Genomic DNA, 71,552 nt, shown 5'->3' on the forward strand with positions numbered 1-71,552 from the left:
TCCATCCATCCGGGTACCGCGAAGATGTACCAGGATTTGAGGCAGCACTATTGGTGGAGGCGGATGAAGAAGGATATAGTTGGGTTTGTGGCTCGGTGTCTAAACTGTCAGCAGGTTAAGTATGAGCATCAGAGACCGGGTGGCTTGCTTCAGAGGTTAGAGATCCCAAAGTGGAAGTGGGAGCGGATCACTATGGACTTTGTAGTTGGTCTCCCACGGACTTCGAGGAAGTTCGATGCTATTTGGGTTATTGTGGATCGGCTAACCAAGTCCGCGCACTTCATTCCAATTGGTACTACTTACTCTTCAGAGCGGTTGGCTGAAATTAACATCCGAGAGATCGTTCTCCTGCATGGTGTCCCAGTTTCCATCATTTCAGATAGGTGTACTCAGTTCACATCGCAGTTTTGGAGGGCCGTGCAGCGAGAGTTGGGTACTCAGGTTGAGTTAAGCACAGCTTTTCACCCTTAGACGGACGGGCAGTCCGAGCGCACTATTCAGATATTGGAGGACATGTTGTGTGCTTGTGACATTGACTTTGGGGGTTCATGGGACCAGTTTCTGCCACTCGCGGAGTTTGCATATAACAACAGTTATCAGTCGACTATTCAGATGGCTCCGTACGAGGCTTTATATGGGAGGATGTGTAGATCTCTGGTTGGATGGTTTGAGCGGGGTGAGGCTAGGCTCTTAGGTACAGACTTGGTCCAGGACACATTAGATAAGGTGAAATTAATTCAGGAGCGGCTTCGCACGGTGCAGTCTAGGCAAAAGAGCTACGCGGATAGGAAGGTCCGTGATGTGTCTTTTATGGTTGAGGAGAAGGTTTTGCTGAAGGTATCACCCACGAAGGGTGTTATGAGGTTTGGGAAGAAGGGCAAGTTGAGCCCCCGGTTCATTGGGCCTTTTGAGGTGCTTCAGAGAATAGGGGAGATGGCTTATAAGCTTGCCTTGCCACCCAGCTTGTCAAGTGTGCATCCAGTGTTTCATGTTTCCATGCTCCGGAAGTATATTGGAGATCCGTCCCATGTTTTGGATTTCAGCACAGTTCAGTTGGAGGGTGATATGACTTATGATGTGGAGCTGGTGGTTATTTTGGATCGGCAGGTTCGAAGGTTGAGGTCAAAGGATATATCTTCAGTGAAGGTGCAATTGAGAGGTCAGCCTGTAGAGGAGGCCACCTGGGAGACCGAGCGGGAGATGCGGAGCAGATATCCATGCCTATTCAAGACTCCATGTATGTTTCTAGACCTGTTCGAGGACGAACGGATGTTTAAGAGGGGGAAGATGTAACGACCCGGCCGGTCATTTCGAGAGTTATAGCCCGTTTTCCCATTTCTACTTCTTTTTGTGTTATTCAGCTATATTATGTTATATCGGGTTAGTTGGTTCGGGACCGGAGTGGTTTCAGAGTGAATTGAGACACTTAGTCTCTTAAGTAGAAACTTAAGTTGGAAAAGTCAACCGGATGTTGACCTATATGAAAACGATCTCGGATTTGAATTCTGATGGTTCCGTTAGCTCCGTTAGGTGATTTTGGACTTAGGAGTGCATTCGGAATGAGATTTGGAGGTCTGTGGTAGAATTAGGCTTGAATTGGCAAAATTGGTAATTTGACGATTTCAGTCGGCAGTGAAAAATTTGATATCGGAGTAGGAATGGAATTCCGGAAGTTGGAGTAGGTTCGTAGTATCATTTGTGACGTGTATGCAAAATTTAAGGTCATTCGGACGTGGTTTGGTTGGTTTCGGCATCGGTTGCCGAATTTGGAAATTTAGAAGTTCTTAAGCTTGAATCCGAGAGTAATTTGATGATTTGATATTGTTTTGAGTGATTCGAAGGTTCGACTAAGTTGGTATATTGATATATGACTTGTTGGTATTTTTGGTTGAGGTCCCGAGGGCCTCGGGGTGATTCCGGGTGGTTAACGGATTTGTTGAAGTTGGAAATTGCAGCTGGAGCTGCTGCTTCTGCTATTTCCGCACCTGCAGAAGAAAGGGTTGCAGGTGCGAGGCCGCTGGTGCGCGTGGGGAGTGCACAGGTGCGGGCGATGCTGGGCCAAGGCTGAGAACGTAGGTGCGAAGAATTTCCCACATCTGCGAGCCCGCAGGTGCGAGGCCTTGAGCGTAGATGCGGAGATGAGGAGTTTGGGCTGGTTTCGCAGATGCGCACCTGGGACCGCAGATGCGAGGAAGGAGTCCGCAGGTGCGAAAGCTGGGTGATTAAGTGAGTTGTGCAGGTGTGGCTTCTTGGACCGCAGGTGCGGTCGCGCGGGTGCGAGAAAATGGCCGCAGGTGCGAAAAACCTGGGCAGAAACCATAAATAGAACCCTTCGCGAATTTTGGTCATTCTTCACAATTTCAACTCGGTTTTTGGAGCTTTTGGGAGAGATTTGAAGAGGGAATCAAGGGGATTTCGTTGAGGTAAGTTACTTGAGTCCTAATACTTGTATATATGGTGATTTTCCATTTTTTTAATCATGATAATTAGTAAAAATGAGGGGTTAGGGCTTGAAATATTTGGAGAGTAATTTAAGGTTTTGAAGGACCAAAACGATGTCGGATTTTGATGAATTTGGTATGGTTAGACTCGTGAGTGAATGAGCTTTCTAGTTTTGTAAATTTGGTCGGATTTCGAGATGTGGGCCGGGGGGACGGGTTTAAGCCAATTTCGGGTTTTGGTCTACTTTTGTAGTTTTTCTTGTGGAATTCATCCCATTAGCGCGTATTGATGGTATTGTACTGATTGTGAATATATTCAGAGCATTTGGAGGCCGATTCCAGAGGCAAGATCATTGCGGGTTAGAGATTCGACCGGTTTGAGGTAAGTAACGATTGTAAATCCAGTCCTGGGGGTATGAAACCCCGGATTTTGTATCATTCTACTATTTTGAAGTGACGCACATGCTACGTGACAGGCGTGTGGGCGTGCACTGTTGGGGATTTGTGACTTGGTACGTCCCGTAGCAACTGTAAAGTTGCATACTTTGTTGAAACCATTTGACACTTATATGTTTTAGAAAGAATTTCTGTAAATTGTGCTGAATGCTATGTTTTGGCCTTGCGCCAATGCTGTTTGGACCCTTAGGGGCTGTTTCTTACCATCCTCTCACTGTTTTCTATTGAAAATCTATACTCAGTCATATTTATACTTGTTTACCGCATAACTCAGTTTTATGACTCTATTTTGATGCATATAAATGTTTTGGGCCGAATGCCCTATTTTACTAAAATGCCCGAGTGGCTTGAGAGGTTTATGACTGAGTGAGGCCGAGGGCCTGATTTGTGAGGATGAGTGTGGATCGGGGCTGCCCGCCTGCAGCATATTTATGACTGAGTGAGGCCGAGGGCCTGATTGTGAGGATGAGTGTGGATCGGGGCTGCCCGCATGCAGCATACTTTATTATTATGGCACGTGAGTTGTCCGTACAGATTATAGCACTTGGGCTGAAGGAGCCCCTCCGGAGTCTGTACACACCTCCAGTGAGCGCAGGTACCTACTGAGTGCGAGTGCCGAGTGGTGAGTGACTAGGAGGCAAGAGTGATTGTGAGGTATGCCCGAGTGGCAAGAGTGATTGTGAGGTATGCCCGAGTGGCAAGAGTGATTATGAGGTATGCCCGAGTGGCACGAGTGACTGTGAGGTTTGCCCGAGGGGCTGTATATGAGTGATGTTTTGCCCGAGGGGATGTTTATGATTTCATCATTTTTGGTCACCTTTGCATTGAGCCTTTGTTTGAAAAACTGTTGGAAAAATGTCTTTAAATGATTTTTACTGGAACTAGGTTTAAACGAGATGTTTGATTCAAATCCTGATTTTTTTTAAGAGCATGTGGTATTTTACTGAGATTTCCTGATATGAACGTTATATTCTTTATTGCTCGTCACTACTGCTCAGTCTTTATTTATTGTTGTTACTTACCGAGTTGGCGTACTTACGCTGAGTTGGCGATCGCAGCCCCTGCTCTTCTCCCTCTTATCTTCCTCTAGTTGTATTTAGCCATTTTCCAAGCTGAGTTAGCCTTGATATTGTTAGACAGATTGTAGTATATGCTCATGACTAGTGACACCCCGATGTCGGGATTTTCTTTTCCGCACTTCTGTTTTTCTTTGATTTGAACTCTTTAAATGGAGGTTTTATGTTAAATAATCTTGAAATTTTCTTTGAAATGAAAATATCGTTTTGTTTTGGAAATGAGTCGGCTTGCCTAGTTCCATGATAAGTGCCATCACGACAGGGGTTAGTTTTGGGTTGTGATAGAGGCGGTACCTCGGTAGTGACCCTTGTTGATCTTTCTCTATTTGATGTACTTGTCTTTGGTTGTTTTATTTCCTTAACATGTCAAATCCTTGTTTTCTTCCGTGATGTATTATTTGCCTTGATTCTGTGTAGTTAACTTTTGGTATACTTCTTACTTGTTTCATTTCCGTTGTCATTATTATTATATTGTTAAATCTTTTGTCCTGTTTCTTATTATTTCCAGTAGGGCCTTGACCTGACTTCGTCACTACCCTACCGAGTTTAGGCTTGACACTTACTGGGTACCGTTGTGGGATACTCATGCTATGCTTCTGCATATTTTTTTGTATAGATCTAGGTACCTCCTATCAGTCCCGGCACCAGTGAGCTAGGTTCGTATTTGGAGACATAAAGGTACACATACTCGCATCCGTAGGCCTCGGAGTCACCTTCTATCCATTTCTATATTTTTCCTTCTTTACTAGATACAATTGTATAGGAATGACTTTGATATTGGCATAGAGCTTGTGACTTGTATTTCACCAGGTTTTGGGGGAAAATGTATGTGTTAAGCAGCGCAGTTTATTTTATATAGTTGTGGAGCATTTAGCGTTTATTTGATTTTTCAGTTATTTCTGCATGGTTGTTAGGCTTACCTAGTCTTAAAGACTAGGTGCCGTCACGACATCCTACTAAAGGGAATTTGGGTTGTGACAAGTTGGCTCTAGGTTCATAGGTGTCATGAGTCACAAACAAGTTTAGTAGAGTCTCGTGGATCGGTACGGAGACGTTTGTACTTATCTTCGGGAGGCTATGGAACTGTTAGGAAAAGTTTCACTTCTTTGATTCCTTATCGTGCGAATTTGCTGACTTCGGAATTCTAAATCTCTGTCTTTCTATTCTCTCACAGATGGTTAGGACACGCAAAGCTGGATCTGATGATCGACACTCGCGTCCCCTGCTAGAGCTGCGAGAGGTCGGGGCAGAGGCCGAGGAATGGCACGTGGTGCACTGCCCTGGGTTCTACAGTGGAGTCACCAGTAGCTCTAGTTGGAGAGCAAGCACCTGACACGCCTGTTACTACCCCTGCCCTTCAGGAGACTCTCTCCCAGGTTTTGAGCATGTTCGTCACTCTGGCTCAGGCGGGGTTGATTCCACTTGCTCCTGCCATATCTCAGGCTGGGGGAGGACCACATACTCCCACCGACCGTACCCTAAAGCAGCGAGTCCAGGTTGACCAGGTCCCAGAGATCATACTAGTACAACCGATTATCCCAGTTTAGCCCGAGGTTAGGGCAGCAGCTTCCGAGGGGGAGCAACTCAGGCTCGAGAGGTACAATAACTACCACCCTCCTACTTTCAGTGGGTTAGCTTCGGAGGATGCCAGTGGTTTTCTTGAGGAGGGCCACCGTATCCTTCGTACTATGGGTATTGTGGAATTGAGTGGAGTTGCTTTCACTACGTTCCAGCTTAAGGGAGCGGCTTATCAGTGGTGGCGGGCGTATGAGTTGGGCAGCCCGGCCGAGGCAACTTCACTCACCTGGAATCAGTTCTCAGAGATGTTCATGAGAGAGTTTGTTCCCTAGAGTCTTAGGGATGCTTGACACGCAGAGTTTGAGCAGTTGCGCCAGGGTTCTATGACCGTATCGGAGTATGCAGTCCGGTTCAGTGATTTGTCCAGGCATGCACCAACCATGGTTGCTATTTTTAGAGAGCGAGTTTGTTGATTTATTGAGGGGATCAACCCTGATATTAGATTCAGCATGGCCCGAGAGCTGGAGATGGACATCCCATACAAGTAGGTAGTGGAGATTTCCAGGAGATTGGAGGGTATGTGGGCCGGGAGAGAGAAGAGAGGGAGGCCAAGAGGCCTCGTGATTTTGACATATATAGTGGTGCCCGTGCACTAGTTGCAGCCCGTCATGGTAGAGGCTATGTGAGCCGCTCTGTTCATTCAGCACTTCCAGCTTCCAGCTTCCAGCGGTATTCCGGCCACTCCCAGGCCTCAGGTTCACCATTATGCACCGCCATTGTCTAGTGCACCTCCTGCACGGGGTGCTTTCAAGGGACAGTCCAGCTGACCAGGCATGAGCTAGCTCCAGCAGCCACGTCCTCCGAGAGCTTGTTTAGAGTGTGGTGACACTCATCATATGGTGAAGGATTACCCCAGACTCATAAGGGGTGCACCTCCACAGACTAATTAGGCCCCACGTATTCCACAGGGCCCTCAGGCTTCTTAGGTTATGGCCAACGCACCAGTTGCCACTCCACCTGCACCGCTAGCTAGAGGTGGAGGTCGGGCAGGTTGAGTTCACCCTAGAGGGGGAGGCCATGCCGGATATTATTCTCTTCCTGCTAGGACTGAGGCAGTTGCATCCAGCTCAATCATCATAGGTATTGTTCATGTCATGCCCTAACCTCGGGGAGCGCGACCGGCACTCAACAGAGTTACCCCGGTCAAGCAAGCCTGCAGAGTGCCGTCTACCCAAATCACCCATGAATATCGAGAAGAATACATTTCATTAATTAACACCAAGAGGGTTCATGAACAACACTAATTCCATCACCATTAGTTACTTCATTTATAATGTCTCAAAACACACACACTTTCATAGTTTGAAGTAGAAGATGTAACACACATACAACATTACTATCTTGACTTTCCCAATACTAATACACAACCCATACTATATCTACAGAGCCTCTAATAGATATAAAAGAGTACAATGATAGTGCCGGCAACAAGGCTCCAGCTATACCTCAAGACATAATATACATAAAACAAAAGATGCACAACCCCAAAATGAAGTGGGGCTCACTAAGTCAGCTGGGAAAAGAGTGTACCGCTATCAATGATCAATGCTTCCTGCTGTGGAACCACCTACATCCATTAAAGATACAGCATCCCCGGCAAAAGGGACGTTAGTACATATCTAATAGTACTAGTATGAAAACCAAAATATCTATTCAAGGACTTAGAAATACAACATGAATATGCTGAGTCATAGTAATAATAGGGCTTAGATAGCCATAAAAGTCATAGCAGATTTATTAAGAACTTCCAATAACATTTCAAGTCCAGGGTCCTCTACAACTACCTTTACACAAAGCGGCCTTTCAGCCTCACCCCAATGTATGTGGGTGGAGGTACAATCACAATGCCAGAAACTCTACACAAAGCAGCCCGCCGCCTCACCCCAATGTATACGGGTAGAGGTGTATTCACAATATCACAACTCTACACAAAGCGGCCCCGCCGTCTCACCCCAATGTATGCGGGTGGAGGTGTATTTACAATACCACAACTCTACACAAAACAGCCCCGTCACCTTACCCCAATGTATACAGGTGGAGGTATAACTACAATGCCACAACTCAAATTCCAAAATGATAATAATATGTACAAACAAGTTCTTTTCTAATCAACCGTTTGGCACCTTTGGCCTTAGCAAGTGTAAATTCATATGGTTCTATCATATGAGAAAATGCATAAGTACCCCCTTGAACTATAGTCAGATTTTCAGTGACACACTTTATCTTTGCGAGGATTTTATTGCCCCCTGAACTACTTTAAAATAGAATAAATACCTCCCTAAAAAGTCAAAAACAGATCTATTTCAAAGCTTTGAAAAATACGTGCCTATTGAGTGTATATATATTTTTTCTTATTCTTCCTTTTTCTCTTTATTTTTTTCTTCATTTGGTTTCTACTAGCCGCTGCTTGTCGGCGACAAACAAATTCCAAATGACACATTCTTCTTTTATGTTTTCTTTAGTTTTTCCATGTTCTTTTCCTCTTTCTTTCTTTCTTTCTTTCTTTCTTTCTTTCTTTCTTTCTGTGTCTTCTTCTCTCTTTTTTCAGTAGGGGTGGTTCTACACTACCAGTGCCACCATTGATACAGGGTGGTGTGGACTTCTGCAATGAATTTCAATAGCGGTGACAGGTTCAACATCAGAAAAAGAAGAAAACCCAGTCGTTGTGTAAATCGATCAACATAGAAGGTGTTTCAATGCTTTTATATGGTTTCCAATAGTGGATTGTCAAGTAGGTGATGAAATGGTGCAGAGGAAATGGGTTTATGGAGGTTCTAATGATATTTTTGATGGGTTTTGCCGCTAGCTGCCGGTGAAATATTCGTCCAGAAATTAATTGTATTTCCATTAAAAATTGAAAAACATTAACTCTATTTGACAAAAAGGTAGAAAAATAATTTTAAAAAAAGATACTATTAGCTTAAGTTAAAATATTAGTTAATTATGTGTACTAATTAAATGGAGAGTTGTCCAATTAAAAAATGACATGTGTCTATATTAATCAGATTTTACTTTACTTCTTTGCCTCACATGCCTCCAAGCGAATGAGCACTCTCTCCCTGCCACATCAGCATTAAAGTGTGTATTTATTCTATTTTAAAGTAGTTCAGGGGGACAATAAAAACCTCGCAAAGATAAAGTGTGTCACTGAAAATCCGACTATTGTTCAAAGGGGTACTTATGCATTTTCCCTATGAGAAATAAGTGCTTAATCACATTGATTTAATATAATACCTTCTTCCCACAAAAGGGTATAACATAATTAAGTCACAATAGACAATCTTTAACACATGAGGGTTCGGACATGTTATGCAATTTGAGAATCGATTTACTAGCTTGAACATCCCACATCAATAGCGTTGCAAGTTCAACTACACATGATAGAATTTTACAAGGATTCGGAAATTCCGATACTAGAAGAAGAGTTTAGCCTTCATACCTCGAAAGAGCTTTTCGTAATACAACAATAATTTTCCAACACTCCTAACGATGCCAATCTATAGAAGAGGAAAGAATTACAAGCACGATTAGAGAAATTTGTATGGCAAGGGCTGTTACAACTATGACACAACATTTTCCTCAATCAATTCAACAACAAAACCATCAAGATTGTTCAACAACTTCCCCACAATCTCTATTAGCTCATGCATGTGCTAATTCTACCCTTATCATCCATAATCAACCCCAAACAAATTGAAGAATTGGAGAAAGAAATTCTTACCTTTTTGAAGCCCTAACAAGTTTCTTTTGATGGAATTCCAAGGTTCGATCAAAGTAGAGTAGAGAAATCCTTAGTCCCCCCTTCCCTCTCTCTAGAATAGCTCTCTCATCTCTCTAAAATGTGAGGTAATCCCCCCAAAAATGAACCCTTAGGATAGATAAATGAAATGGGGGTCGGGTTATAAAATTGGAAAATAGACCCTCTGAAATCCGGACCGGGCTACAAACCAGGCTAAGCACGCTCTGTAGCAAGCTACAGACCAGGCTTCGCGACGGATATAGCTCGGTTTAGCACGCTATAGACCTTGTGCCGTGAGATCCATTGCACGGTCTAGTGTGCTACAGACCTGGCTTCGCGAGGTATATAGCACGGTCTAGCGTGCTACAGACCTGGCTTCGCGAGGTCAAAATGATTCAACTCCCCAACACGTTGTTCAATCCAAAAAGTCTGAAAATACAATACATTAGCTTATATAGGCACCACAGAACCTTAAATTACTTGCCGGAAATTTATGGGGCATTACATCCTTCCCCACTTAAGATCATTCGTCCTCGAATGAGGGGCAAAATTTGCCCTTGGAAACCAATGTGACTCAACTATTATACATACACAAAAAATTCCAAACTTTTGACTAACTCCCCAAATGTCCCAAAATTTTTGCCAGAGTTTCCCCTGTAACTGGGCCTATCCACCTGTCATAGAATCCCATAAACCAATCCTAACAACATATACATAATCCGATGATGCAATATAACATAAAAACAACACCAACCATGGCCTCATAAGCAATATATTACAATAAAAGAAATACCCTTAGCATAAGCTGTACAAATGATACGTAATTCTTAGGGAACAATTTCATAGAACGATTTTATAGCTATTCAAACAAATAAGGGTACTTCTTCTTCATTTCTTCCTCGGCCTCACAGGTGGCCTCTTCAACCTGCTGGTTTCGCCATAACACTTTCACTGAGGCAATTTCTTTATTTCTCAACTTTCGGACTTGCCAATCAATAATAGAAACTGGAATCTCTTCATAAGTCAATTCCTCATTAACCTCAATAGTCTCAACCGAAACAATGAGTGTCGAGTCTCCTACTACTTTCTTCAACATAGACACATGAAATACCGGGTGCACTAACGACATCTCAGGTGGTAGCTCATGCTTGTACGCCACCTCACCAATATTTCGAATGATTTTGTACGGTCCAACATACCTCGGACTAAATTTCCCTTTCTTACCAAATCGCATTACACCCTTCACGGGGGAACCTTCAAGAACACCCAATCATCTTATTTGAACTCCAAATCCCTACGACAAATATTTGAATAGGACTTATGACGACTCTGAGCAGTTTTCAACCTCTCCTTAATGATCTTAAACTTCTCCATAGCCTGATGCATGAGGTCCGGTCCTATCAACTCTGCTTCCCCAATATCAAACCACCCAATGGGAGATCTACATCTCCTACCATATAAAGCCTCGAGCGGTGCCATCTGAATGCTAGCATGATAAGTATTGTTGTAGGAAAATTCTATGAGTGGCAAATGATCATCCCAGCTACCTTTGAAGTCAAGAACACAAACGCGCAACATATCCTCAAGCGTCTGAATAGTTCGCTCTGCCTGCCCGTCAGTCTGCGGGTGAAAGGTTGTACTAAGATTCACCTGAGTACCCAAACCTTACTGAAACTTCTTCCAAAACTTAGTCGTGAACTGTGCCCCCTGATCTGAGATAATAGAAACTGGAGTGCCATGCAACCTGACTATTTACTTGATATACAACCGAGCATATTGTTATGCTGTGTCGGTAGCCTTAACAGGTAAGAAGTGTGTTGATTTCGTGAGTCGGTCCATAATTACCCCAACCGAGTCGAACTTGCGAGGCGTACGAAGCAGTCCCACCACAAAGTCTATATTGATCATCTCCCATTTCCACATCGGAATTTCTATGTTCTGTGCCAACCCACCGGACCTTTGGTGTTCGGCCTTCACTTGCTGACAATTTGGACATCTTACCACAAAGTCCGCTACATTCCTCTTCATATCATTCCACCAGTAGACTTCTTTAAGATCATGATGCATCTTTGTGGAGCTCGGGTGCACGGAATACCTAGAAGTGTGAGCCTCAGTCATGATTCTTTCCCAGAGACCATCCACATTTGGAACACATAGTCGCCCTTGGTACCTTAGTGTACCATCATCAATGCCAAGAGAAAAGGCCATGGTCTTATGTTTATGAATTTCCTCCTTCAAGTGTACTAACAACGGGTCGTTGTATTGCTTTTCCTTGACTTCAACAACAAGCAATGATTCAGCCCTATTTTGCACAATCACTCCTCCTTCACTAGAATCCGCAAGACAAACTCCCAAACTAGCCAACCGATGAACCTCCTTGGCCAACGACCTTTGATATGCCTCAAAATGAGCCAAAATACCCATAGATTTCCGGCTAAAAGTATCCGCTACAACATTAGCCTTCTCGGATGATACAGAATATCGACGTCGTAATCCTTGAGTAATTCAAGCCACCTTCTCTGCCTCAGATTCAACTCCTTCTGTTTGAAAATGTATTGAAGGCTCTTGTGGTCCGTGAGTATATCCACATGGACCCCATACAGATAATGACGCCAAATTTTCAATGCAAACACCACCTCCGCAAGCTCTAAGTCATGTGTTGGATAGTTCTTTTCATGATTCTTAAGTTGTCTAGAAGCATAAGCTATCACCTTGCCATGTTGCATTAATACACACCCAAGTTTGATTCTTGAAGCATCACAGTATACCACAAACCCATATGTACCCTCTGGTAGGGTCAACACCGGTACCGTAGTCAACCTCAATTTCAACTCCTGAAAGCTCATTTCACAAGCATCTAACCATTGGAACTTAACCGTTTTCTGCATCAATTTAGTCAACTGAGAGGCAAGGATAGAGAATCCCTCCACAAACTTTCTGTAATACCCAGCTAAGCCTAAGAAACAATGAATTACTGTTGGAGTTACGGGTCTAGGCCAATTCTTCACTGCTGCAATCTTCTGAGTATCAACCTTAATTCCTTCTCTGGACACGACGTGACCCAAGAATGAAACAGATTCAAGCCAAAATTCACACTTTGAAAACTTTGCATACAACTTATGCTGATACAGAGTCTGCAGCACTGCTCTGAGATGATCGGCATGGTCCTCTTGACTCTGTGAATATACAAGAATATCGTCAATGAACACTATCACGAAGGAGTCGAGAAAATGTTTGAAGACTCGATTCATAAGATCCATTAAAGATGCCGGGGCATTTGTTAGCCCAAAAGACATCACCAAAAATTCAAAATGTCCATATCGGGTTCTGAAAGCTGTTTTCAAAATATCCTGTTTCCTGATCTTCAATTGGTGATACCCGGATCTTAAATCAATTTTGGAGAAGTACTTAGTACCCTGCAATTGATCAAACAAATTATTTATCCTTGGTAGTGGGTACTTATTCTTGATCGTGACCTTGTTGAGCTGCCGATAGTCGATGCACATTCTTATTAATCCATCTTTCTTCCTTACAAAAAGGACAGGTGCGCCCCAAGGCAACACACTCGGCCGGATGAAACCTTTCTCTAACAAATCCTTCAATTGTTCCTTTAGCTTCTTCAATTCTGTCGGTGCCATTCTGTAGGGCAGAATAGATATAAGTTGTGTGACTGGCATCACATTAATCCCAAAATCAATCTCCATGTCCGGCGGGATCCCAGGGAACTTATCCAGAAAGACCTCCAGAAATTCATTCACAACCGGCACGGACTCAAGTGTAGGTGCCTCAACATCGGTGTCCGTAACCCGTACCAAATGGTAGATACACCCCTTATTAATTATCTTTGTGGACTTAAGGTAGGAAATAAACCTACCCTTCGGAACCACGGCATCCCCCTTCCATTCAATCACTGACTCATTTGGAAATTCAAGCCTAACAGTTCTGGTTTGACAATCAAGCTTAGCAAAACATGAATAAAGCCAATCTATCCCCATTATTACATCAAAATCAACCATCCTCAATTCAACGAGATCGGCCATGGTGTCCAGACCACGCACCGTGACAACACAATCCCTATAAACCCGCGCGGCCACAATAGACTCACCAACTGGAGTAGATACATAGAATGGCTCATAAAGCTATTCCGGTTCTATCCCAAATTCCATAGAAACATAAGGAGTGACATATGACAAAGTGGAACCGGGATCAATAAGAGCATATACATCATGAGATTGAATAGTCAATATACATGTGATGACATCTGGAGAAGCCTCTAAATCCCGATGCCTCCGCATATCATAAAATTTGTTGGGTCCTCCCTAACTCTGTGCACCACCCCTAGCTGCACCACGCCCTACGGGTGCTGGGGTGCCTCGAGCTGGAGGTGTTGTGGATGTAGTTGCCGCAGAACTAGCCGGCTGCGCTGTACCTCTGCCCATGATCCGGCGGGACGAGCGGCAATCCCTATGAATGTGACCCCTCACACCGCACTTGTAGCATATAGGTAGGTCTATGAAGCATGCCCCAAAGTGCATCCTCCCACACTTAAGGCATGAGAGCCTCCGCAACTGCTGGAATCTTCCTCCAGGTCGACCCTGCTGGTGGGGTCCCATGTTGCCCTGACTGGGACCGGGTGACTGTGCACTCATCGAAGACTGAGCGAATGATTGAGATAGCCCTGATGACCTCCCTTGAATGTTGACTTACCACCACCACCACCGGAAGAACCACTAAAATTGCCCGCGGACCAAGCCTTGCCGCTACCCTCATGCTCCCTTCTATTTTTCAGTTTACGATCCTCTGTAGCTTGATCAAACGCCACCATCTTCCTGTTGTTCATATCAGAATTCAAGGTAGTTATAGCGGCCTCATTAATAACCAAGGGGATAAGGCCCTGTACAAACCAACGCACCCTAGCCTCCATAGTTGGCAACATGTGAAAAGCATACTTGGACAGGCGCGCAAATTCCATATGGTACTCACACACATTCATGCTACCCTGCTTCAGGTTCTCAAACTCAGCGGCACGGGCTGCCTTAGTCTCAGCAAGCAATAAATGATCCATAAATGCATAGGTCATCGGTGAACTCACCCCACCTTACCAGAGGGCTCCTGTCACGCCCCAAACTAGGGGAGGCATGACTGGCACTCGATACTGTATTCGATCGAGTTAGCCACTAAACATACTAGCTAACTAGACTGGGGGCCCAACAGATCGGGCAGCACAACATCTGAAATACTAAGCCTGGACCGTAAGGTTATGACATGAATAACAATAAGCCATATAAACATTGGTAGACAAGCCAAAATAATAAAATACTAGCTGGCCGACGAGGCCGCGACTGAAGACATGCATGCCTACACACCTATATATACATGCCAAGACTATGGGCTAGAGACTGAAAGCAGCAAAAAAAGAAACCCAGAATATTGTGTCCACAATAGCCTCTAAGAGTGTCATAAGAACTATCGGGATAAGGCCCCAACTATACCCAAACTGTACAACAAAAGTAACCATCCTATGAAAGCTCCAAGAAGAGGTGAAGCTTATCAACTCACAGCTGAACCCCGAAATCCTAGCGGAGGGGTCGATCAAAGTCCCTACCTGGACCTGCACGCACGAAACAAAAATGCAGTGTCCCCAGGCAACGGGACATCAGTACGAATAAAAATATACTGGTATCTAAGGCAGAAAGTAGAATCATACATAGCTGATGTAAAAAGGTAATAAAGATACCACCTGACACTGAAACTCTGATAGCCTCCATGGCCGACATCCGACCTCATAGTAATAAAATATGCATGGTATGCTCGTGTAATCGTATGTCGTGAATACATATATATTGATGTAAATGCATGATATACCCAACCAAATGCTAGCAATGGCGGTCTCTCCCGGTAGCTAACCGGTATCATATTGCCAACCTGTGGCCATCTGTACAATATATATAGTCTTTCGGGCAAATAGGCCCCTTACCTCCGATTATAGCTCTAAGTCCATGCATAATATGTCATGTATGATATGAACTTTGAATGCACATAATAGGCCATAACAAGAACTTAGCCAACCTTGGCTCATTGGTACTCTTATTCTCATAATCTCATAATCACCTTCGTATCGCATACAAATGTCTTGTGGAACCTCATATCTTTTTTAATAAGTTTGAAAACTTAACTCGACTTTTAGAAACATAACTTAACTCTAAATATGTTCATAAAAAGCTTAAGGTGCTTCACTTAGTCCTTATACCTGATTTCTTGATAATTAGTAAAAGAAAGTATTTCAAAAAAATCAAATGTTTTAGTAGTTTAAACATAAAAATTATATTTGAGAATTTTGAAATCGACGTGTCACTTTAGAGATTTTAAAATGCACTTTAACAAGGAAGAAGGACTGATCGCAAATACTAAATGCCTTTATTTTTAAGTCACACAACCCAAAGACGAATAAGAATTCATATATATGGACATATATTTAAGAAAGCCGACAAAATGACATATATAGATGTCGAATACCCTTTTTAACCGAAACGAGTGGAATATCAACCTAATAGCATCATGAAAATACTTCAGCTACGATACCAATGCCTTTCACAGAAGGTCTTTCTAGCAACAGAATAGTAAAATATCACATTTGGCGTCTTAGGAATTTTCCAAAATTCGTGCTAAAAGGAAGGACGAAGCTTAGCCTTAACATACCTCTCCAACGAACGTCCGAATGCCTGTAGTTCCTTCATGAAAGTTGTTCCTTACGTCCTAAGCTTCGAAACCACTATATATATGTAGCTTATACGCACCTATAAACAGTTCATAAATGAGTTTAAATTGGCAGATTTGCCATATGACCCAAACTTGACGAAACGCCCGTAGAACTTTATAAAAACAATCATAAAAGAGTCCCAAGATGATTACCTTGGCAAACCAAGTATAAATCCTGAAGAACCAGTAAGAACAACAATTTCCTATCTTCCAAAAATAGCTCCAAACACAGCTAATAGAAGGGGAAAACGATTGCAAAGCGTAGAGATTGCGCTTCTAGGCACGAGGGCAAACTTTAACGATAGAAATCGTTAAAAACGCACCTTAATCACTCAAGAACACCATGAAACCCTCTCTTAAGCTTTCTCACTGTTTTGGGACGAAGATGAAATGTTTTGGGGTCTTAAAAGTCGGATTTTCCGATTTATACCACTTGTTTGACCCGACCCGGTTCGCGACCCGATTTCAGCCAGGACAGTCCGCGGTAAAACAGTCATAAATTTTTACTCCAATGTTGGTTTGATGTGAGATTTCTTTGGTTGCAAACTAGACTCGTAGACCTTCGATTTGGTAGGTTGTGGGTCCCATAACTTTTAATATATTGGGAAAAATGATCTGATACATTTGACCCAAAGTTTAGAAAATTTATTAGAGAAATTTCCAAAATTTAACATATGACCAGTGTGATATTATAATACCTCATAACACATTATTCTTAGCATATTATACACTCTTAGTCTTATCCCACATATGCAAGTTAACTTAAACCTTCCGAACGCGCGGGGTGCTACCCGAGCCATTTCTTTAACCATGAACCTTTGTTTAAGGGATTCCTTTGACTTAAAGCTTTAGAAGTTCCTTGATATTACCACACATTTTCAGTCTTATTATCCCAATGTGTTATACCCAATCATATATACCTAATATAACCACGCCACGTTACGTATATTACGTAAGAGAAGAGAGAAACACCTGGGGTCTCACAGTCCCTCCCCCCCTCCCCCCTAAGAACATTCGTCCGTGAATGGGTCAAGTCAATTCTTTGGTTTCATTTCTTATCCGCTAATACGTTATTTGCGAGGCTATATTTGTTATATTTGCAAAGCATAAATCAAATTCTGAAGATTCCAACTACTAGGCTTCGTATAGCTATCTCGCAATAAGAAATTTAAATTGCACTTTCAAGTCATTTAAAATCCAATTAAGTTGCTGTAAAGAAATAATTGGCAATTATTTAAATGCGACTCACTTTAAGTCGTAAATAGGTAGGGGTACTTCTTCCTCATTTCCTCCTCAGTTTCCCAGGTCATTTCCTCGATGTTGTTATTTCGCCATAACACTTTCACGGAAGCCACTTATTTAGTTCGAAGCTTCCTTACCTGCCGATCTAAAATAACTACTGGTACCTCTGCATAAGATAAGTCTTCAGCAATGTGAATATCCTCAATGGGCGTAATACGTGAAGGATCTTCAATGCACTTCCGCAACATAGATACATGAAACACAGGATGGACTTCTTCCAATTCTAAAGGCAAATCAAGCTCGTACGCCACCCTACCAATCCTCCGAATAATCTTATACGGTCCAACATACCTGGGGCTGAGCTTCCCCTTCTTTCCAAATCGCATGACGCCCTTCATAGGCGATACTTTCAGGAAAACCCAATCTTCTACATCAAACTCTAAGTCTCGTCGTCGAACATCTGCATAAGACTTTTGCCGACTTTGTGCTGTACGCAGCCGGTCTCTAATAAGTTTTACCTTTTCTATTGCTTGCTGGACTAAGTTAGGACCTAGCAACTCTGCTTCCCCGACCTCGAACCAACCGATCGGCGGCCTACACTTCCGCCCGTATAGTGCTTCGTAAGGAGCCATCTGAATACTAGCTTGGAAGCTGTTATTATAAGCGAACTCAATAAGAGGTAGATGATCATCCCAACTTCCTTTAAAATCTAGCACGCAGGCACGTAACATATCCTCAACTGTCTGAATAGTACGCTCTGCCTGTCCATCAGTTTACGAATGAAAAGCGGTGCTAAGATTTACCTGCATGCCTAAACCCTTCTGAAAAGATTTCCAAAAATATGCTATAAATTGAGCCCCTCGATCAGAGATAATAGATAATGGCACTCCGTGAAGGCGAACAATCTCTCGAATGTAAAGCTTGGCATAATCCTCGGCTGAATATGTCGTCCTGACTGGCAGGAAATGAGCAGATTTTGTAAGCCTATCAATAATTACCCAAATAGAATCATACCTCCATGGAGTGCGAGGCAAACCAGTGATGAAGTCCATATTTATCATGTCCCATTTCCATAATGGAAGCTCAATACACTGAGTTAGGCCTCCAGGCCTCTGATGTTCGGCTTTAACTTGCTGGCAGTTGGGACATTGGGCTACCATCTCCGCGATATCGTTTTTCATTCCATTCCACCAATAGATCTATCGAAGGTCCCGATATATCTTTGTCGCTCCGGGATGAACTGCATATCTAGAATAATGGGCCTCCGAAAGAATCTTGGCATGGAGCTCTCCTACTGACGGTACACATAAGCGGCCCTGGTATCTAAGGACTCCATCTCCAGTTAGCTCAAATAAAGGTTGTCGCTGCTGTGGAATACTTTCCCTCAGTTTTATAAGCTCAGGATCCTCGTGTTGTCGCTCTTTCACTTCAGTAACAAAAGAAGATTTTGCCGTATTCTGAACGAGAATGCGTCCACCCTCTGCATCTACCAAACGCACCTGCAAACTAGCTAGCTGGCATAGATATTTGGTCATCTTGACCTTATCAGCTTCAACATGGCTTAGACTGCCCATGGACTTCCGGCTAAGGGCATCAACAATAATATTAGCTTTGCCGGGATGATATAAAATATCAACATCATAGTCCTTTAGTAATTCTAGCCATCTTCTTTGTCGTAGGTTCAGCTCCCTCTGTTTAAATAAATACTGAAGGCTCTGGTGGTCGGTGAAAACATCCCCATATAGATAATGCCGCCAAATCTTTAGGGCAAATACAACTGCGGCTAACTCAAGATCGTGCGTAGGATAGTTCTGTTCATGTTTTCGCAACTGTCTGGAGGCGTACGTGATAACCTTACCATGCTGCATAAGAACACAACCTAGGCCAATTCTCGAGGCATCACAATATACAACATAACCCTCGGTGCCATCCGGAAGAGTCAAGACAGGTGCCGTAGTAAGCCTTTTCTTTAGTTCCTGAAAACTTTGTTCACATGCCTTAGTCCACTGAAACTTAGCTCCATTATGTGTCAGTTTCGTCAATGGTGCAGAGATAGAGGAAAATCCCTCCACAAACCTTCGGTAATACCCTGCCAAGCCTAAAAAGCTATGAACCTCTGTCGGATTCAAGGGCCTCGGCCAAGTCATCACAGCTTCAATCTTTTGGCCATCAACCTTGATACCATCCCCGGTAATAACATGACCAAGAAAAGCTACAGAAGTTAGCCAAAATTTACATTTAGAGAATTTAGCATATAACATGTAGTCCTGGAGAGTCTGCAATACAACTCGCAAGTAGTCTGCATGCTCGGCTTCCGATCGCGAATATATCAGGATGTCGTCAATAAACACAATCACAAATTCATCTAAGAATGGTTTGAATACCCGGTTCATAAGATCCATAAAGGCTGCTGGGGCATTTGTAAGCCCGAAAGACATGACAAGGAATTCAAAATGGCCATACCTCATCCTAAATGCTGTTTTTGGGATATCAATATCCCTGACTCGTAGCTGATGATAACCGGATCGCAAGTCGATCTTCGAAAAGCATTTGGCACCTTGTAACTGGTCGAACAAGTCATCAATCCATGGAAGAGGATACTTATTCTTGATAGTGACTTTATTTAGTTGCCTGTAGTCAATGCACATCTGCAAGGACCCATCTTTCTTTCGAACAAAGAGCACCGGAGCACCCCATGGGGATGTACTTGGCCTAATAAAGCCTTTATCGAGCAAGTCCTTCAGTTGTTCCTTCAATTCCCTTAGCTCTGTAGGAGCCATTCTGTAGGGAGGAAGGGATATAAGCTGCGCATCAGGAAGCAAATCTATAGCAAAATCGATTTCCCTTTCGGGGGGAATTCCTGGAAGCTCGTCAGGGAATACCGTTGGGAATTCATTCACAATAGGAACTGACTAAAGAGTCGCTGGCTCCTTATCTATATCCCTTTCCATTCAAAGAAAGGCTCACCAGGAAAATGAAATCGGACCAACTTTGCACGACAATCAATATTAGCCTAACAAGCTGCCAACCAATCCATACCCATAATGACATCGAAGTCTAGCATAACCAATTCAACTGTGACAATATCTGGGGATCCCTCTGAATCCTGTCGGCCTGTGAGTGCATAAAAGAAATTCTGGCCACCACTAGAACCTGAGGTGTCTCCTCCACCTCTCCCCCTACCACGGCCCTGAGTAGACTGTGGACCTGGTCGGGGAGCACGGACTGAGGGCGAAGAGGCTGCTGTGAATCCTGAAGGCTGTGCTGGTGTACCTCTGCCTAACCCTGGGCACCGGCTAATATAATGTCATGTCTGCCCACAATGAAAACATGCACTCGAACCCTGTCTAAATTTCCCGATGTGCAGCTTACCGCACTGAGCACATGGAGGAGTAAGCTATCTCATCTATGCAGAACGCTCCTATCGACAGCCCTCAGGCTGGCCTGAGCTCTGCCCCGGTCCTGACTGAATATAACGATCAAACCGCTGGCCCTGCATCTGTGGTGGGAAACTACCTGCTGACCGAGGTGGATATCGATGGAGTGGGGGGCCTAAAATCAACTCGTGGCTCCCTATAAGACCCCATAGTATGAGCCCTCTTACTCTGCTCCCTATCCCTGCGAGTATCACGAATCCGACAGGAAAGGTCCTCTGTAGTCTGAACGAAAGCCTGTATGCGGGAAATATCTACATCATCTGATAGGGATGCAACCCTACAGTCTCTAATCAGATGATCCCCCAAACCATCCATATAATGATGAACTCTAGCCCTCATGGTACATACTATATCTGGTGCATACCTTGCCAAAGAATTAAACTTATGGCTATAATCCCTCACACTCATATCCCCCTACTTTAGGCTAAGAAACTGGTCAAGACGGGCCTCCCGAACCTCCCGTGGCAAATAATGGGCTAAAAAAGCCTCGGAGAAGTCCTCCCACTCTGTTGGCGGAGCATCAGGTCCTCTAGATCTCTCCCATGCCTCATACCATAGGACGACTACATCACGTAGTCGAAAAGAAGCCAACTCCACAGCCTCGGTGACGGAGGCATGCATCACCCTCAATACTCTATACATATGGTCTATAAAGTCCTGGGGATCCTCAGTGGTACTGGATCCTGTAAATAATAGAGGGGCCAAGTGAAGAAACTCTCGTACCGTCGAGCTTCCTATCCAATCTCTCCGGGCATCTGCTCCTGACTCTAGCTGTCGCTCATGAATAGAAACCATCCTAGTCAGCAATTGAACAGCCTCCCTCATCCCCTGCTCCCCAGTCTCTGATGGGGGAACAATAGGTGCTGGAGGTCCTGTGTCTCTAGCTGCCTCAGGTACCAATGGAACTGGTGAGGCTGGGGGTACTGCATCTCCCTGGGCTCCAACAAATGCTGGGGAAGCTGAAACTAGGGGTACTGGAGACTCACTGTGAGCCTCTAAGGGAAATCTATCCCTCTGACCCGGTGAGGAACGACTGGTACCTTCTCCCGAATCCATACCTATCTCTCGCTGTGCCATCTCCTGAGCGTAGGTAGTCTGTTAGATAGGAAACACAAAGCACGATTTAGATTTCATATGTTCTTATAACTTCGCTCTATAGCACGATCTATTAATTGAAAGAAATGTAACCATTCCTAAATGCCTCATAGCCTCCTGATTATAAGTGTGGTGCACAACACACCCATAAGCAAGACTCTACTAGACACGGCTTGTGGACTCCCTGGGATACGACCTGCTCTGATACCAAGTTTGTCACGCTCCAAACTAGGGGAGGCACTACTGGCACTCGATACTCTATTCGATCGAGTTAGCCACTAAACATACTAGCTAACTAGACTGGGGGCCCAACAGATCGGGCAACACAACATCTGAAATACTAAGCCTGGACTGTAAGGTTATGATATGAATAACAATAAGCCATATAAACATAGGTAGACAAGCCAAAATAATAAAATACTAGCTGGCCGATGAGGCCGCGACTGAAGACATACATGCCTACACACCTATATATACATGCCAAGCCTATGGGCTGGAGACTGAAAGCAGCAAAAAAAGAAACCCAGAATATTGTGTCCACAATAGCCTCTAAGAGTGTCATAAGAACTGTCGGGATAAGGCCCCAACTATACCCAAACTGTACGACAAAAGTAACCATCCTATGAAAGCTCCAGGAAGAGGTGGAGCTTACCAACTCACAGCTGAACCCCGAAATCCTAGCGGAGGGGTCGATCAGAGTCCCTACCTGGACCTGCACGCACGAAACAAAAATGCAGTGTCCCCAGGCAACGGGACATCAGTACGAATAAAAATATACTGGTATCTAAGGCAGAAAGTAGAATCATACATAGCTGATGTAAAACGGTAATAAAGATACCACCTGACACTGAAACTCTGATAGCCTCATACATCCGACCTCATAGTAATAAAATATGCATGGTATGCTCGTGTAATCGTATGTCGTGAATACATATATATTGATGTAAATGCATGACATACCCAACCAAATGCTAGCAATGGCGGTCTCTCCTGGTAGCTAACCGGTATCATATTGCCAACCTGTGGCCATCTGTACAATATATATAGTCTTTCGGGCAAATAGGCCCCTTACCTCCGATTATAGCTCGAAGTCCATGCATAATATGTCATGTATGATATGAAATTTGAATGCACATAATAGGCCATAACAAGAACTTAGCCAACGTTGGCTCATTGGTACTCTTATTCTCATAATCTCATAATCACCTTCGTATCGCATACAAATATCTCGTGGAACCTCATATCTTTTTTAATAAGTTTAAAAACTTAACTCGACTTTTAGAAAGATAACTTAACTCTGAATATGTTCATAAAAAGCTTAAGGTGCTTCACTTAGTCCTTATACCTGATTTCTTGATAATTAGTAAAAGAAAGTATTTCAAAAAAAATCAAATGTTTTAGTAGTTTAAACATAAAAATTATATTTGAGAATTTTGAAATCGACGTGTCACTTTAGAGATTTTAAAATACACTTTAACAAGGAAGAAGGACTGATCGCAAATACTAAATGCCTTTATTTTTAAGTCACACAACCCAAAGACGAATAAGAATTCATATATATGGACATATATTTAAGAAAGCCGACAAAATGACATATATAGATGTCGAATACCCTTTTTAACCGAACGAGTGGAATATCAACCTAATAGCATCATGAAAATACTTCAGCTACGATACCAATGCCTTTCACAGAAGGTCTTTCTAGCAACAGAATAGTAAAATATCACATTTGACGTCTTAGGAATTTCCCAAAATTCGTGCTAAAAGGAAGGATGAAGCTTAGCCTTAACATACCTCTCCAATGAACATCTGAATGCCTGTAGTTCCTTCACGAAAGTTGTTCCTTACGTCCTAAGTTTCGAAACCACTATATATATGCAGCTTATACGCACCTATAAATAGTTCATAAATGAGTTTAAATCGGCAGATTTGCCATATGACCCTAACTTGACGAAACGCCCATAGAACTTTATAAAAACGATCATAAAAGAGTCCCAAGATGATTACCTTGGCAAACCAAGTATAAATCCTGAAGAACCAGCAAGAACAACAATTTCCTATCTTCCAAAAATAGCTCCAAACACAGCTAATAGAAGGGGAAAACGATTGCAAAGCGTAGAGATTGCGCTTCTAGGCACGAGGGCAAACTTTAACGATAGAAATCGTTAAAAACGCACCTTAATCACTCAAGAACACCATGAAACCCTCTCTTAAGCTTTCTCATTGTTTTGGGACGAAGATGAAATATTTTGGGGTCTTAAAAGTCGGATTTTCCGACTTATACCACTTGTTTGACCCGACCCGGTTCGCGACCCGATTTCAGCCCGGACAGTCCGCGGTAAAACAGTCATAAGGTTTTACTCCAATGTCGGTTTGATGTGAGATTTCTTTGGTTGCAAACTAGACTCGTAGACCTTCGATTTGGTAGGTTGTGGGTCCCATAAATCTTTATATATTAGGAGAAATGATCTGATACATTTGACCCAAAGTTTCAAAAATTTATTAGAGAAATTTACGATAACTTTTGCCGACCTTTATTTCGCAACTTGCTTGACTCCAAAACTTAACATGTGACCAGTGTGATATTATAATACCTCATAACACATTATTCTTAGCATATTATACACTCTTAGTCTTATCCCACAGGTGCAAGTTAACTTAAACCTTCTAAATGCGCGGGGTGCTACCCGAGCCATTTCTTTAACCATGAACCTTTGTTTAAGGGATTCTTTTGACTTAAAGCTTTAGTTTAGTTCCTTGATATTACCACATATTTTCAGTTTTATTCTCCCAATGTGCTATACCCAATCATATATACCTAATATAACCACGCCACGTTACGTATATTACGTAAGAGAAGAGAGAAACACCTGGGGTCTCACAGCTTCCCTCCTCACGGGCATCCTCCCACATCTCGAACCAATAATAGGCCACCCCTTTCAGGCGGTAGGAGGCCAACTCCACTCCCTCCGTCTCAGTAGCACGCATAGCTCGGAGAGTCTAGTGCATCTCATCAATAAAGTCCTTGGGGTCCTCCTCATGATCAGTACCTGTGAATACTAGAGGATCCAACTGGAGAAACCTGTTCACCCTGGAACTAGTGTAATCCCCTGCCTGACTAGAAGAAGTAGGTACAACATTTGATCTCTGGGCCTGGGAGGCCACTATCTGAGCCAACATATGTATGTCTCCCCTAAGATCCCCATCAGTAATAGCAAGACCAACAGCTGGAGCTGGAGGTGGAACTGGAATATCAGTTGGAGGAATCGATGCACCCTCAGTGGGCGTAGGAACTGGTGCAGTCTGAGCAGGAGTAGTAGAATTGGGCAGGGTAGTAGTTAGGGAATTATCCTCACCCCTAGTGTGCTCACCCGCATCACCAAGTATAGGATCAACCGCCACTCCTGGGGTGAGATTGGCTCTCTGGACAGTTTTTGCCTTCTTCTTAGGTGTCATATACTGAAAATTAGAACAACGCACGGGTTAAAGGAGGAACAATCTTACAATCAGCTTTATCGCACGATTGAGAACATCAAAGAAGGGTATTATTCCTACATGCCCAAGTAGCCTCCTCATTATAGATGTGGTCAAACACGCACCGATAAGAAGGACTCTACTAGATACGGCTCTGAGACATCCTAAGATACTTTAAAACTTTAGGCTCTGATACTAAGTTTGTCATGCCCCAACCTCAGGGAGCGCGACTGGCGCTAAACAGAGTTACCCCGGTCGAGCAAGCATGCACAGTGTCGTCTACCCAACTCACCCATGAATAACGAGAAGAATACATTTTATTAATTAACACCAAGAGGGTTCATGAATAACACTAATTCCATCACCATTAGTTACTTCATTTATAATATCCCAACACACACACATTTACATAGTTTGAAGTAGAAGATGTAACACACATACAACATTACTATCTTGAATTTCCCAATACTAATACACAACCCATACTATATCTACAGAGCCTCTAATAGATATAAAAGAGTACAATGATAGTGCTGGCAATAAGGCTCCAGCTATACCTCAAGACATAATACACACAAAACAAAATATGCACAACCCCAAAATGAAGTGGGGCTCACTAAGTCAGCTGGGAAAAGAGTGTACCGCTATCACTGATCAATGCCTTCTGCTGTGGAACCACCTGCATCCATTAAAGATGCAGTGTCCCCGAAATATCTATTCAAGGACTAGTATGAAAACCAAAATATCATTTTCTGGTATTGTGATTGCACCTCCACCCACATACATTGGGGTGAGGCGGCAAGGCCGCTTTGTGTAAAGGTAGTTGTAGAGGACCCTCGACTTTCTTATATCTGCTTTGACTTTTATGGCTATCTAGGCCCTATTATTGTTACTATGACTCATTATATTCATGTTATATTTCCAAGTCCTTGAATAGATATTTTGGTTTTCATACTAGTACTACAACTCTACACAAAGCGGCCCCGCCACCTCACCCCAGTGTATGCGGGTGGAGGTGTATTCACAATACCATAACTCTACACAAAGCTGTCACACTGCCTCACCCCAATGTATGCGGGTGGAGGTGTAACCACAATGCCATAGCTCGAATTCCAAAATGATAATAATATGTACAAAAGAGTTCCTTTCCAATAAACCATTTGGCACCTTTGGCCTTAGCAAGTGTAAATTCATAAGGTTCTATCATATGAGAAATAAGTGCTTAATCACATTGATTTCATACAATACCTTCTTCCCACAAAGGGTATAACATAATTAAGTCACAATTGACAATCTTTAACACATGAGGGTTCGGACACGTTATGCAATTTGAGAATCGATTTACTAGCTTAAACATCCCATATCAATAGCGTTTCAAGTTTAACTACACATGATAGAATTTTACAAGGACTCGAAAATTCTGATACTAGAAGAAGAGTTTAGCCTTCATACCTCGAAAGAGCTTTTCGTAATGCAACAATAATTTCCCAACACTCATAACGATTCCAATCTATAGAAGAAGAAATAATTACAAGCACGATTAGAGAAATTTGTATGGCAAGGGCTGTTACAACTATGATCCAACCTTTCCCTCAACCAATTCAATAACAAAACCACTAAAGATTATTCAACAACTTCCCCACAATCTTTATTAGCTCATGCATGTGCTAAATCTACCCTTATCACCCATAATCAACCCCAAACCCGAAATTGAAGAATTGGGGAAAGAAATTAATACCTTTTTGAAGCCCTAGCAAGTACTTTTTGATGGGATTCCAAGGTTCGATCAAAGTAGAGTAGAAAAATCCTTAGTCATCCCTTCCCTCTCTCTAGAATAGTTGTCTCATCTCTCTAAAATGTCAGGTAATCCCCCAAAAATGAACCCTCGGGCTAGATAAATGAAATGGGGGTCGGGTTATAAAATTGGAAAAATGGACCCTCTGAAATCCGGACCGGGCTACAGACCAGGCTAAGCACGCTCTGTAGCGAGCTACAGTCCAGGCTTTGTGAGCTCTATAGCGAGCTACAGACTAGACTTCACGAGGGATATAGCACGGTCTAGCGCACTACAGACCTTGCGCCGCGAGCTCTATAGCACGGTCTAGCGCGCTACAGACCTTGCACCGCGAGCTCTATAGCACGGTCTAGCGCGCTATAAACCTGGTTTCGCGAGGTATATAACACAGTCTAGCGTGCTACAAACCTGGCTTCACGAGGTCTAAACGATTCAACTCCCCAACACGCTGTTCAACACAAAAATTCTGAAAATACAATACATTAGCCTACATATGCACCACGGAACCTTAAATTTCTTGCCGGAAATTTACGGGGCCTTACAGTTCTGGTTTGTCATAGAGATGCATCAATTGTATTTGATCCAGGCTCCACTTATTCCTATGTATCATCTTACTTTTCTCCATATTTGGGTATATCCCGTGATTCTTTGAGTTCTCTTGTCTATGTGTCCACGCCCGTGGGAGATTCTATTGTTGTTGACCATGCGTATCAGTCGTGTTTAGTTGTTCTTGGAGGTTTTGAGACCGGAGTTAATCTATTGTTGCTCAGTATGGTAGGTTTTGATGTTATTTTGGGCATGGACTAGTTGTCTCTTTATCATGCTATACTTGATTGTCATGCCAAGACGGTGACGTTGGCTATGCCAGGGTTGCCGTGGTTGGAGTGGAAGGGTGCTTTAGGTTACGTTCCTAGCAGGGTTATCTCATACAAGGTGGGTCCTCCCCTGGACTCTTTATTGTGAAAACACTGTTATTGTTTGGTTTCTCTAGCAAGTTGTGATATTGGGCACTTTAGGTGCGAATTGTGATGCGTTGCGATATTGATACGCATGTGGTGGTATAAGGTTTTGGGGTTGAAACGCATGCGGTGAGATAAGGTGGGCTTGATACGCGTGGCTAGTAGGGGAACTACTAGAAGTCTTGTGGTGTGATAAGGTGGGCTAAAATGCGGGATGCTATTTCGGAAAAATAATTTTCAAAACTAAATGTAAAGGCTCCCGCAGTGATATAAGGAAAGATTGTGAGTTATTCTTGTAATTTGGGACTACGAGGCGGTACATCGGTAGTGACCCTTGTTGATCTTTCTCTATTTGTTGTATTTGTCTTTGGTTGTTTTGTTTCCTTAACATGTCAAATCCTTGTTTTCTTCCGTGATGTATTATTTGCCTTGATTATGTGTAGTTAACTTTTGGTATACTTCTTACTTGTTTCATTTCCGTAGTCATCAATATTATATTGTTAAATCTTTCGTCTTGTTTCTTATTATTTTCAGTAGGGCCTTGACCTGACCTCGTCACTACCCTACCGAGGTTAGGCTTGGCACTTACTGGGTAACGTTATGGTGTACTCATGCTATGCTTTTGCACATTTTTTTGTGCAAATTCAGGTACCTTCTATCAGTCCCGGCACCAATGAGCTGAGTTCGCATTTGGAGACTTCAAGGTACACCTGCCCGCGTCCGCAGGCCTCGGAATCACCTTCTATCCATTTCTATATTTTTTCTTCTTTACTAGATACAATTGTATAGAAATGACTTTGATATTGGCATAGAGCTCATGACTTGTATTTTACCAGATTTTGGGTGAAATTGTATGTGTTGAGCAGCCCAGCTTATTTTATATAGTTGTGGAGCATTTAGAGTTTATTTGATTTTTCAGTTATTTTCTGCATGATTGTTAAGCTTACCTAGTCTTAGAGATTAGGTGCCGTCACGACATCCTACGGAGGGGAATTGGGATCGTGACAAAGTGCCATCACGATCCTTAAAGAGGGATTTTAGGTCGTGACAATACTATCATGGGGTATTATTGGGATAATGATACTAATCCTAAGATAGAATTTGGGATTATATTTATTCTATATTTGATTATGAATATTAGCTAATACTAGTAATGATGGAATTAATTATCCCATAAAGAAGGTGAGATATGAGATATCCTTGTCTGCCCTGCAGTTGAACCAAATGACCCCTTACAACATTATATGTTCTAGCCTGCTTTGTCCAGTATGACTGTTTGGTTGCAGAAATGGGAAGTGTGCTTTTTAATTTCTATAATATCATACAAAAATATATAATTCAGGGCTTTATTGTTTTTGGTGATCAGCAAACGATGTTGTTTGTTGTAATGTTTCTATTTGGTAATTACTACAGTAAAATCTTATAATTAAAAAATATTTGTTCTTTTCGCCAAATGCTTCAAATCTCCATTTTTTTTGTTTGTAAAAGGTGTTTTAGCATTCCAAAATCTTGGCCATACATATTAAAATTGTAATTATCACTTGTGAGTTTGTTTTAGCTTGGATATATAATGTTTTAAAATTCTTACATCAGCACCATAGTTTAACTTAGTAGAATAGTTTACTTTCATTTATTTTAAGTTAGTAATAAATGTTATTAAAGAGTGTTACGTGTAAACTGACATTCCTATATATGTACTCCAATTAATATACGTCTAAGAATAGTAATATACGATATGATTGCCCGGATACTCTAAACTTAAATAAAAAGGGCAAAAAAGAAGGAAATCTCCACATGGTTTCCAAGAGAAGGCAGGACTGTGAGAGTGGAATTTGGTTGAAATTCAACCGCCTCATTCTCAACCCATTTCCCCTATAAATAAACTTAGTGATTCTAAAGATTTGAGATATTTTCTCTTACTTATCGCATTGTATAATCTGTTGACAACGCAAGCGATTTATCAACACGAGGCGATTGTAATTCAGCTCGCTCCCGTGATCGATCCTTTTCTCTGGTAAGGGCCGAGGAGACTATGATTTAGCTTAGGTCTTGTTATCGTTTCTAGGGTTTACGATCGTGCTAAATTTCTTGAACATTGAATTGAATTGCCTGAAAAAATATATATTAAATTGGAATTACGCGATATGTGTCGATTTCCTTATTTACACGTCATTTACTACGTGCGGGCTTATGATTTAGGAGTTTTATTAATGCAAACTGAAACTGAAAGAAATATTTCTGTTTGAGAATGCTAGACTGCTGAAAACTTTTGCAAAAAAGTATTAAAAAAAGTGCCTGTGGTTCTAGGTCATTTTGTATATCCCAACCTGTATAAAGCTAATTACAAAAGTGTACATTGATGATGTTTTTCTTAAGGCTAATAGGTAGTCGGGAGTCTCTCTTTAATGTCTGTAGTATCAGTATTATTACCGTACTTTCTTATACTTAGATTTCTAGTACTACTGGTTATTTCTTTTGCTTCAGTTACCTTAATTTCTTTTCCATTAGTCCATTACTTTATTTCTCTTTGACAATGTTGTGACTATGCTTTTACTGAAGCCGAGCGATTATCGGAAACAACCTCTCTACCTTCACAAGGTAGGGTAAGGTTTGCGTGCACATTACGCTCCCCCGACTCCACTTGGGATTACAATGGGTTTGTTGTTGTTGATTATTAATTGGGAAGCTGTCGCCTGCAGTGTCGTAGTCGTAGTCAGGAATTTCTCAACGAGAGCACCACCACAATTTTTTTGGGATTGAGTTGTAGTAGTAGTTGTTGTTGTATAAGAAGTAATATTTAACCACCTACATAAGCAGTGTAATGTTCAACCGACCACCCTTCTGTCCACATAGCTATGCGCCTACGCTATCGATGATATTTGAATTGGTGTTGTTTTGTGTAATTGATTATGATTTGGTGTGAGATTGGATGTTTCCTTACTAATGCTTGTTATATGGTGTTGTGTTGTGATTATGTGTGGTTTTCAATGGCTCATATTCAGGTGGCAACAAAACACGTGCTTCTAAGATGGCAATGAGCCAGATGAAGATTATTGAATTGGAGGAAGGATGGGAGTTTATGCAGAAGGGAGTCACAAAGTTGAAGAAAATTTTAGAAGGACAGCAAGATTCTTTCAACTCTGAAGAGTACATGATGCTCTACACAACTATATATAACATGTGTACGCAGAAGCCCCCGCATGATTACTCACAACAGCTGTATGAGAAGTACAAGGAAGCTTTTGAAGAATACATCAATTCTACTGTAAGAAGCTTTAACCTTGTCTTTCATGATAATTGGGTATTGAAAAGTTATTAGCTGATGGTTACCTTTGTGATGGGGCAAACATATTTACTTTTCATGCAATTAGCAGGCTTTTTGGCGGAGTTGTACTTTTAATTAGGCAATAATGGATAGAACTTGAGTTTGGTCTGGACAATTTTGGTGTTCTTGTATTGGTATAACTGACACATATTGATAAGCCTCAATAGGTGGGTGTATGTTCATCTGGGGTGGCTGTTTTGAGAACATTAAGTTGATTAGACCCTGAAATCCTAGTTAACATTGCTTCATTTTAATTTGAAAATAGTGCACGTGTATTCTAGTTGCTTTGCTATTGCTATTCGATTTTGAAATTAGTATTTTGTATTCTTTATTAGGTTCTGCCTGCTTTAAGAGAGAGGCATGATGAGTTTATGTTGAGGGAGTTTGTGAAAAGATGGGCGAATCATAAACTTATGGTCAGGTGGCTCTCACGGTTCTTCTATTATCTTGACCGGTATTTTATTGCCCGAAGGTCGCTACCTGCACTTAACGAAGTTGGTCTGACGTGCTTCCGCGATCTGGTATGTTTCTCGCATCTCCTATTTAATTATTGGCAACATTATTGTTCTTGTTCTTTTGGGGGATGAGCTTTCTCCATATCTTTGTTGTGTGGGCAACTTATTTCTGTTTTTTGTTGACAATAGGTTTATCAGGAGTTGAACAGTAAAGCTAGAGATGCAGTTATTGTGTTGGCAAGTATCATATCCTTTTATTTTGTTTTTGGTTTCTTCCCCCTTCCATTTGACCCCATGTCTTACGATATTATTTGCTAGTTTTGAGGGTCTGACTAAGAGTCCTATTGAATTAGATTGATCAAGAACGTGAGGGTGAGCAGATTGACAGGGCCTTACTGAAGAACGTGCTTGATATATTTGTTGGAATTGGAATGGGGCAAATGGAGTATTACGAAAATGACTTTGAAGATGCAATGCTTAAAGATACCGCAGCTTATTATTCTCGGAAAGCTTCAAGTTGGATCGTGGAAGATTCTTGTCCAGATTATATGTTGAAGGTATAATTCATTTTTACAAATTTCTTGAGTTTATAAATGGTTTGGTTATTGTTTTAAGTTGCCAGAGTAAATTGTGAAAGTGCTTTGCTAACACAGGCGGAGGAGTGCTTGAAGAAAGAGAAGGATAGAGTGTCTCATTATCTCCATGTTAGTAGTGAGACAAAACTTTTGGAGGTCAGCCTTTGAATTTACTTAAATACTTGCACTTCTTATTTATGTCATTGCTTTAAAGTATCTGCCTCATATATACTTGACTTAGAATGCTGAAAATTCAGACTTACTTAGAATGCTGAAAATTCAGACTTAGAGCCCGTTTGGACATAATAAATTTTTCACTTTTTTTCGAATTCAGCGTTTGGTCATAAATTTTCCAATTTTCACTTGAAGATGCATTTTGGAATTTTTCGAAAATTTAAAAAACTCCAAAAAGCTGTTTTTCAAAATTTTCACTCAGATCACTCACAAAACTTCAAAAACAACCCAAAATTATATTCATGTCCAAACACAACTCTAATTTTCAAATACCATTTTCACTTTTTTTTGGAATTTTACAATTCTTATGTCCAAACGCCCACTTAGAATGCTGCTGAAAATTCAGATTTTCTACATGTTGAAAATCTTCCTTTTGTTGGAATTTTTTTCAATGCTGAGACCAAACTTATGCTGCAGAAAGTGCAAAATGAATTATTGGTTGTATATACCAATCAGTTACTTGAGAAGGAGCATTCTGGATGCCGAGCTTTGCTTAGAGATGATAAGGTATTGCTTCCTTGTTTTTCTTTTCACTATTAGTTTTCTGGTAGTTTCAATGTATTTTACATGTTATTTGATGCTTCTCTCTTTTGCCCTTACTTCTCCACTACCTTTTTTACTCTTAGGTAGAGGATTTATCTCGAATGTATAGGCTATTCCACAGAATTCCTAAGGGATTGGAGCCTGTTGCAAATATGTTTAAACAGGTATTTTTTCTATGCCAATTAACGACTGACAAAAGGAGGTATTTATTTAGTTTTGTAATTTTGCCTAAGCATCTGCTAACAGTACATATTTTACAGCATGTCACTTCTGAAGGCATGGTCTTGGTGCAACAGGCTGAAGATACGGCAAGTAACAAGGTGAATTGTGCATGTTCCTGTTTCATATTTTTATGAGTTTACACCTAAGAATGATGATTATCTGTAAATTGTAAGAGTCTAAAGTCCTTTTCAACTGTTAATAGGGGAAATACAGTTTGGGGGGATTGCATGAAACACCATTTAGAGAACAAAATTTTTTGAGTGGAGTTGAAAGCATTTGTAAAAATAAAGTACATATATATGAAGTTTCTCTGCAGCCTTGCTGTCCTACGGTTTCAAGAATTTTTTTGTTCCTGATAATAATTTATTAGCGTTTCCATTTGAGGTGCTGATGTGTGTTCTTGCACAGGCTGAAAGTTCGGGCTCAGGGGAGCAGGTAGAACCATATTCTCAGATTTTGATTTCACTTTTATGTATTGGTAAGTATCCACTTAATCGTGGACTCATCCCTTTTCTCAGGTCTTCGTTAGGAAGTTGATTGAGCTCCACGACAAGTATATGGCTTATGTTACAGAGTGTTTTACTAATAACTCTCTCTTTCATAAGGTATGTTCAGCTGGTAACAGTTGTCTGCGGATCTCTTTTACTTTGAATTATTTGTCAAAGTTTCTGGTGTCTAAAGTTTGACATATACAGGCTCTGAAGGAGGCATTTGAGGTCTTCTGTAACAAGATTGTGTCAGGTTGTTCAAGTGCAGAGCTCCTTGCTTCTTATTGTGATAATATTCTTAAAAAAGGCGGGAGTGAAAAGCTCAGTGATGACGCTATTGAGGAGACATTGGATAAGGTATAGCGTGAACTGTAAATCACTCTTCAGTTCCTGGAAAGTCCATCTTTCTGCAAATGATACCATAATAAATAATGGTTTCAATTTTTGTAGGTGGTCAAGCTTCTCGCGTACATCAGTGACAAAGACCTTTATGCGGAGTTCTACAGGTGGGGTAGACAGTCCAATTTCTTGATATAATAACCTTAGTTAGGTTGAATTTTCATTTACCTTTTGGAATGTCCATTGTCTTGGTGCAACAGGAAGAAGCTTTCTCGTCGATTGCTCTTTGATAAAAGTGCCAATGATGACCATGAAAGGCTTATCTTAACAAAGCTGAAGCAGCAGTGTGGTGGACAGTTTACATCTAAGATGGAGGGAATGGTGAGGAACACAATATCCTTTCATAGTTTATCCTTTCCCCATTCAAATATCTTATTAAAGCTTGTGGTTGGGAACTTTTGAACAGGTAACAGACTTGACATTGGCTAGGGAAAATCAGAACCACTTTCAGGAATATCTCAGCAACAACCCTGCAGCAAGTCCTGGAATCGATTTAACTGTCACAGTTCTTACAACTGGATTCTGGCCTAGTTATAAATCTTCTGATTTGAGTCTCCCAGTGGAAATGGTGAGAGCTGCTTTTCTTGCTAATTTGAAAATTCACGCTGATTTGAGGTTTTCTTCTGAATTAATGAATGGCGTACCTTTGTTTTGCCATTTGCCTCAGGTAAAAAGTGTGGAAGTCTTCAAGGAATTCTATCAGACGAAAACAAAACACAGGAAATTGACATGGATTTATTCATTGGGTACATGTAACATAAACGGGAAGTTTGCGCCTAAAACCATCGAACTGATTGTGGGAACTTATCAGGTGACTACCCTTTCTAATGATTCCATTGCAATATCCCTGTTGGTTACAATACAGTTTTTTGGATTTATGATTGCCTCTTTTTCAGGCTGCTGCTCTGTTACTGTTTAATGCTTCAGATAGATTGAGTTACTCAGAAATCAAGAGTCAATTAAATTTGGCGGATGATGACTTGGTCAGATTGCTTCATTCCCTTTCATGTGCCAAGTATAAAATTCTGACCAAGGAGCCTAGCAATAGAACTGTCTCACCATCTGATCATTTTGAGTTCAACTCCAAGTTCACTGACAGGATGAGAAGGATTAGGGTATAGATACTGTTTAGAACTTTGTACTTTTCAATGATGCTTCTTTCATAAACGCATTAATGGCATGAAATTTGTACCGTCCAGGTCCCATTGCCTCCTGCGGATGAAAGGAAAAAGGTGGTTGAGGATGTGGACAAAGATAGACGTTATGCAATTGATGCCTGTATCGTGCGCATTATGAAGAGTCGGAAGGTTCTTCCTCATCAACAGCTAGTGTTGGAGTGTGTTGAGCAGTTGAGCCGAATGTTTAAGGTATGCACCACTTCTTTCAACCATTTGAATTTTCTAGAATGAAACAAATCACTTTGCAAGGTCTATATGATTTGCATGCCCCAATAGTAACCATGGCGTTCAATTGATACTGGAGGGGACTAAATATGTCACTGCAGCAGACCCTTTGTTTTCCAGCTTGCCAATAAACAAATTGAAGGGTATCATCTTCTAGGAACGTAGCGACAGATAGGATCACACTATCACCTCATTACTTTAACAGCTTTTCTTTCAGGATCAGAGTCTTTGGGGATCATGGTGTTGAAAGTATTCTTAAGAATTTAAGATGGGTATCACCATTTAATTTCTCTTATATTTTGGTGTAGGTTCTCTTTTTTTTGGTATACAGCTTGTAAACGGGGTTCTCACAAACTGTTTATAAAATTATTTGCCTTATAGAAAAAAGAATTTAAATATGTGGGATAGTGTTGGTAAAATACTTTAAAGGGCTACCTTAAATTTTTTAAATATCTGGAATACCGTTGGTAAATTAGTAGGAGGATCTCCCTTAGTTTTAGGTTTGTGATGCATGTCTTGTTTGACTTAAGTGAAATTGTTGGTTTCTTTCCCAACGAATTTTACTTGACAGAATGATAGAATTACCAATTTTACATTTACCCTCCACTCACAAATTGTTCCCCATTTTTTATTTCTTCGACATTATTATAGCACTGTGAAACAAAGAATTTTTAGTTGAAATATCTTTCATTAATTTCAAATCCTTTAAATATGTTATCCAGTGACAATTATCCACTTCCGATTTAGTTCTGTAAATGGGTCAAATGACAGCCGCTTGTATAGATGGTTCTTTTTCTTCTTTCCCATCTTCTCCTATTCTTTTCATTTCTTCTAAACCAGTGAAACAACACGAGAGATGAAACGAGGAGGCAGACCTCCCTTTTGTCTGTAGTTTCTTTTTGGAATAGATATCTGGCATTTCATACTCTCTTAATCGGGAAAGTTATTTTGGTCATAGAAGAAGTGGCAACTTTTAAGTGAGAATAAGTTTGGAATAATGAATTTAGTCTAGTTCATGAACTTGAGGATTCATAGTCTTGAAAAGCTAGAGTTTTCCATACAAAATCAAAACTACGAGAGATGAACATGGGTCGAATATGGTTGCACCGTGTGCTTACAATGTTATGATCTTGTGTGCCATCCAACCCAAGAATCTCACATTCTTATTATTTATGGGCTCTATTTCCTTTGCAAGTGTCTACTGCATCTTAAACTTAGCTTTATCCTGAAGACTAGTTAGGGCTGTTGTTATAGAAACTGAGAATTTTTTACTAATATGTAATAAATTTTGCATATTTGTGTAGCCTGATTTCAAAGCAATCAAAAAGCGAATTGAAGATCTTATCACTCGGGATTACTTGGAAAGAGACAAAGAGAACCCGAACTTGTTTAAGTACTTGGCCTGAAGCAATGCTGTGGTGCCTGGCTGAGCTTCTATTGTTCTTTCACATTGGATTAAGTACAGCTGGTTTTCCATGTAATAGGAGTATAGTAGGAGACAAATTTTTTGACCTTGCTTATAAGTAGGCAACTGTGCAGTATAGAACAAAATCTTATTTGAATTTCAAATTATATGTTCACTAGCTACAGCAATTGAACCCGAGTATCTCTTTTTAACCATTTTTACCTTGACATTGTTGTACACATGTTGTTTCTATAGTTACTCGATTAGCTCAGGCACTTGGTGAATCATTTCAAAGCTGTTATCAATTATGTTTTGTCTTTAAATACCTTCTCTGATCATATATACCTCACCGAAGAAATTAGGCTTAAGGTGACTAACTATGTCTAACATCCATTTGTCGACTTCATTTGTGAACCCTGTTTAACTTTTATTTGTTTCATTTCTAAACCCTATCAATCATGTGTTGTCCTTAGGTAGCTTTTCTGATCATATGTACTTCATCGAAGAAATAAGATTGTGAGGCGACTAACTACTTCTAACTTCCATTCAATGACGTACTCTGTTTAGCTTTCATTTAGTTTCATTTCTAAACCCTGTTAAGTAGAGAGGGATGTGTTTCACTGCTTGCTCAGAAAGGGCTACAAGGCCAATCAAAAACATTAATCATTGCTAATAAACGAGTCAGTCGCACCAGTATGATCTTCTATAAGTCATTCTTTTGAGAGCACTCTTTAATTTCAAAGACACTTTTCTAGCATAGGAAAACCTATAATCAAATACAGAACAGCAGTCAAATAGTCCAAACAGTAGCAATTTTGAAATGACCAGCCAATAATTTGGATCCTGAAACAATCGACAAGGAATTGAAGTTAACTGTGAGTTATGAGTTTAATGAATGTAGAATGTTTGTATCAAATTTTCGGGAAAAATAATGTGTTATATCTTTTACACATTGAGACCACCCATGATTTATTAAAGCAGAACTTTATGCTGTTAAACAATGTCTTGTATAACAGCTAGTAACAGAAAAATTTACAGGAAAAGACCCATAAAATCAGAGTCTAAGTTCCTATGCATTGACAGTGTAAAACTTATTTACACAGTCAAATTACTTATAACGTATATACAAGTACATCTTAAGATAAAAACATTATTTGGTAACTTGGTAAAAATGGTAAAATTTACCTACTCACTACTATAGCTACTCAATGGTCAAGGTCAAAGTACACTGATGGTGGAAAGTTTATTAACACTGTTAGTAAGTATAACAAAGCCAAGTTGCTGCAGTCACGGCAGTTCTCAACGACCTGTAAACATCAAACCCAATGAGTGAGACAGAGAAGCAGGGTATATATAGATAGCAATGGCAAAAAAAAGAAAAGCATTAGATTCTTACGTGGGCTTTTTTCCTTCGAAATAAATTTCCCTAAGACAATTAACAAAGGCAGTGGAGTATTAACCTACTAAGATGGATGCAACAACTGCATATCTCATCTTGTGAGTGTCCCTATTAGCAGAAAGCTAACCTGCAAAAGAAAATTCCAATTTTTATAGACGGGAATAATCTTTTTTTCGTTCTGTACATAATAAAAATTAATGATTCTTCAACATACGGGTAGAAAGTGTATATAGCCGAGTCTCCTCAATGTCAACAACTCATCAATCAACTCGAACCATATATACTGGTCACATTATTCTTTTGTGCTGTCGTGGAAGAGTATTCTCAGAAATTTTCCCTTCTATACGTTGAAACTAACAAGCCATCTCGGTTGCAGACGTATCTGTAGGTGGAATCAAGGAAAAAAAAGTGATAGAGATGAGCTATTGACTCACAAGAACACTAAATAAACTACTTGAGATATGGAAAAAATGCAATACTCATGACCATTTTTTACCTTCATTCTCGGAGAGGCAAGTCAGCTGGATCAGTAACAACGAGCCATTTTCGATGCTATGAATTTATGACAGCAACACCAAGCTCCTTATTTCAATCAGATCGTGACCGTGTCTGTATTGGGAACATCTTACCATTTGCAGTATGTAGCTATGTACAGATTTACAAGGGCATTGGGAGTGGAGTTCTTAACTTGATAGGTATTATAGCATTCCTCGACCAAGAGATCCTTTTTCTGACTTCTCCTCAATTGACAGCAAACAGAGGAACAGGTTCAGGAGTCTGTCCCATAGAATCACATGGTTTCAGGCATAAGCTAAAATTTCACCGGCTGATAGCTTCCATGGCAACCCGGACTAGGCGCAATAAGCCGTCAACATCCTGGAAGTTGAAATCAAGGGCCTTCTTTACAGATAATGCAGGCTCTTTACACTGTGTATCGCTGAGTCCAGGATAAGCAGCTGCAAAAGCAACACGTGACTTCCTGGAGGCGTCCATTGCTAAGGTAACTTCCTGTGCCTGTAAATCAATCAAAACCAAGATACTGGAAAAAGGAACATGGCCAGATCAAAGTAAATTTCCAGAACATGACTTTTCAAGTAAATGGATACATGGAAAAGGCTTAGACTTATGCACAGATAAACATTTTTGTGATTATGCCCTTTACCCAAACAACCTGGTGAATGACAACTAAGAAAAATAGAAAATCAGGTTCAACGCCAGTTCTGTTGGCAAAATTGCAGATAGAGTATGGTAATATGCCCTGCTTGAGGCAATTGTTCAGGAGAATAACGAGTTAGACAACACCGAAATAGTTCTTTAATTTATCTGGTCCGATGCTTCTTATGTTCGATTAATGATATCATCCACTAAATTAAATTAGACGAACAGAGTTAGACAATATTAAATAGTTCTTTACTTTATATGGTCTGATGCTTCTCTCCGTTGAAAATATGTTTGATTAATGATCTCATCCACTCAAGTAGACTAACTCATTAATGGAGCTGAAATTTACTGATACTTACAAAGTTAAGTAGCCTCGTGAAGCTAGCACGGTTTCTCGCTGAGACAACATGAGTTCCAGCAACTTGGGGAGAAGCAACACCTTTCGTCAAGGCAGCCTTGTCTACCGTTGTTGGATTGTTCAAATTGTCAACATCCGAGGCAGAAGAGGAAGGGGACTCACCTATGATAATAAGGAACCCAATAAGTATAACCATTAAAAAGAAGTCCAATCCGCTAAGAAGAAAGTCCAAGACACTTCATCAGTACTAATAAGATATACCTGTTTTGCTTAAAGTAAAAGAAAGAAAAACCTTTTTTTAAAACTTATTAAACTTCTATTCCTGATAAAAGAAGAGTTAATGACTAATACTAAAATTTCAAGGAATCAATTTCAGTCCAACTATCAAAACTTACTAATACCTAATAATGGATAATTCTTGAATAAAATCCATTGAAGCTTTGATCATCAGAGATAAATGTTATTTATGTGAATTGTTATTGATGATTTACGAATAATTTAATCATTCTACAATGTTCTGCCAACTTAATCATCCCACATTTTCATCGTTTCCATCAACACACCAATTTGTTCTCGGCATAAACGAAGATAAAATGGAATAACCTTTTAATAGACATACTTCTATTTTGGCTAAAGCCAGTACATTGGCAAACTTCATAATCAATTATTTTTCAGTCTACCCAGAATGTTATACAGAACTTTCTAGCGGTATTGACTCGTCAATTTCATAATATCTTCAACATTTCATAGATACAGCAAAGCATAAGCCTGTGAGTACACAGAAAATGGTTTTTGTGTAGTACAAACTAAATATTGTGAACATTATCTTAATGAATATCCAGCAAAACCATGCCCCTTTAGTAGCATCAAAGGTTAAACCAGAAGTCTAAAGAAGCGTGCTGGTCAAATTGGCACAATCTGAAATAAAATTGTATCATGATGTAGGATGTTTATTTTCAGGTGAATCTCTAGTAAAATTACCCGGAGGAAAAATTTGCAGGGCTGTTTGTAGTTCATTCCTATATCTGTTTGCATTGAAATGTGAGGAATAAATTACTCGCATGTACGCGACCTCCAAGCATTTATAGGCTAGTGCGACAGCAGCCATGTCTTTCAATTTCTCATATTCATGGGCAACAAACCTATAAAAATAACAAGAATAAATCCCAGAATTAGCATTACTTGGTATTAGGAACTTCTGAGGTACTTCAAGATCTCATTGGCATTATAAACTGATCTCTACAATATAAATGACTCTTAGGATTATACATTATGAGAATAGAAATAAGAAGTTTGAAAAGTGCATCCGATGAAAGAAGTTTTTCTTATATACCACAAAGCAGTATTATGTAATCCCAAGTGTTTTTTTCTGTGATCAGGTAAGATTTTTATTAATTAAAAAAGGTACCAAGAAAGCTGTTGGCACAAAACAATCCCCAGATATTAACAAAACATTTTCTAATTTGCAGTGCTTTTAACAAACTCCAGATCCTTAATCAATCCCGAATGCTAAAAAAGGAAAACATAGTATTGGGTAGGGTCCCCATAAAGTTCTTGATAATGAATGAAGAATGTAAAAGAACAGCAAGTCGAATTTAAGCTTCATTCTACAAGCAAGGGTTCTTGTTTCTTAAGCAAGTCATTCCTGAGAACCTTTATACTCTCCTTTACTGTATCTGTTAGTGAGCATATTGTCCTGACTAGTTCATCAAGAAACAGCTTAGATATCTCAGATCCTGCACTTCCGCGTGGTAAAAAAGTAACATCTACTCACGAATTTGTGCAATCAGGGTCACAATGAATGAATAGATGCAAAGACTAGACAACTCACTCGCACAGTTTTGCAGTGCTGCTATAAATTTGCCTTGACTGGTTCATTTCACTGTGCTTGGCGCTGTCGTTGCATGATTCTAGCAAGGATGCTCCATGGAGAAACTTTAGGGTTGCTTGAAAATAGAGACTTGTACTTTCACTTGACCCAGAATTCTGCAACAAGATGTCAAGTTATGCCAACAAAAATGAGTAAATAAATAAACAAATGAGAGCAAATGATAAAGCTTATCAACTAGTTAAAGGCCCTTCTTTTCTTTGGATTTGAAGGAAAATTATGTAAACCTTGAGGCGATCTGCCAGGTGTTTGAGGTTCGTGGCTTCTTTTATAGCATTTGCAGCAGCTTGACTTGTAGAATCCTTCCGAATAGGGCTGCGAGCATCCGGATCCCGGACCTTATGTGCAGGCGGAGTAGAGTGTCGCATACTACTAGGTATTCCAGGGTGGCTTTCAGATTTTTTACCCTGTCTTGAAGTATTCAACATCTCCCCTTCAAAAGTATCCACTGCCAATGAATTAGCCGCACCTTCCTTTTTGAATGCAGGAACTGGTTGCGAAAATGGAACTGTCTCATTTTGACCTCTTGTTGAAGGAGATGCTAAGTGTGCCTTTCCTCTCTCAAAAACTTCAGTTCGCTCAGTTTTGTCAGAAGCAAGTTTCCTGAACGATTTTCCATCATCTCGATCAATTAGAGCGGCCTGTCTTTTATCCAGGCTGGATATAACATCTAACTTAACTTCTGCACCATCATGATCACCAAACTTCGATTGAAGATCTCCTTTGAGATTCTCATTCAACAATTTCCCAGCAGGATCTTTCTTAGAACCTTGTTGTAATCCATCAGAACCAGCACCAGCTTTATCCTCAAACTTGTTTCTTCCGGATGTCAATTTCCCCTCATCTAATTTTCGATCTGAAGATTCATTTGAGACATCAGGATCCTTAGACCTACGTTTGCCAGAATCAGATCTGACAGTACGATTCTTTTCTTTACGCTGAGACAACGAAACCATCTCATCCTTTGAGGTAGACCCATTATTATGAAACTGACTACTCTTCCTTCTTTCATTATCTAGGCCTTGGTCTGAGTTCTCTGTCCTTACAACAGTGTCCCGACGAGTAGCAAAATCAGAACCTGTGATCTTTGCTTTAATCGTAGGATCTGATACATCAAGCACATCTTTCTCCTGGTAAGCAAGTTCAGAGGACTCCAGACCATGATGCTTGCCATTGGAAGCTTCGTCTTTCTTTATCATTCCAGAACGATTGCTGCCCCTATCATTTTCACCAAAAGAAGACCTTCTTGGTGTAGAACGGGCATTCTTGCGATCGTCTTTTCTCTTGGGGTTCCTTTTAGTTGATGAAAACTTATCCGTGTTTGTAATTCTCAAAGGAGATGAAGATACTGATTCTACTGGTGAACCCTTCAGTTCTTGAAGACTAGCTCTGTTCTTATGTGAACCAGAAACTTTAGAAGAGCTTGAAGTTGCTGCAACAGAAGGCTGCAAAGCAGACAAATTCCTTTTTGAAGAATCTGCAGCATCTGCACTACGCTGAGATAGAGTGCTATCTAGATCTTGTCCGACTCGCTCTTCCTTCTTACTACCTTTTCCATCAGTTCCTCCACTAGCTCTGCTTCTGCTGGAGTCTTTCCCCCCAGACCTGGAGATCCTTGCTTTCTTTTCTTTCCTGCAGTCGTTATCACATGTCTCTTCCACAATATCTCGGGGAGTTTGTGCCTCAGAATTCTGGTGTTCGCTCCGTTTTCTCTTCTTAAGGGAGTCTTTACTATCACATTTATGGACTGAACCATCCAGAGTATGGTTTTCTGGATTTTTTGCTGAAGACAAGTTTTTCATTGAATCCGCCTTTGAGTTCTTGTATTTATATTTATCCCTGACCTTTTCTGATCCACTGTTTGACAAACCAGTGCTTGAGCTCTGTCCTGGTTTTTCCCCAATGCGGTCATCATCATAATGTACATCATCTCTCTTGAACTTTTTAGCTGTCGAACCATCCAAATCCGTCTCGCTAATGTTCCTCATCTTCGAACTTTTGATCCCTGCAAAACAAAAGTCATACAGAATAAAGAGAAGTTCCAGAAATTCAAGGTCATCAAGTTCAAAATATGACTGCTTCGGACAAAATACCCCCATTAGAATGGTTCTCAAGTGATGTTCTCTTCTCTTTTTGTTTATGTCTCTGCTTCTCCATGATTGAGCTATTTGGCAAACCCACCAGTTCATGCCCATTTTCATCATCAGGAGAATTGGTAGTACCATTCGAGCTTCTACTATTTGGGGTCCCCTGATGGCTTCTTTTGACACAATTTGAAGACAGTGAACCTTCTTTGGTTGCACTTGACACGCCTTTTGATCCATAGATTTTCTTCCCACCAGCATCAACAGCTTGCAAACCTACTTTTTGGTGGTCTTGGCTGGCATGCAAAGTATCAATAGAAGTTAGCCCCGAGAGTGCCCCACCAAGATACTCAAGCTGACTATGTTGTTTGTCAGAAGCAGGGGCAGTAGCACCACTCATCGGCACCTGGTAAAGGGCTCTTAGAGCCTTCGTTGTTTCCTCTTCACTGATACCACAACGGTTCATTCCGGGCCTAGAACATGAAGAAATTACTTAATGTTCAAACCTTCTTAAATATCAGAAATTTTATTCTCTTGTAACAATTAAGTATAAATATGATAATCTTTCGACCTAACATCTATGGCTGCATGTCTTTGCCTTAAAAAAATGAGTTCTTCTGAATAGAAAAGAATTTATTTATAACAAGACAGATAATCATGATAAAAGGACCAAAGCAAGGTTGAGAAAAAACTTACAGCCAGGTTTGCATTCTACAAACCCACTTCTTTGGGAGACTGTCAGGATTTGTGCCAAGTGGCAGTAGACGCCAAATCTGACACTTGTCACAACATACCCAATCTTCTTTAACTAAAGGAGCCACTGCTCCTGGAGGTGCAGCAGGATTGGATCCACAAACATTGTGAGGAGCCTCATTTGAAGCCAACCTAGGATGCTCAGTGGAAGCAAGCGGCTTCTCAGTTTTCCTACCATTAACACTTTCCTTCATTGAGCTATTACGTTCAAGTCTCTTCTTACTGATTGCATCAGAACCCTTGAGCATTTCCTTTGAATGAATTTTCTCCAAACCAGTTTCAGCATCTTCTAGTTCGAGTTCTACATCACCGAAGAATTCTTTGTATTTATCCCTGGCCAGGTTCTTTTTCATGTCCTCTGAATCACTTTTGGATACGAGGATGTTGCTAGAAGAGGTTTTCTTACCCTTAGATGCTATGGAAGAATCAGCAACTAAACCATCTTTTACTACCTCTGTGCTTTGGGCATTATGACATCGTGTTCCTTTGGATTTCATTGCGTCTCCAGATGTGAACAGTTCCTTTTCAGGAGCCAGTTTCATTACATCCTCATTTTTGGAGGAGCTTTTCTGACGAGATGACTGTTTGAGGGGACTAACCACATCTGCATTTGGTGCATTCCTGTCTTTAGTCTGCCCAGCAATGGATGAATCGTCAGCTTCTTCCTCTTCATTGTTGTCTTCTTTCTTCATGTTTCCTGAACTGTGATTATTACAATTTGTCCCTTTAATTTCCATACTTCTCCTAGATGAGGAAACCTTTCCACCAGACACTTCAACAAAATTTGTGTCTATTGCAGCGACAGGCAGCAAAGATTTCTTGGATGCCCGCTCAAAGGATGCTTCTGTTGTTTTACCCTTACTGGCTGACCTTGAACTGTCAACTGTCTTCTCTGCATCTTTTGGAGGATCCAGAAAATTAGGGTATGGATTAGATAAAAGAGGGAGTTTCAAAGCATTCGAAACAAGTTCTTCACATGCAAGAGCATCAGTATCGATCGCCTTCTTTGATAATAAGGCACTACCATTTTGATTATCATTGCCTTTGCCCTTTGCCAAGGCATCTTTGTCATAAATTTTCAATTTCCTTGCTTCTGAAGCTTCTCCATTTGCATGATGAGTACTGTTTGCTAATACCGAAGAAGTTTCAAGGCTTGCCTTTTTCTTCCCTTCATATCCACATTGTCCCCAAAGCTTTTCTTTTTCAGTCAAGCTAATTAACTCAGTTGAGAGGGGGGATAACAATAAGATATCATGCATTGGATGCGCGGTCATAATCTGCACCAATGGGTTGATTAAGAAAATTGCAGAAGCCAAGGTTAGCTTAAACCAAAAAGAAGAAAAACAAAGCAAGCTAAATGCTTGTGGGAAGGGGAAAGATTCACCTGCAGTATACTAGTAGGGGATTCATCTGGGGAAACCTGTAAGTCATGGGATACCCCTTCACTCTCCACAGGGCTACCATCCAGCGATGATGATGGAGAATCATCAAGCCCAAGCCCACTGTAGATTTCTGCATTCTTTTGGGTCGACAAATTGTTGGTGCCAACTTTGATACGCACCTTAAGCGTTTTCAGGTCAGATGCATTTCTTGGCTTTTTCACTTTTTTAATTTTCGAATTGGAGTCTTCCAACCGAGTAGGTGGTACGGCAGAATTTCTTTCCCCGTTAAATGGTGGAGCCCTAGGTGCAGGTCCTGTTGCTGAACGGGCAGAAGATGCTACAGGCCTTCCAGAGAGAGAAGTGCATGATGATCCTAATGAGGTATGGCGACCACCCTGTAAAATTAAAAAATGCATATTGATTGGTAAAAGTAGAATATCTTTTTTTTTTTTTTGGTAATTATGAGTTTTATTCATAGTTTCATACCAAGTAATCTGTACAAAATCATAGTCTAGTCAACACAGCTAGCTATCCAATCAAAAGTAGAATATCAACATGAAAACATATTACCTCTCCGTTGCTGTAAACTTTCATATAAGAAAACCATAAAGATTCATTCAAAGGTTGTGTACCTCAGGGAGCGGATTGTTTGGTGATATTTGTCTGTTAAAGTTGTTGGGTTCTGGTGGAGTCCTTGGATGAGACGAAGAGGGAGAACGCTGATAAGTAGGTAAAAATGAACCATACCCGCCAAATCTTGACCCTGTTAACACATGCAAATCAACAATCATCAGCTCATGGCATAAGCCTCGTCACGGCAAACTTGTGCTTCTGGGAATACCCTTTTTTTCCAATATTACATACCCAGATTCTCAGCTGAAACTCCACCTTCAAAATCCTTTTGAAAATGTCCCAAAACATTGTGGAGTTTCTCATCCTTGACAGAGTAAGAGAATAGATACATGAGAAACTAGAAGAGTGTTGCCATCAGAGGTGCACAATGCAATTATAAACACTAGTACACAACACCTGCCAGAAAACGTCTACCAGCTCACTAACTAGCCCCTAAACCAACTCTAGATAGAGAAGTTTCTTAATAAAGATAGACAAGTTATAAAGCAAAAAATAGAATAAGCAAATGCTGGTTCTCTCCAACATCACAATATACTTGGACAAACACTCAATGCATTCTTTGCTAAAAATGATGATAAATCACATCAACGGAGTACTTCCAAGAATAGTTTCCAACTAGAGAAAAATTGTAACACTATTTTATATCAGTGTTGGAGTGAAATTAATCACTTTTCTCCACACGTATAGAATTACAAACTTAATCCTTTCACGTTCTTCTGTAGCTTTCTTTTTCTTTCTGATAAGGTTAATATATATTGATGAAAAGTCAGCGAAAAGCGTTGCATGTGCACACCCGAAGAGAATTACATGTTCTGGAAGGAAAAAAGGAAGTCAAGCATGACATCAGCATCCAAAACATTTTCCATTGCCATGTTTCACCAAAAACTAAGCAAAGATATACACTTGTATTTTGAACTTAAGTACATTATCTTTCCTGTTCTAAGAAATTCTAGCATTTCTTTCTTTCCAAATGACCCAAAAAACAGCCGCAGGAATGGTGTTCCGTATGGTAAGAAATGATTTAGTGATGGCTTTCCTTTGCCAAGCACATGGAAATCCGAGGAAGACCTTGGCATACACCATTTGATATTCATCAGAAATCAGATATTATATCACCGTAGGGATAAGTTGAGATTTAAGGAACTTCCAGTTTTAGAGAACCTCTTTGCCTAATAGAGAATATGTTTAGTATATCAATCAAATTGGGCTTGAATAGAACGGAAATGTGATAGATAAATCATATAGCCGATCCCAACTAGTTTGGGTTTGAGGCATAGTCGATCAAGACATGCTGATGTAGCTGCCACAACTAGCTGTTTTCAGCTTTCACAGAATAAGACAGTGACCATATTGAAGCATCCAAGTATACTAACAATTTAGAAAGCGGGAGAATCAGGAGCAGCCAAGCAGCTCCAACACAAAGCCACTAAAGCCCTTGCTTTAGGCCCAAAATATTTTTGTCCCAAAACTTACTACTACATTATATATAACATATACTAATGTATATGTTTTATAATGATTACTCCCCCAATTTATATGGTGTGTTGGACTGAACACGGAGTTCAAGAAAGAAAGAAAGAATTTTGACGCACACCAAAAGCACCCTTAGAACTTGTGGTCTTAACCATGTCATGGCATTTATATGACCATAAGAGCATGTCACTGAAGATAAAATAGGAAGCTTTACGTTGAACTTTCCAAATATAGAAAGGTGTTACTCTTCCTAGAAGAAATTAAAATGAAAACTATGTCATATAAAATGGAACAGCAGAAATGCTTATTGTTAACGACGAGTAGATTCTTTTCAACCATCTTCTGCCTAACAATGTTCCAAATTTTATTCCACTTGGCTTTGGTTGAGAAAATATTTATTTGGGATTGAGGCGTAGTTGTAGTTGTAGTTGGATTTGGTTGAGGTAATGTTCATTTTCTATTTTTTGAGAATGGGATTTAGTTGAGGTAATTAAGGTAAATTTCTTTCTCTCAGAGTAATTAATATAAGCTAATTACTTTTCGGCTTCCGCATTTCCTCTTAGATTTTTTTTGCTCTTTTATGTTTAAGGTTTAATAACACTCCTTTTCCATTTCCTCATCAAGTTTTTTCTTAGACATGAGGTCACTTATTAAGTTTTGGCTTTAGGTCGACAATTGTATTGAGCAGCCCCAGCGGGAGATAGACAAAAGTATGTAGATTGATCATAGATTGAGCTACAAACTAACAAACTACAAAAAGTCAATACACAAAATGAACCAAATTACAATTGAATACCGTATGAACAAGAATCTTCTAAAACTAAAATGTTTTGATCTCAATTATAACTCCAAAAGTATGATGAAAACTAAGGCAAAAAAAAAAAAAAAAAAAAAAAAACTCACAAGGTAAGATAGAGAAACATCAGGGTCAATGGTTGAATCAATGTTGTAACAGCAAGCCTCTCCTTCTTCTAGCTCAGTTTCCTCCATTCCACCATCAAACCCTAATCCTATCCTTCCATCTCTACTCCCAACAGAAATCATTCAAATTAATGAATACACTCCACAAAATTCCAAGATTTTTCACTTTTCAGACCCCCTTTTGCCTCTAACTTGAGCTACAACACACAAAAATTTTGACCCATTTCATTAAAGTTCAAAACCTTTCAGCTCAACTAAATCAAGATCGCATGAAAAAATGCAAAATTTTACCAACCCCAGCTGACTTTTATTTAATAAATAGAAAATTAATTAAAATCCAACAAGAAAAAAAAATTAAATCGAAGGAAAAAAGAAAAACTGATATGGATTTAAAAAGCTAAGTCAGATGATTATGAAAACTGTTTTGTAAAGCTTGGATCGCCTTACTACGATCTTTGTATTAGCTCAAAACTATGAGCAGAAAGAGAGAGAGAATGAAGAAAGAGAAAGACTCTGGTTTTGGTGTATTACCAGCCGCGTTTATTTTCCTTTTTTTGTTTTTCTTTTTTTTTTTCCTTTTTTATTTTCAAGAGTTAAAAGTAACGGAGTAATAATATATACACTTGACAGATAGAAGCACACCGGTGACCTAACAGCTAGACACATACAACTCCATTTTGTTTTCTTCTAAAATATAGTAAACTAATAGTAATACATAATTTACTAATAGTCCAATATATAGTTTTTCCATTTTTAGGAGCTCGCAATTTAATTTTAATCCTGTTATAGTTTTTCCATTTTTACTTTAAGTATGTTGCAATTATAAGTGAAGTTATAAATATTTGAGAAAATGATTATATTATCCAAATGATACTATTGCTATACTGGACATCAATAATAAGATAAGATTTTGTTATTCGTAACTTCAAGTATAATCTATTGTAACTCGAATCTGATTTTAGAAATATACGAGTAGGGAGATTATATTTTTCGTAAAGTTTGAAGTTTAACTTTAATATATTCGTATTGCCACCTGACTATACAATTTTGGTTAGTGCAAGTACACTTATTAGAGCATACATTAAACACGAAGTAAAGTAATTACTTGATAAAACCGATTTTAGAAAATAAATGCCATTGTTTTAGTTAATATTTAATTAGATGAAGCTTTCTTGTCTTTCAATAATATAATTTTTAAATTTATTTTATGTATAATGTATTATAATTCAAAAATTGGTTTAGAAACCTTGAATAATCTTAGCTAACATGAATAATGAGACTTTATATTCCAAAATTTAGGTTAATATCTTCAAGCTAGTATATTTTGGTGTTGATAGTTATTAAGTAGTACATACTAGAGTATGTAATAATTGCAAAGTAAAGTTATTACTTGATAAAACAATGTTACTATAAATGATATTGTTTTACTTAATACTTATACTCAGATAAACATTTTTTTTTTGTCTTTTTTGTTTTTTTATAATTGTAAGATACCTACCAAATCACTATCTCGATTACTATACCTAATGATGAGATGAGAGTTTTTTTTTCAGTAACATTGAAATTTTTAGCTTAATATCTTCACGCTAGTACTCGTGAAAATAATGCAGGAGTGGAGCTAAAAGGGTACATATCGGTTCAATTGAACATAATACGGTAATAGACTTAATTTAAATTTTTTTTTAATAACAAATTTATTAAATATATACAAAATTTAAATTCATATAATCACTTGATATGGCTATCCAAGACTCTAAAGTGATGGTTAGATAAGGTGGAGTCAGATTGTTGTCAAGTACTCACTTTGGTGCATGTCATATATTGTCACATATCATTATATTTTTTTTGATTTTCTAATGCGCAGTAGGTCTTTTGAGGAGCACCTTTTTTTGACTGGCTTGTGAGAGTTTGATGGCAAAAAGCAAACAGAGTCAAAATAGTTTTTGGGAGTTTGAGAATTTGGACGTGCTGGTCAACTAGGACTTATTCAATTTTCAAAGGCATCACAAACTTATACTTGGTATACATTGTTCTTTTAATTTAAATGAACACAAACTCAACTATATATTAGAGTATGGGTTTGACGAGCCCCACACACACATATATATATATATATATATATATATATATATATATATATATATATATATATATATATAGTTATTTCAAATTTGTCGTTTTAATTAGTGAACATTAATTAACGGAGACATTTAAGAAGAAATAAAAGGTAATTTAGAAAAATATTTATTTGTATAGTTATTGAATATCTTTATTAAAGAGTGGAAAAACCTTAAAAACACATAATAATATCGTGTATAATTAGTGAAGTACGACATTGAATATCCTTCAAATAGATGGATTTGGTTTCAAAGAATAGAGAGTTGGATCTTGGTGATTAAATATATATTAGACCTTCGTAGAATATTCCCACAAAAGTAAAGTCATTATTTTCAATTATTTGAGTTTATTTGCGTGCGTTTTGCCGAAGATGCTGAAAAGTCGTAAATTTGGATTGTTTTTTCTTTTCCTTTTCCCAAGAGTTAGTTCAAAGTGTAAAGTCACATCCTACCAAAACTATGGAGTAATAATATTAAAAACCTTTGATTTATTCATAGTATCGAGAACTTGGGTAGTGCGATTATTCACATTATTTGTGATGAGAATATTCCCCTTTATTGGGATGAGGTGATTACTAGAAAAGGGTGATGTCGATCCACACAACAAGTAATTCATAAAGAATAAAGAATACACTTAATTTAATTAAATAAAGAATACAATTTACGCAAGTAGTTCATGATTTGAGTCCTAAACTACCGGACTTTAGCATAAATAGTAGTTATGCACAGACTCTCGTCACTTCGTGCGTACATAACCCCCGCAATTAACACAATTATTCAATTTGATCACCTATGGGGTAAATTCCCCCTCACAAGATTAGACAAGAGACTTACCTTGTCTCAAAGTCCACTTTTCGATCAAAATGTCGTGTAAAAACTTCAATTCGATGCCGAAAAATTCGAAACTATCCAAAAGTTATATAAAATAATTAATACATGTTCAATAATTCGAATTTAGGCTATTAAATAAATTACCCTAACCAAAACAGTAAAATTTCTAAAATTCACCCCGGGCCCGGATTCTGAGAATTTTCGGATGAAAACGTTACCTATAATCTCAAGAACTCAAATATATAATTTCTACCCAATTCCATAACCATTTTCGTGGTTAAAAACTCGTTTTTATAAAAATCTAAGTTTTTCATCTAAACCTTTAATTTCTAAGATTTTCTAGTTATAATCTACCCATAATATATGTATTTAACTCAAGGTGTGTAGAATTAACTTACCTCCAAGTTGCTAGTTGAAATCCGATCTCAAAAGCTCTGAAATCGCCCAATGGATGAAAAATAGACCAAAATGGACTAAGCTTCGTCCGTTTTAAGGTTCTGCCCAACAGTGATTTTCGCACCTGCGGAGGGCTACCACATATGCGGCTTTCGCACCTGCGGAAATTTCTCGCAGGTGCGCATTTCCCTCTTTGGCCTGGCACTGCACCTGGGACAAATTACTCGTTTCTGCGCACAAGTCCTTCGCACCTGCGCGTTCACAGGTGCGCCAAAACACTTTGCATCTGCGGTTGTTGGGCAGCTCCTCTCCTTCGCACCTGCTGCTGGCCCATGCGCATGTGCGATTCTGACAGAAGCTGGAAGCTTCAGTTCTGGCTCCCAATTTCCAACTTGGTCCGAGCCTCGTCCGATTGATACTCGGGGTCCCCGGGACCCCGCCCGAACATACCAACAAGTTTAAAATCATAAAAAGGACTCGCTCGAACTCTTGAAACGTGTAAAACAACATCAAATCTAAGAATCATATCCCAAACCAAATTGATTCAATTTAGAAATTTTAAATTATTCAAACTTACTCCGAATGTTCTAAAATTTACTTATACTACTCAGAATGACAGCAAATTTTGCGTGCAAGTCTTAAATCACTATACGGAGCTTTTCTCAAACTCGGAATTCCAAACGGACCTCGATTACTCCAAAACTTATTCCAAACCAAATTTAAAGAACTTTAAACATTCAAATATTTGATTTTCACTATCAAGCGTCAAAACGCTCCCGGGTTATCCAAAACCTGATTCGAACATACGCCTATCTCTGAAATCATCATACGAACCTGTTGGAACCGTCAAATCCTGATTCTGAGGTCGTTTTCTCAAAATGTTGACCGAAGTCAAACTTGTCCTTTTAAAGCCTGACTAAGGAACTAATTGTTCCGATTTCAACCCGATCACTTCTAAATTCCGAACCAACCATCCTTGCAAGTCATAAATTAGTAAAAGTACCTACATGGAGTATTATTTAGAGAAAAAGTACCTACGTAAATGCGAAAGGCATCTCGCAGGTGCGGACACGCACCTGCCCATGGGGGGATCGTATAAGCGATATTTTTCGCAGAAGTGGGGGAAAGATCCGCAGGAGATGTTGCGCAGAAGCGGTTAAAATTTCTGCAAGTGCGAAAACCCCTGAGCAGTACAAAAACATAGGGGTTTCGAGCTTTTGCCATTTTTGGGCATTTCAAGCTCGGGTTGGGCGATTTTGAGCGAGGTTTTCATGGGAGAACTTGAGGTAAGTCCCTTGTGCAGAAAATAATGCAACGACTTTACAACTGTAGAGAGTTGACTTGTACTGTCATCAGAGTTGACTTTACATCTGCATTAAGGTTTCAAGGTTCTTTTATGGAGGATTCTATCATCCCACAACCCATTATTTACCATGTTTAGCTCAACAATCTTCTTACACCCTTTGATAACATATGCATGCAAGATGGACAACTCCCATGCCCAAAATTATCTTACTAATTACCCAATTCTAGATAAAATTCGAGATTGAGGGTTAGGGTGTAGAATCTTACCTTTAGGATGAAGACCTTGTGGGTTTTTCCTTGTTAATCTTCCAAGATTTGATAAAGAATAGATGAATAAATTGTTGAGGAACACTATCAATATTCATGTTTGGGAGGTTTCAATAAATGGGTCATGTAATCGGTATAACTGTGGACTTCTTCGTAAGAAGTCAAATATAACAGTAGTCCCTACTCGAGGGAAATCGAGTAGGGACTACTTGCGTAAATTGTATGAACTGCTTGCGTAAATTGTATGACTTCTTCATTGTTAATTGCGAAAATTAACAATGAACTACTTGCGTAAATTGTATTCTTTATTTAATTAACCCAGAATTAATTGATGATGCAAGTGAGCACCCAAGGAGTGAGGATATTCCTCCAGTTACTACATTGCCTGACTCTACTACAACTAATCAGATCGCACCTATCCCTACACCTACTGAAGGTGCAATAATTCCTCCAACTGATATACCAGTTCCACCTCCAGTTCCAGCTTCCGATTCTGGTGTTTCTGATGTTGATCTTAGGGGAGCCATACAGATGTTGGCTCAAATAGTGGCTTCGAGGTTAGACTAGATACTTACTGGGTATATGTTGTTTATGTACTCACGCTACACTTATGCACTATCGTGCAGGATCTAAGACAGGTGCATTGCGAAATTTAGCCAAACAATGTTATAATGACAATAACAAAGATAAGTTGATAACAACGACAATTAAAGCATATAAAGAATACACCAATTTAACGTGGTTCGGTTAGTGTGACCTACGTCCATAAGCGGAGATGGGCAAATTCACTATAGCAACAAGAGTACAAAAGAGCATACAAAATTAGAGTAAATACTCTAATTAATCCCAAATACCCCCGAGAGAATAACCTCACAAGATCTCTCCAAAGAAAGAGGATCGCACAAGTATTTTCCAACACTCAACTCTCTTACAAAATACTCTCAATTACTAAAGGAGGAGAAGAAACAAGAAATGAAGACTCAAGTCTTGATGGTGTTTAAAATGAACTAATGATCTTTTCTTTTATAGGCAAAAAAGCCTTGGCCTCTTAGTTGTAAAAGAAAAGATACAACTTGTGCAAATGATATCCACCACACAATTCAATATTTTTGGGTCCCAAAGAATATTGCCAACAAAGTCTACTTTGTAAATAGGCTTATGCTTATGTGAGATGGACTCCACTAGCCAAAATATTGGCCATAATTATAAATCTCCGCCTTGGTCTAATTTTGGCTAATATAGTAAATTTGCTTCACCTTCTCCGCAAAAGTCATAATGGGCATATGTCAAAATTTAATGCCGTCAAAATCAGACAAATTGTCTGATACTGAAACTGTAGTAGGGCATATAACAGTGGATCCCAATAAAGTATACAACGAACCAGGTCTGTGTGCTTTCATGATCACAAGAGATCTTGAAATATTTTTAGAACTCTACCTTCACCAATGAATTTGCACCCAAGGGATTCTAAAGTGCCTAAAGAGATGAGATTTTTCTTCAACTCAGGAACATATCTGACATCAGTGAGAGTTCTCACCACACCATCGTGCATTTTGATCCGAATTGTACCTTTGCCAATAACGTTACAAGTAACATTGTTACCCAGTTGGACAACTCCATCTTCAACTGAATCATATGTAGAAAACAAGTCCCTGCTAGACCACATATGATATGAACAACCGGAATCTAAAATTCACTCATTGTCTGATCTGAAACTAGTTTCAGTTGCTAAAAATATAGTTCTCTCAATCTCATCAATTGCTACACTAGCTTCGGCGGTGTCAATTTTTTTGTGCTCATTTTTTCTTTATTTTTCATTCAGAGATAATGTGACCTTTCTTATGACAATAGCGACACTTTAAATTATTGTATCTGGATATGGAGTCGGATTTGCCCCTAACAAACAAGCCAACTTCCGCTTGAGTTCCACTGGCTTCCCTGGTAATATCACTATATATTTGTTCTTTTGATTTTAAGATAGATTTAATATCCTTATAAGAGATATTATCCTTTGCATAAAGCATAATATCTCTTATATGCTTAAAAGACGGGGGTACAGAACAAAACAGTAACACGACTTGATCCTCATCTTTAATTTCAGCATCTATATTACTCAAATCCATAAGAATGGAATCAAATGTGTCAAGATGAGAGAGAATAGAGGTACCTTCACCTATATAAATTGCATAAAACTTCTGCTTCAGGTAAAGTCTATTTTTCACCACCCTTTTCATATATAAGGTTTTTATTTTTTTCTCACATGTCTTTGACTGTGGTTTATATCGAAACTTCACGTAAAACCTCATTTGAGAGATTTAAGATGATACCTGATTTTGCCTTTTTATCTATGATGACATCCGTCATTTTATCCGGCTTCTTCTCATTTCCTTGCAACGCCAAGTCTAAGCCATCCTGAATTAGGATAGCTTTCATCTTTAATTATCACATTTCGAAGTTTGCACTTCGGTCAAATTGCTCGACATAGGTCTTTGTTAGAGTCATTTTGGCTATTGAAACTAACCCGGTTAGATCCAGCTTTGATACCAGTTTGTTAGAATCAGGAACTCGGGTAGTGCGAAATTTAGCCAAACAATGTTATAACGACAACAACAAAGACAATGCAAGTTGATAACAATGATAATTAAAGCATATAAAGAATACACCAATTTAACGTGGTTGAGTCACTGTGACCTACGTCCACAAGCGGAGATGAGCAAATTCACTATAGCAACAAGAGTACAAAAGAGCGTACAAAATTAGAGTAAATACTCTAATTAATCCCAAATACCCCCGAGAGAATAACCTCACAAGATCACTCCAAAGAAAGGGGATCACACAAGTATTTCTCAACACTCAACTCTTTTACAAAATACTTTCAATTACTAAAGGAAGAGAAGAAACAAGAAATGATGGCTAAGTCTTGTTGATGTGTTTAAAATGAACTAATGGCCTTTTATTTTATAGGCAAAAAAGCTTTGGTCTCTTAGTGTAAAAGAAAAGATACAACTTGTGCAAATGATATCCACCACACAATGAAATATTTTTGGGTCCCAAAGAATATTGCCAACAAAATCTACTTTAAAAATAGGTTTATGCTTATGTGAGATGGATTTCACTAGCCAAAATATTGGCCATACAAACTAGTTAAAGTTTGCTGCAGGAACCTCCTCACTGCTGATCAAATTGATAAAATTGATATATGAAAACTGAGATTTGAAGGGTGAATTTTGTATGATAAATTAGTTATAGCATTAATAATTTTTAATTTATCGTTTGATATTATTATTTTTATTATTTTTAATCAAAAGTCCATCATAGTAGAGGCGGGCATCGGTCGGTTCGGTTCGTTTCGGTTGTGAATGTTATCAGTTTAGCATATCGGCTAACAATTTATAAATATGCTAAACCGATAGCCGAACTAATAAAATATCGGTTTTCGATTATCGGTTAATCGGTTATCAGTCGTTATCGGTTCGGTTATCGGTTTACCCGATAAGATAACTCAATCTCGATTCCATTAGAAGAAGTAATGAAAGATAATATGTATTGTATAAAGAATATTATAAACTTTCTCGATTGTTGTAGCTCTCTCAAAGAATATAATAAACCTTATAACATTGTTTCTCTATATGTTGAATGACAGATTTGGGAGGATTAGAACAGTAGATAGAGAATGGGAGAATTGGGAATTTTATATATCTAAGGGTAAAATCGTATTTTTATAAAGTTTATTGGGTTATCGGTTAAACTGTTAAAAAATTGAACAAACTGAGACCCGAACCAATAACTCAATAATAAAATAACACTATACCGTTACCGAACCGTTAACCCAATAACCTAATACCGATAACCCAATAACCTTTTTTCGGTTCGAGCTATCGATTTTACCCAATAGAAGCCCAGCCCTACATCATAGTGACGGAGGATTAGGCTTGACTCCAACTTGTACATTCCAAAAATCACAATTGCACGGAGGAAGACATAAACCTTTGTCTATTATATGATATTATTGATGTGCTATATAAATAAGTAATAAAATTTTGGGTCTTAAACATATTAATATTTCTTATTTTTAAATTTTTATATTTAAAATAATTTAAATAATTGTCAAAACTTTGATTAATAAAATGCTTAAATACATCGGATTTTAAACATAGAATAAGTAGGTACTAATTATGAAATAAGAAAGAAAAACTTTTTATATTTATTAGCTTAAATACACCATGATATTTATTTGATTATAGATCATATCATTAAGGATAGAATTAAAAATATAAAATTAAATTATCTTTAAATATAAAAAAATATCATTCTTCATGAAATAAACTAAAAATGAAAAAGTGTTTCATACAACGGAGCACTGAAGAGTAAAGGATTTCTATTTTTATTATCAAACATTTCTGATGTCTAATCATTTATAGTGTTTAATGTTAAGTACTATTTGGGATTTAATTTTGGAGAAAATTGATAACCTTTTAGAAAGTATTTTTGGACGATGTGAATATTCATTTTAGTGAAAATGTACTGTTAGATTGTCTTTGATTTTGGGGGAAATGAAGTCCAATCTTCAAAACAAACACACATGTGTTCTGTCTTTATTTGTTAGAACTTTCTAAATTCAATCAGCTGACTCTAATCAAAGTAAGTTTAATTTATCCAACTTTTACAACAACAACAACCCAGTGTAATCCCACTAGTGGAGTCTGGGGAGAGTAGTGTGTACGCAGACCTTATCCCTACCCAGGGGTAGAGATACTGTTTCCGATAGACCCTCGGCTCCCTCCAAAAACTTCCCACCTTGCTCTTGGGGTGACTCGAACTCACAACCTCTTGATTGGAAGTGGAGAGTGCTCACCACTAGAGCAACCTACTCTCGTCCAAAAAATACTTTTGGGTGACTCGTTCTTTCTTCTTACATTAGTGACAGTAGGAAAATTGATGCTAAGCTGTCAAACTATAGGAAATACCATTGCCCTTCTTTCCTTGTATCAAATTGTCTGGGGACATTATCAATTTAGTTTAACATGTTATACTAAATAAGTAATTTCCAAATTGCCAATTCATACTTGCTATGACTGATATGTGTTGTAGTCATTTGATTAGCAGCAACGTTACACATGGATTATATTCGTGGGATTATTATCCTACATTTAATGTAAGATAAATTACGTTATAATTTTTGTATAAATTTAAACCGATATTAACTAATAATCCAACCAAATTAACCTTTTATTGCCTAGATTTTTAGACAATTATTAGAAGTTGCATATTTTAATAATCTTAATTTCACTTTTTAATTAGATCAATTTGATCCTTCAATTTGAAGTTGAGAGCATTAATCTTTAGCGAAAATGGCATGAGGGGGAGTTCTTAGGCTTTACTTTCTATCCCGAATTAATGTATACTTTGTATTTATTACATGTAGACTTGTTGCATGTATATCAGCGGCAAAACCAAGAATTTTTGTTTAAGGAAAGTTGAATGTCATTCCCAGAATTTGAGCTTGTAATCAAATGCAAGCTTTTAACTCCTTTACCATTATATTAGAATCTTTCATAATATATTTTTGCCCTATTAGCACAATAAAATTTTCCGACAAACCCCTTGTATCTAGCTCTGCCTATGATATATAGGCAAGCAGTGTCAGATGGCATAATTTAGTTAGAAGTTTTAAGGTAGCTGCTCTTTTGCAGTAATTTCTGTTTGGTCAAATCAGCATATTATCATATCAAGCTTCCCATTATTTACCCGGACAGGACGAGCAAAAATTGAAGGGAAACTATTCAAGAATCTCCAAAGAATCGAAAGAAGGCAAAACATTGCAGACAAATTATAATACATAAATTTTAAATTCTAATACAGTGAATAATAATTTTCGGTTTTTACTTGTTATCATATGTACCGTAATCGTACTAAAATTTGAATATACAGTAGTACATAATCTAGGAAATGTTTCTGCTTTAAAAATAATAAAGACATGTTTCCTACTTTATCCAATGCAATGTTTAGTTCACATCATGTGTGATTAAAAATAGGTAGCATAATATAATTTAAAAATAAGAAAATATTCATGAACATGAAAACTTTATCTTAGTAGTTTCTTATAATATTCATGAACATGAAAACTGTAATGACCCAACCGATCGTTTCGACTTTTAGAAACTCGTTCCCTAAAATAAAACTCTTGAACATGCTTTTATTAATTTATGAATCGCGGGGATGGTTGGTTCGGGATTTGGAAGTGTTTGGGTTGAAATCGGAACACTTGGTTCCTTAAGTTAACTTTAAATTGACAAGTTTGACTTCGGTCAATATTTTGAGAAAACGACCTCGGAATCGGGATTTGACGGTTCCAATAGGTTTGTATGATGATTTCGTACCTGGACGTATGTTCGAATCGGTTTTTGGATAACCCGGGAGCGTTTTGGCGCTTAATAGTGAAGATTAACTATTTGAAGGTTTAAAATTCTTTAAATTTGGTTTGGAGTAGGATTTTGAGTAATTGAAGTCCGTTTAGAATTTCGAGTTTGGGAATAGTTCCGTATATTGATTTAAGACTTGCACGTAAATTCTCGTGTCATTCCGAGCAGATTAAGTATATTTCGGCACATTTGGAGTAAATTAAAGAACTTGAAATTCTTAAATTTGAATCAATTTGGTTTAGGGTATGATTCTTAGATTTGATATTGTTTTACGCGTTCTGAGAGTTCGAGCAAGTCCGTTTTATGATTTCAAACCTGTTGGTATGTTCGGGCAGGGCCCCGGGGATCCCGAGTGTTAACCGGACGAGGCTCGAACCAATTTTAGGAATTTGAGCAAGGACTGAAGCTCCCAGCTACTGTCATAGCGCATGTGCGACCGTGCGAGCCACCAATCGCAGGTGCGAATGAGAGAAACCTGCCCAGCCATCGTAGATGTGAAGCATTTGGCGCACTTGCGAATGCGCAGGTGCGATGGCCTTGTGCGCAGAAGCGGAAAAATGCGCAGGTGCGAAGGGATGGGCGCACATGCGCTTGCGCAGAAGCGAGCATTTCTTCCGCAGGTGCGAAGCCAGGAAAAGAAGGAAAAATGCGCACCTGCGAGGAATTTCCGCAGGTGCGAAAGCCGCATGTGCGGTACTCCTTCCGCAGGTACAAAAAATCTGTCCGGGCAGAACCTTAAAACGGACGAAAACTCAGTCTATTTCTTTCTATTTTTCATCCATTGTTGGGCGATTTCAGAGCTCTTTGTGAGGAGTTTCAACTATCAACTTGGAGGTAAGTTAATTCTATAACCTTTGAGTTAAATACATAGATTATAACTAGTAAATCTTAGAAATCAAAGAGTTAGATGAAAAACTTAGATTTTTATAAAAATGAGATTTTGACTACGAAAATAGTTATGGAATTGGGTAGAAATTATATATTCAAGTTCTTGAAATTATGGGTAACGTTTTCATCCGAAAATTTCCAAAATCCGAGCACGTGGGCCCGGGGTAAATTTTAGAAATTTTACCATTTTGTATAAGGTAATTTATTTAATAGATAAATTTCGAATCATTTAGCATATATTAATTATTTTGTATAATATTTGGATAGTTTCGGATTTTTTCGGCGTCGAATCGAGAATTCAACGCGACGTGGTAATCGGAAAGTGGACTTTGAGACGAGGTAAGCCTCTTGTCTAATCTTGTGAGGAGAAAATTGCCCCATAGGGATTAAATTGAATAATTGTTGCTAATTGTGGGGGCTACGTACGCACGAGGTGATGAGAGTCCGTGCGTAGCTACTATTAATGCTAAAGTCCAGGTAGTTTAGGACTCAAAGCATAAATTACTTGTGTAAATTGCATTCTTTGTTTAATTAATATTAATTGATATGTATATATGAATATATTGTGAATTGTTAGATAAAGATATTAAAGGATGGGAATCTCATATGTTTGATTTTCTGTTTAAATTAATTAATTATCATAATTGTTCTTCCGCCCGAATTTATCCTATAATAAATATACTCTCCTTCCGAAGGTACATAAGAAAATGCCTTCCTTTTTTGTGGAGCGGGCCGAACGCCTCGACAGGATAGATGCATCTTTGGATCGCGCCGCACGTCCCTCGGCAGTGTACACGACACTCTGGATCGGGTCGTACGTACTCGACGGAAATCGTGCTTAATAATAATAATTACACGATACTTTAATAATTTATTTCAGCTTGCGAAGCTAATTGATAAATTGGAAAATCCTTGGAATTTAATGAATTATTATTCTTGCTTGTTAAGGAATTAATTGTTATTCCTGTAAATGAGATTTAATTGATTAATTGAAAATTTATTAAAATTGAATCGCAACTTGTAAAGCTATTTGATAAATTAGAAGTTTTATTGAAATTGCATGATTTAAATAAATAAATTGAAAAAAATTGTTGCATTTGAAGGATTGTTATTATTTCTGCTAAATGAATAAAATTATTGTTAACTCTGTAAACTATGTTGATTTGAATAATTACAATTTATTTCAATTATTATTATTGACCCATAGTGAGTATCAAAGTCGGCTATCTCGTCTCTACCACTTCGAGATTATGCTTGATACTTACTGGGTACACGTTATTTTCGTACTCATATTGCATTTGCTGCACATTTTATTGTGCAGGTATATATATATATATATATATATATATATATATATATATATATAATGAATGAAAAATAGAAGAATTAATACTAAACATCTTTGACATATATATATATATATATATATATATATATATATATATATATATATATATATATATATATATATATATATATATATATATATCGACCTTGTGGGCGCAGAGGTGTGGTTAATAATTGTGGGGACATAGGTGAACTGCATTCTATATTACGATCCGCAGCTAACAGAGTCTCCTTCGGAGTTATTATATTTTCCTGTATAATTTGTATTTTGGACATATGCTGTATTTTATTTTTAATTCCCTAGTAAATGCTCATGCACTTGTGACACCGGGTTTTGGGAATGGTTGTGAATTGTTTAGAAATTTAGTTGCTAAAAATATTTATCATTTACTCTATGAGTTTTATCTTTACAATTTCATTGAAGAAATTTTTATTTCAAGAACACTAAAATGGGTAATTAAGTTAATTGATTATGGTTGGCTTGCCTGACAGTGGTTTCCGGTGCCATCACGGCCTTTAATTGGATTTTGGGTCGTGACAACATGGTATCAGAGCACTAGGTTCACTTAGGTCTCACGAGTCATGAGCGAGTCTAGTAGAGTCTTGCGAATCTTCGAGAGGCTACAGGGCTATTAGGAATACTTTCCTTTTTGATTCCTCATCGTACGATTCGATTCCTTTGAGGCTGATGCCTACATTTTCTTCTTATTCAATCTTATGCGAAGTGAAGCGCTTGTTATAAATTGGGGATCGAGGAAATTTTTAATGGTACTACAGATGTAGTGCGGGATGCTTCTCCCTGTGTAATTAATTGGGCTATTGTCGTCGCCTTGCGGAAGGCCGCTCTATCGTTTCAAGTTAAGTATAAATACTACCTAAGGTTTTGAAATTTGGCATTGATTGTTACGACGATTCGTGCGTTGGTATCGCACAATATTTATGTAATAGTAGAATGCATGTCTATGTGTCAGGGCAGCAAAACGACTTGAAAGAAGGTTTTCTCAGTACATGATTCAGAGGTTCCATGTTTTAATTTCAGCGGAGAAAAGGCAATCGGACTATGAATGTTCAGGTTTGGGGTTGATGGAGTAACGAAGCTTGATATTTTCGAGTGTGGTAGAGTTCTCAATTTTGATGTGGTGTCATCGCCTTGTAAAATACGTTAAGGTTTGCCAGTGTTATGGTTTTCTTCAACTCGCCTTCACGACGGGGTGTTAGGAATTTGTATACGGGAAATAGTCGTTAGAGATCGCGGTGTGCAGTGATTCAGGATCGAAGCAGCGTTTCTAGTGTTGATGTCTCAAGAAGGATGATCATCAGAAAGGTTTAAAGCTGGTAACGAGCTATTGGTTCAAGTGCTATAGAGACGGATTTTGAGTTAAAATAACAACTAGGAAGAGAAGGATGAGGAAGGACACGTGGTAGGTGCCTTGCGGTGGTTAGGCTCCGAAAAGGCCAAGTGTAAGAAAACAGAAGCAGAGTAGTTGCTTAAAGGAGATGGTTGACCAAAGTGGGAGAGTGCCAAGGTAGCACATGGGTTACGTGGTAGGATGATTACACGTCTTGAGGAACGTTTGGAGTGATTTGGGATGTCGAATGGACAATGACTAGGTCTACAGACTTAAGTTGTAATATTAGCTGCTCTATTGAGGAAGATTGGATGCAACATGAGGGAGTTGCTTGATATGAAGAAGGATACAACATGACTTTGGATTGGAAGGTATTGTCGCACCTCTAGTTGACGTCCATGAGGAGTGAACGGACTGATGCAGCTAGTGAATGAGCCTGGACTCAGGATGATCTACTGATTTTGTAGTATTTGCACCCAGTACAGCAGCGTTGGAATATGTCGGCATGTAATTTCCACGGGTGGGTTATCTCCTGTGATCAGGTTAGCGGTTGTGTGGTATTGACGAAGCTTCCGGTAAGAAATTTAATATGTAAATGTGGCTAGTAGTTCGGAGTATTTATTAAAGGTTAATAGAAGGATTTCGAGAAAATTTGGCGAGTTGCGTGTGCAGGATCATGTCGACAATGAATAAAGAATCTCGGTGGATTCCAACAATTTTGTAATTGTAGCTTCAAGATAAGTGGGAGAGCCCCACCGTCTATGATTGGATTGCGTAGTGTCAACTTGTGTTGTTTCTGGTTATCAGTGTATTGGTGGGTCATTGCAACTAAGGAAAAAAAACATCAGTGGTATTTTGAGCAAAGTATTTGGGGAATGTGTGCCATATTTGGCCTTATCAATTCATATTCAGGTTTTTGGAAGACTCAGAGTTTATACTTCGTGTAGATGTAATGCACAGGAAAATAAAATAGTCGTATGTTTCCTTGATAAAGTGTCCATGTGCTAGCAGGGCCTTGGAATTGATCATGTTTGGGAACAAGTTAGAGCGAGTGACTCTCAATAATGGTCCTAGTTGATTCAACAATTTAAAGTGTGGTATCTAAGGATCTCGAGTCTATAGTATGGTTGAGTATCGAGCTTTTGCAACAGATTATGAAACGGGGCTTGGAGTACTCTTCGTTATCTTCAGGTTGTGGTGTAGCAATAGAGAAACGGAAGAAAATAACTTCGGATTCATAAAAGAAGTATCAGAATGGGCGTACCGATTGAAGATGTGAAAATGTGCACAAGGAGGGATATGAGATAATTAGTGGGTTTTGAAATAGCGTGGTCTCGTGAAATAAGGTCACTTGGGATGAGTGCGGATTTGAGTTCATGATGTAATGAATGGAGCTATTATTATTATTATTTCTAAGGCAAGTTGAGAATAAATTGAGAAAAAAAAATGATCGGCTAACAATGGTTGAATCGGCGCGATGGTGGTAATGATCAGTTCCTGTAGCGCATTGAATTATGTGTGTGATTTGTGGCGGTACGTGCGAGGCTTGACGACTGCCGTAATTGATTTTATTTGGAGAAATTCAAGTATTATGACATGTTATGTGTAGAGGGATCCCAGAAGAGTTATAGTGGTTTAGACCACTACTTGAGGCCGGTATATTCTGCGGATATGGGAATTCAATCAGGTGTTGCACTGGTTCTCTTGAAATAAGTTAAGTAGAAGGTTTCTATATGATGAAGTGTTTACCCTATTAGTGGTTCAGGAGTTATGATGGAATTCTTGTACTCCTGCGCATTGGCGTAGTTGTCACGACCCGAAATTCCCATCTTCGGACCGTGATGACGCCTAATATTTTACATGTTAGGCAAGCCAACGTTAGAATAATATTAACCAATTTTTAAACAATCTTTACATTATTAATAATCAAGGAACCAAAAGCGGAAGCAAAGTTTGAAATATAGTGAAATAATCCATAAAAATAACGGTGTCTAAATACCATCCCAGAATTGGTGTCACAAGTGCAGGAGCTTCTAGAATAAATACAAATAAAGGTCTGAATAAAATAAAGCTATCTCGAAATAAACACACAGCTAAAGTAAAATAGACGGGGACTTCAGAACTGCAGACGCCATGCAGTTATACCTCAAGTCTCCTCCGGTAGCTGAAATCCGAGCAAGTCTATGGTACGCCGCTGGGACCAACTCCAAAATCTGCACAAGAAGTTCACAGTGTAGTATCAGTACAACCGACCCCATGTACTGGTAAGTGTTGAGCCTAACCACATCAATAATAGAAATAAATCAGGTAACTCATTTATAATGGTTGAAGCTAACTCAGCAGTTATAACCAATTATCATTTCCATAAATTCTGTTGCAGCGTGCAACCCGCTCTCACAATATATTCACATTCAATTATGTTGCAGCGTGCAACCCGCTCTCCCAATATTTTTCTTTTAATCAAGTATGTCATATATTTATTTCAATCAAGTATATATATAGACTTTTAAATAAGTCTGTTGCGGCGTGCAATCCGATCCCCCAATATTGACTTTTCAATAAGTCTATTGCGGCGTGCAATCCGATCCTCCAATATTAACTTTTTAACAAGTCTGTTGCAGCGTGCAACCCGATCCTCCAATATGGACTTTTTAATAAGTCTGTTGCGGCGTGCAACCCGATCCTCCAATATGGACTTTTAATAAGTCTGTTGCGGCGTGCAACCCGATCCTCCAATATGGACTTTTTAATAAGTCTGTTGTGGCATGCAACACGATCCTCCAATATGTACTTTTTAATAAGTCTGTTGCGGCGTGCAACCCGATCCTCCAATATGGACTTTTTAATAAGTCTGTTGCGACGTGCAACCCGATCCTCCAATATGAACTTTTAATAAGTTTATTGCGGCGTGCAACCCGATCCTCCAATATGTCCATTTCAATCAATTCTTATAGAAGAAATTTCTCCAATAAATGCAATAATTAATATAAAATTATAAGACAACAAGCATACAACAATTATGATTTAATTATGAAACAAACAATGACAAATAGCAAATTATTATAGAAATTAGGGAAAAAGTAGGCAGTTTAATATTTAATATGCTAAATGTCAAATAACAATTAAAACACATAATTCAAATAGCATGTAACAATTAATGCAGGAATTCAAGAATTAATATTTGACAAAGAATAAGAGAGAAACAATTATTATAATAATTAATTTATAATTTAAAATAATTTATGATTTTTCAAGTAAGCAGGCAAACAATTAATTTGACGACGTATAGACACTCGTCACCTTATCTATACGTCGCTCACATGCAATTCACATAACAAATAATTTAAGAATTCTATTCCCTCAAGTCAAGGTTAACCACGACACTTACCTCGCTTTGCAAATTCCAATCAGTTATTCAACCACAACTTTTCCTTTTAAATTTGACTCCGAAAGCTTCAAATTTATTCACAAACAATTCGATATATTCAATACTAATCATAGGAATTAATTCCATATGAATTTATAAATTTTTCGGATAAAAATCCAAAATTTATTTAAATATTCGACAGTGGTACCCACGTTTCAAATCCCAGAAAAACTCGCGAAATCCGAACACTCGTTCTGATACGAGTTCAACCATATAAAAATTGTCCAATTCCGATATCAAATGGACCTACAAATCTAAATTTTTCGTTTTTGGAAGATTTTAGAAAGACCTGATTTTCTTCTATAAATTCACGGATTCATGATATAAACGAGTATGGAATCATGAAATATCATAAATATAGGATAAGGAACACTTACCCCAATGTTTCCCGTGAAAATCGCCCAAACTTTCGTCTTAACCGAGCTCAAAATGACCAAAATGTGAAAATAATTTCGGACTCTTCGATATATACACTGCCCAGGCATTTCCGCACCTGCGGTGCCTGGGCTCGCACATGCAAGTTCGCATTTGCGAGTAACTCTCGCATCTGCGAAAAAGGGACTGCCAGCGTATGCCCGCATCTGCGTGATTTGTTGCGCATCTGCGGACACGCTTCTGCGAGAAGCTGTCCGCTTTTGCAAACGCGCGGGTGCGTGCAGATTTCCGCACCTGCAAACTTTTGCCCAGCCACCCCGGATGCATCTGCGATCGAAGGCTCGCTTTTGGGAGCTCGCACCTGCGGTCAAAATCCGCAGGTGCGATTATAACAGAAGGCAAAATTACAGATTTTGCTTAAGTCGAGTTCTTTATCCGATTTCAATCCGTATCACTCTCGGGGTACTCGGGACCCCGTACGAATATACCAACAAGTCCAATAATATAATACGGTCTTACTCGGGGTCTCGTATCATGCCAAACAACGCTGAAATTATAATTCACACCCCGATTCGAACTTTGAGTTTTAAACTTTTCAATTTGCAAATCTCATGCCAAAACATATTAAATGAATCCGGAATGACTTCAAATTTGGCACACAAGTCATAAATGACATAATGGAACTGTTTAAATTTCCAGAATCGGATTCCGGCTCCGATATCAAAAAGTCAACCCCGTGGTCAAACTTGAAAATCTTTAGCCTTTAAATTGCTAGTTTCTGTTAAATGGTCATAACTTGAGCTAGGGACCTCCAAATTAAATTTCGGGCATACTCCCAAGTCCCAAATCATGATACAGAGCTACCAGAACTATCAAAATACTGACCCGGGTCTGTTTGCTAAAAATGTTGATCAAAGTCAACTCAGTTGAGTTTTAAAGCTTTATTTCACATTTTAATCCATTTTCACATGAAAACTTTTCGAAAATTTTTACGGACTGCGCACGTAAGTCGAGAAATGATAAATGGTGCTTTTCAAGGTTTTAGAACTCAGAATTACTTATTAAATTTAAAGATAACATTTTGGGTCATCACATTCTCCACCTCTAAAACAAACATTCGTCCTCGAACAGAGTTAGAAAAAAGTACCTGAGCTGGAGAAAAGGTGTGGATATTTACTCCGCATATCCGACTCAGACTCCCAGGTAGATGCCTTTACCGGCTGACCTCTCCATTGCACCCGAACCGAAGGATAATTCTTAGATCTCAACTGTCGGACCTGCTGGGCTAGAATAGCCACCGGCTCCTCCTCGTAAGTCAAATCTTTGTCCAATTGGACTGAGCTGAAATCTAACACATGGGACGGATTACCATGATATTTTCGGAGCATAGACACATGGAACACCGGATGAACCACTGATAAACTAGGTGGTAATGCAAGCCTGTAAGCTACTTCACCCACCCTTTCAAGAATTTCAAAGGGTCCAATATACCTAGGGCTCAACTTGCCCTTCTTTCCGAACCTCACTGCACCTTTCATAGGTGAAACTCGGAGCAATATTCTTTCTCCAACCATGAATGCAATATCACGAACTTTACGGTCGGCATAACTCTTTTGCCTAGACTGAGCTGTGCGAAGTCAATCCTGAATAATCTTGACCTTATCCAAGGAATCCTATACCAAATAGGTACCCAACAACCGAGCCTCTCCCGGTTCAAACCAAACCAACTGGCGATCGGCATCGCCTTCCGCATAATGCCTCATATGGAGCCATCTGAATGCTTGATTGGTAACTATTATTATAAGCAAACTCTGCAAGTGGCAAGAAATGATCCCAAGAACCTCCAAAGTCTATAACACAAGCACGAAGCGTATCTTCCAATATCTGAATAGTGCGCTCTGACTATCCGTCTGTCTGTGGATGAAATATTATACTCAACTCCACCCGCGTGCCTAACTCACGCTGTACGTCTCTCCAGAAATGTGAGGTAAACTGCATACCTCGATCTGAAATAATAGACACGGGCACACCGTGAAGGCGGACAATCTCACGAATGTAAATTTCAGCCAAGCTCTCTGAAGAAAAGGTAACTGCCACTAGAATGAAATGCGCTGACTTGGTCAACCTGTCCAGAATGACCCAAACTGCGTCAAACTTTCTCTGAGTCCGTGGGAGCCCAACAAAAAAAATCCATAGTGATACGCTCCCACTTCCATTCAGGAATTTCTCACTTTTGAAACAAACCACTAGGTCTCTGATGCTTGTACTTAACTTGCTGACAATTCAGACACCGAGCTGCATATGCAACTATATCCTTTTTCATTCTCCTCCACCAATAATATTGCCGCAAATATTGATACATTTTGGCAGTACCTGGATGAATAGAATACCTGGAACTGTGTGCTTCTTCAAGAATTAATTCACGAAGCCCATCCATATTAGGCACACAAATACGACCCTGCATTTGCAGAACCCTATCTCCCCCCACATCAACCTGTTTGGAATCACCGTGCCGTACCGTGTCCTTAAGGACAAGTAAATGAGGATCATCATACTGCCTCTCTCTGATGTGCTCATATAAAGAAGACCGAGCGACTATGCAAGCTAGAACCCGACTGGGTTCTAAAATATCTAATCTCACAAACTGATTAGCCAAAGTCTAAACATCTGTAGCTAATGGCCTCTCACCAACCGGAATATACGCAAGACTGCCCATACTCACAACCTTTCTACTCAAAGCATCGGCCACCACATTGGCCTTTCCGGGGTGATACAAAATGGTGATATCATTGTCTTTCAACAACTCCAACCATCTTCTCTGCCTCAAATTAAGATCTTTTTATTTGAACAAATACTGAAGGCTGCGATGATCAGTAAATACCTCATACGAGACACCGTAGAGGTAATGTCTCCAAATCTTCGGCGCATGAACAATGGCTGCCAATTCTAAGTCATGAACAGGATAATTTTTCTTGTAAACTTTCAACTGCCGCGATGCATATGCAATTACCTTTCCATCTTGCATTAATACTGCACCAAGCCCAATGTGATATGCGTCACAATATACCGTATACGATCCTGAACCTGTGGGTAATACCAACACTGGTGCCGTAGTCAAAGCGGTCTTAAGCTTCTGAAAGCTCAACTCACACTCGTCTGACCGTCTGAATGGGACACCCTTCTAGGTTAGTCTGGTCAGTGTGCTTGTTATAGATGAAAACCCTTCAACGAACCGACGATAATAACCTGCTAAACCCAGGAAACTCCGAATCTCTGTAACTGAAGTAGGTCTAGGCCAATTCTGAACAACCTCAATCTTCTTAGGATCTACCTTTATGCCTTCTGCCGATACAACATGCCCCAAAAAGGCAACTGAGTCTAACCAAAACTCACATTTTGAAAACTTGGCATATAACTGATTATTCTTCAAGGTGTGAAGCACACTTCGAAGATGCTGCTCATGTTCCTCTCGACTGCTGGAGTAAATCAAGATATCATCAATGAATACAACCACAAAAGAATCCAAATAAGGCTTGAACACCCGATTCATCAAATCCATAAATGTTGCTGGGGGATTTGTCAACCCAAATGACATCACTAGGAATTCGTAATGCCCATACCGAGTTCGAAAAGCTATTTTAGGGACATCAGATGCCCTAATCTTCAACTGATGGTA

General features: G+C 39.2%; 6 protein-coding genes and 1 long non-coding RNA gene across 8 annotated transcripts; 1 reads left to right on the forward strand and 6 right to left on the reverse strand.

Annotated features, from left to right (window-relative positions):
* Positions 1-12,407: 12,407 nt before the first annotated feature.
* On the reverse strand, positions 12,408-13,330 carry LOC138907298 (uncharacterized). The gene is made up of 2 exons (XM_070197894.1): positions 12,871-13,330; positions 12,408-12,466 (listed from the first exon to the last, which is right to left on the reverse strand). The coding sequence occupies exons 1-2, from the start codon at positions 13,328-13,330 to the stop codon at positions 12,408-12,410; spliced, it is 519 nt and encodes a 172-aa protein (XP_070053995.1).
* Positions 13,331-13,935: 605 nt separating this feature from the next.
* Positions 13,936-14,370, reverse strand: LOC138907304 (uncharacterized). Its single transcript, XM_070197898.1, has one exon. The coding sequence runs from the start codon at positions 14,368-14,370 to the stop codon at positions 13,936-13,938; it is 435 nt and encodes a 144-aa protein (XP_070053999.1).
* Positions 14,371-18,490: 4,120 nt separating this feature from the next.
* Positions 18,491-18,865, reverse strand: LOC138907311 (uncharacterized). The gene has a single exon (XM_070197905.1). It carries the CDS (start codon positions 18,863-18,865, stop codon positions 18,491-18,493), a length of 375 nt encoding a protein of 124 aa, XP_070054006.1.
* A 1,150-nt stretch (positions 18,866-20,015) lies between these two features.
* Positions 20,016-21,136, reverse strand: LOC138907314 (uncharacterized). Its single transcript, XM_070197912.1, has 3 exons — positions 20,896-21,136; positions 20,331-20,576; positions 20,016-20,095 (listed from the first exon to the last, which is right to left on the reverse strand). Exons 1-3 carry the CDS (start codon positions 21,134-21,136, stop codon positions 20,016-20,018), a joined length of 567 nt encoding a protein of 188 aa, XP_070054013.1.
* Positions 21,137-29,960: 8,824 nt separating this feature from the next.
* Positions 29,961-31,207, reverse strand: LOC138900751 (uncharacterized). The gene is made up of 2 exons (XR_011411996.1): positions 31,069-31,207; positions 29,961-30,062 (listed from the first exon to the last, which is right to left on the reverse strand). It is a non-coding gene; the product is annotated as an uncharacterized lncRNA (long non-coding RNA).
* LOC104115425 (cullin-1-like) lies at positions 31,080-37,387 on the forward strand. The gene is made up of 18 exons (XM_018777406.3): positions 31,080-31,316; positions 31,712-31,897; positions 32,021-32,068; positions 32,185-32,388; positions 32,485-32,562; positions 33,058-33,147; positions 33,267-33,347; positions 33,444-33,503; positions 33,814-33,840; positions 33,924-34,010; positions 34,101-34,250; positions 34,344-34,399; positions 34,493-34,613; positions 34,699-34,860; positions 34,960-35,103; positions 35,189-35,407; positions 35,492-35,659; positions 37,000-37,387. The coding sequence occupies exons 1-18, from the start codon at positions 31,080-31,082 to the stop codon at positions 37,099-37,101; spliced, it is 2,220 nt and encodes a 739-aa protein (XP_018632922.1). The 3' UTR covers positions 37,102-37,387.
* Positions 37,388-38,016: 629 nt separating this feature from the next.
* LOC104115426 (cysteine-tryptophan domain-containing zinc finger protein 3) lies at positions 38,017-49,740 on the reverse strand. 2 transcript variants are annotated; one of them, XM_009626055.4, is made up of 14 exons: positions 49,135-49,740; positions 46,990-47,062; positions 46,758-46,888; positions 46,128-46,520; positions 44,687-46,020; positions 44,000-44,463; positions 42,134-43,911; positions 41,850-42,004; positions 41,000-41,160; positions 40,020-40,180; positions 38,996-39,513; positions 38,714-38,881; positions 38,497-38,626; positions 38,017-38,407 (listed from the first exon to the last, which is right to left on the reverse strand). In XM_009626055.4, the coding sequence occupies exons 1-11, from the start codon at positions 49,273-49,275 to the stop codon at positions 39,319-39,321; spliced, it is 4,986 nt and encodes a 1,661-aa protein (XP_009624350.1). In that variant the 5' UTR covers positions 49,276-49,740; the 3' UTR covers positions 38,017-38,407; positions 38,497-38,626; positions 38,714-38,881; positions 38,996-39,318. The 2 variants fall into 2 exon arrangements, with proteins under 2 accessions (XP_009624350.1, XP_018632921.1); XM_018777405.3 differs by having other exon boundaries at positions 46,990-47,154; positions 49,135-49,262.
* Positions 49,741-71,552: the final 21,812 nt, after the last annotated feature.

Source organism: Nicotiana tomentosiformis, chromosome 1 (genome assembly GCF_000390325.3).
Source record: "Nicotiana tomentosiformis chromosome 1, ASM39032v3, whole genome shotgun sequence".
Taxonomy (NCBI): domain Eukaryota; kingdom Viridiplantae; phylum Streptophyta; class Magnoliopsida; order Solanales; family Solanaceae; genus Nicotiana; species Nicotiana tomentosiformis.

Excerpts from the sequence above, each read along its gene's own strand:
- LOC138907314 (XM_070197912.1), bottom strand. The coding sequence starts at position 21,136 with ATGAGTGTGAGGGATTATAGCCATAAGTTTAATTCTTTGGCAAGGTAT. Across the intron at positions 20,577-20,895 it reads TCGCAGGGATAGGGAGCAGA|GGTTAGGCAGAGGTACACCA; the intron begins GTAAGAGGGCTC and ends GCCGGTGCCCAG. Across the intron at positions 20,096-20,330 it reads AGACTTCGATGTCATTATGG|CTTATATCCCTTCCTCCCTA; the intron begins GTATGGATTGGT and ends CCTGATGCGCAG.
- LOC104115425 (XM_018777406.3), top strand. The coding sequence starts at position 31,080 with ATGGCAATGAGCCAGATGAAGATTATTGAATTGGAGGAAGGATGGGAG. Across the intron at positions 34,614-34,698 it reads CATCTAAGATGGAGGGAATG|GTAACAGACTTGACATTGGC; the intron begins GTGAGGAACACA and ends ACTTTTGAACAG. Across the intron at positions 35,104-35,188 it reads TGATTGTGGGAACTTATCAG|GCTGCTGCTCTGTTACTGTT; the intron begins GTGACTACCCTT and ends CCTCTTTTTCAG.
- LOC138907298 (XM_070197894.1), bottom strand. The coding sequence starts at position 13,330 with ATGGCCGATCTCGTTGAATTGAGGATGGTTGATTTTGATGTAATAATG. Across the intron at positions 12,467-12,870 it reads GAAGGATTTGTTAGAGAAAG|AGTCAAGAGGACCATGCCGA; the intron begins GTTTCATCCGGC and ends GTATATTCACAG.
- LOC138907311 (XM_070197905.1), bottom strand. The coding sequence starts at position 18,865 with ATGGGCAGTCTAAGCCATGTTGAAGCTGATAAGGTCAAGATGACCAAA.
- LOC104115426 (XM_009626055.4), bottom strand. The coding sequence starts at position 49,275 with ATGATTTCTGTTGGGAGTAGAGATGGAAGGATAGGATTAGGGTTTGAT. Across the intron at positions 46,889-46,989 it reads AGTTTCAGCTGAGAATCTGG|GGTCAAGATTTGGCGGGTAT; the intron begins GTATGTAATATT and ends ATGTGTTAACAG. Across the intron at positions 46,521-46,757 it reads CAAACAATCCGCTCCCTGAG|GGTGGTCGCCATACCTCATT; the intron begins GTACACAACCTT and ends TTAATTTTACAG.
- LOC138907304 (XM_070197898.1), bottom strand. The coding sequence starts at position 14,370 with ATGACCTATGCATTTATGGATCATTTATTGCTTGCTGAGACTAAGGCA.